Source organism: Somniosus microcephalus, chromosome 11, assembly GCF_052327205.1.
Source record: "Somniosus microcephalus isolate GS21.2 chromosome 11, FLI_Smic_1.0, whole genome shotgun sequence".
Classification (NCBI taxonomy): Eukaryota; Metazoa; Chordata; class Chondrichthyes; order Squaliformes; family Somniosidae; genus Somniosus; species Somniosus microcephalus.
Genome location: NC_140997.1, coordinates 237,033,301 through 237,105,389, shown reverse-complemented (window position 1 = coordinate 237,105,389; position 72,089 = coordinate 237,033,301).

Below are 72,089 nucleotides of genomic sequence, written 5' to 3'. Positions count from 1 at the left end.
CTCTCACTGGGGTACAGTTCCACAGACACTGACTCTCACTGGGGTACTCTTCCACAGACACTGACTCTCACTGGGGTACAGTTCCACAGACACTGACTCTCACTGGGGTACAGTTCCACAGACACTGACACTCAGTGTGAGACAGTTCCACAGACACTGACTCTCACTGTGGTACAGTTCCACAGACACTGACTGTCACTGGGGTACAGTTCTACAGACGCTGACTCTCACTGAGGTACAGTTCCACAGACACTGGCTCTCACTGGGGTGCAGTTCCACAGACACTGACTGTCACTGGGGTACAGTTCTACAGACACTGACTCTCACTGGGGTTCAGTTCCACAGACACTGGCTCTCACTGGGGTGCAGTTCCACAGACACTGACTTTCACTCTGGTACAGTTCCACAGACACTGACTCTCACTGGGGTACAGTTGCACAGGCACTGACTCTCACTGGGGTACAGTTCCACAGACACTGACTCTCACTGGGGTACAGTTCCAGAGACACTGACTTTCACTGTGGTACAGTTCCACAGACACTGACTCTCACTGGGGTACAGTTGCACAGGCACTGACTCTCACTGGGGTACAGTTCCACAGACACTGACTCTCACTGGGGTACAGTTTCACAGACACTGACTCTCACTGGGGTACCGTTCCACAGACACTGACTCTCACTGGCGTACAGTTCCACAGACACTGACTCTCACTGGGGTACAGTTCCACAGACACTGACTCTCACTGGGGTACAGTTCCACAGACACTGACTCTCACTGGGGTACTCTTCCACAGACACTGACTCTCACTGGGGTACAGTTCCACAGACACTGACTCTCACTGGGGTACAGTTCCACAGACACTGACACTCAGTGTGAGACAGTTCCACAGACACTGACTCTCACTGGGGTACAGTTCCACAGACACTGACTCTCACTGGGGTACTCTTCCACAGACACTGACTCTCACTGGGGTAGAGTTCCACAGGCACTGACACTCACTGGGGCACAGTTCCAGAGACACTGACTCTCAATGGGGTACAGTTCCACAGACACTGACTCTCACTGGGGTAGATTTCCACAGACACTGACTCTCACTGGGGTACAGTTCCACAGACACTGACTCTCACTGGGGCACAGTTCCACAGGCACCGTCTCTCACTGGGGTACAGTTCCAAAGAAACTCACTCTCACTGGGTTACAGTTCCAAAGACACTGACATTCACTAGGGTACAGTTCAACAGACACTGTCTCTCAGTGTGGTACAGCTCAACAGACACTGACACTCACTGGGATACAGTTCCACAGACACTGACTCTCACTGGGGTACAGTTTCACAGACACTGACTCTCACTGGGGTACCGTTCCACAGACACTGACTCTCACTGGCGTACAGTTCCACAGACACTGACTCTCACTGGGGTACAGTTCCATAGACACTGACTCTCACTGGGGTAGATTTCCACAGACACTGACTCTCACTGGGGTACTCTTCCACAGACACTGACTCTCACTGGGGTACAGTTCCATAGACACTGACTCTCACTGGGGTACAGTTCCACAGACACTGACTCTCACTGTGGTACAGTTCCACAGACACTGACTGTCACTGGGGTACAGTTCTACAGACACTGACTCTCACTGGGGTACAGTTCCACAGACACTGGCTCTCACTGGGGTGCAGTTCCACAGACACTGACTTTCACTGTGGTACATTTCCACAGACACTGACTCTCACTGGGGTACAGTTCCACAGACACTGACTCTCACTGGGGTACAGTTCCACAGACACTGACTCTCACTGCGGTACAGTTCCACAAACACTTACTCTCACTGGGGTACAATTCCACAGACACTGACTCTCACTGGGTTACAGTTCCACAGAAACCGACTCTCACTGGGGTACAGTTCCACAGACACTGACTCTCACTTAGGTACACTTCCACTGAAACCGACTCTCACTGGGGTACAGTTCCACAGAAACTGACTCTCACTTAGGTACACTTCCACAGACACTGGGTCTCACTGGGGTACGGTTCTACAGACACTGACTCTCACTGGGGTACAGTTCCACAGACACTGACTCTCACTGGGGTACAGTTGCACAGGCACTGACTCTCACTGGGGTACAGTTCCATAGACACTGACTCTCACTGGGGGACAGCTCCACAGACTCTGACTCTCACTGGGGTATAGTTCCACAGACACTGACTCTCAATGGGGTACTCTTCCACAGACACTGACTCTCACTGGGGTACAGTTCCACAGGCACTGACACTCACTGGGGCACAGTTCCAAAGACACTGACTCTCAATGGGGTACAGTTCCACAGACACTGACTCTCACTGGGGTACAGTTCCACAGACACTGACTCTCACTGGGGCACAGTTCCACAGGCACTGTCTCTCACTGGGGTACAGTTCCAAAGAAACTCACTCTCACTGGGTGACAGTTCCACAGACACTGACATTCACTAGGGTACAGTTCAACAGACACTGTCTCTCACTGTGGTACAGCTCAACAGACACTGACACTCACTGGGATACAGTTCCACAGACACTGACTCTCACTGGGGTACAGTTTCACAGACACTGACTCTCACTGGGGTACCGTTCCACAGACACTGACTCTCACTGGCGTACAGTTCCACAGACACTGACTCTCACTGGGGTACAGTTCCACAGACACTGACTCTCACTGGGGTACAGTTCCACAGACACTGACTCTCACTGGGGTACTCTTCCACAGACACTGACTCTCACTGGGGTACAGTTCCACAGACACTGACTCTCACTGGGGTACAGTTCCACAGACACTGACACTCAGTGTGAGACAGTTCCACAGAGACTGACTCTCACTGTGGTACAGTTCCACAGACACTGACTGTCACTGGGGTACAGTTCTACAGACGCTGACTCTCACTGACGTACAGTTCCACAGACGCTGACTCTCACTGGGGTACAGTTCCACAGACACTGACTTTCACTCTGGTACAGTTCCACAGACACTGACTGTCACTGGGGTACAGTTCTACAGACACTGACTCTCACTGGGGTTCAGTTCCACAGACACTGGCTCTCACTGGGGTGCCGTTCCACAGACACTGACTTTCACTCTGGTACAGTTCCACAGACACTGACTCTCACTGGGGTACAGTTGCACAGGCACTGACTCTCACTGGGGTACAGTTCCACAGACACTGACTCTCACTGGGGTACAGTTCCACAGACACTGACTTTCACTGTGGTACAGTTCCACAGACACTGACTCTCACTGGGGTACATTTGCACAGGCACTGACTCTCACTGGGGTACAGTTCCACAGACACTGACTCTCACTGGGGTACCGTTCCACAGACACTGACTCTCACTGGCGTACAGTTCCACAGACACTGACTCTCACTGGGGTACAGTTCCACAGACACTGACTCTCACTGGGGTACAGTTCCACAGACACTGACTCTCACTGGGGTACTCTTCCACAGACACTGACTCTCACTGCGGTAGAGTTCCACAGGCACTGACACTCACTGGGGCACAGTTCCAGAGACACTGACTCTCAATGGGGTACAGTTCCACAGACACTGACTCTCACTGGGGTAGATTTCCACAGACACTGACTCTCACTGGGGTACAGTTCCACAGACACTGACTCTCACTGGGGCACAGTTCCACAGGCACCGTCTCTCACTGGGGTACAGTTCCAAAGAAACTCACTCTCACTGGGTTACAGTTCCAAAGACACTGACATTCACTAGGGTACAGTTCAACAGACACTGTCTCTCAGTGTGGTACAGCTCAACAGACACTGACACTCACTGGGATACAGTTCCACAGACACTGACTCTCACTGGGGTACAGTTTCACAGACACTGACTCTCACTGGGGTACCGTTCCACAGACACTGACTCTCACTGGCGTACAGTTCCACAGACACTGACTCTCACTGGGGTACAGTTCCACAGACACTGACTCTAACTGGGGTACAGTTCCACAGATACTGACTCTCACTGGGGTACTCTTCCACAGACACTGACTCTCACTGGGGTACAGTTCCATAGACACTGACTCTCACTGGGGCACAGTTCCACAGACACTGACACTCAGTGTGAGACAGTTCCACAGACACTGACTCTCACTGTGGTACAGTTCCACAGACACTGACTGTCACTGGGGTACAGTTCTACAGACACTGACTCTCACTGGGGTACAGTTCCACAGACACTGGCTCTCACTGGGGTGCAGTTCCACAGACACTGACTTTCACTGTGGTACATTTCCACAGACACTGACTCTCACTGGGGTACAGTTCCACAGGCACTGACTCTCACTGGGGTACAGTTCCACAGACACTGGGTCTCACTGGGGTACAGTTCTACAGACACTGACTCTCACTGGGGTACAGTTCCACAGACACTGACTCTCATTGGGGTACAGTTCCACAGACACTGACTCTCACTGTGGTACAGTTGCACAGACACTGACTCTCACTGGGGTACAGTTCCACAGACACTGACTCTCACTGGGGTACAGTTCCACAGACACTGACTCTCACTGGGGTACAGTTCCACAGACACTGACTCTCACTGGGGGACAGCTCCACAGACTCTGACTCTCACTGGGGTACAGTTCCACAGACACTGACTCTCACTGGGGTACAGCTCCACAGACTCTGACTCTCACTGGGGTACAGTTCCACAGACACTGACACTCACCTTGGTACAGCTCCACAGACTCTGACTCTCACTGGGGCACAGTCCCAGAGACACTGACTCTCAATGGGGTACAGTTCCAAAGACACTGAATCTCACTGGGGTAGAATTCCACAGACACTGACTCTCACTAGGGTGCAGTTCCACAGACACTGACTCTCACTGGGGTACAGTCCCACAGACACTGACTCTCACTGGGGTACAGTTCCACAGGCACTGTCTCTCACTGGGGTACAGTTACACAGAAACTGACTCTCACAGGGGTAGAGTTCCACAGACACTGACTCTCACTGGGGTACAGTTCCACAGACACTGACTCTCACTGGGGTACAGTTCCACAGGCACTGACACTCACTGGGGCACAGTTCCAGAGACACTGACTCTCAATGGGGTACAGTTCCACAGACACTGACTCTCACTGGGGTACAGTTCCACAGACACTGACTCTCACTGGGGTACTCTTCCACAGACACTGACTCTCACTGGGGTACAGTTCCACAGACACTGAGTCTCACTGGGGTACAGTTCCACAGACACTGACTCTCACTGGGTACAGTTCCACAGATACTGACTCTCACTGGGGTACAGTTCCACAGACACTGACACTCAGTGTGACACAGTTCCACAGACATTGACTCTCACAGGGGTACATTTCCACAGACACTGACTGTCACTGGGGTACAGTTCTACAGACACTGACTCTCACTGGTGTACAGTTCCACAGACACTGGCTCTCACTGGGGTGCAGTTCCACAGACACTGACTTTCACTGTGGTACAGTTCCACAGACACTGACTCTCACTGGGGTACAGTTCCACAGACACTGACTCTCACTGGGGTACAGTTCCACAGACACTGACTCTCACTGCGGTACAGTTCCACAGACACTGACTCTCACTGGGGTACAATTCCACCGACACTGACTCTCACTGGGTTACAGTTCCACAGGCACTGTCTCTCACTGGTGTACAGTTCCACCGACACTGACTCTCACTGGGGTACAGTTCCACAGACACTGACTCTCACTGGGGTACAGTTCCACAGACACTGACTCTCACTGGGGTACACTTCCACAGACACTGGGTCTCACTGGGGTACAGTTCTACAGACACTGACTCTCACTGGGGTACAGTTCCACAGACACTGACTCTCACTGGGGTACAGTTGCACAGGCACTGACTCTCACTGGGGTACAGTTCCACAGACACTGACGCTCACTGGGGTACAGTTCCACAGGCACTGACACTCACTGGGGCACAGTTCCAGAGACACTGACTCTCAATGGGGTACAGTTCCACAGACACTGACTCTCACTGGGGTAGATTTCCACAGACACTGACTCTCACTGGGGTACAGTTCCACAGACACTGACTCTCACTGGGGCACAGTTCCACAGGCACTGTCTCTCACTGGGGTACAGTTCCAAAGAAACTCACTCTCACTGGGTTACAGTTCCACAGACACTGACATTCACTAGGGTACAGTTCAACAGACACTGTCTCTCACTGTGGTACAGCTCAACAGACACTGACTCTCACTGGGATACAGTTCCACAGAAACTGACTCTCACTGGGGTACAGTTTTACAGACACTGACTCTCACTGGGGTACCGTTCCACAGACAGTGACTCTCACTGGGGTACAATTCCACAGACACTGACTCTCACTGGGGTACAGTTCCACAGACACTGACTCTCACTGGGGTACAGTTCCACAGACACTGACTCTCACTGGGGTACTCTTCCACAGACACTGACTCTCACTGGGGTACAGTTCCACAGACACTGACTCTCACTGGGGTACAGTTCCACAGACGCTGACTGTCACTGGGGTACAGTTCTACAGACACTGACTCTCACTGGGGAACTGTTCCACAGACACTGACTCTCACTGGGGTACTCTTCCACAGACACTGACTCTCACTGGGGTACAGTTCCACAGGCACTGACACTCACTGGGGCACAGTTCCAAAGACACTGACTCTCAATGGGGTACAGTTCCACAGACACTGACTCTCACTGGGGTACAGTTCCACAGACACTGACTCTCACTGGGGCACAGTTCCACAGGCACTGTCTCTCACTGGGGTACAGTTCCAAAGAAACACACTCTCACTGGGTGACAGTTCCACAGACACTGACATTCACTAGGGTACAGTTCAACAGACACTGTCTCTCACTGTGGTACAGCTCAACAGACACTGACACTCACTGGGATACAGTTCCACAGACACTGACTCTCACTGGGGTACAGTTTCACAGACACTGACTCTCACTGGGGTACCGTTCCACAGACACTGACTCTCACTGGCGTACAGTTCCACAGACACTGACTCTCACTGGGGTACAGTTCCACAGACACTGACTCTCACTGGGGTACAGTTCCACAGACACTGACTCTCACTGGGGTACTCTTCCACAGACACTGACTCTCACTGGGGTACAGTTCCACAGACACTGACTCTCACTGGGGTACAGTTCCACAGACACTGACACTCAGTGTGAGACAGTTCCACAGACACTGACTCTCACTGTGGTACAGTTCCACAGACACTGACTGTCACTGGGGTACAGTTCTACAGACGCTGACTCTCACTGAGGTACAGTTCCACAGACACTGGCTCTCACTGGGGTGCAGTTCCACAGACACTGACTGTCACTGGGGTACAGTTCTACAGACACTGACTCTCACTGGGGTTCAGTTCCACAGACACTGGCTCTCACTGGGGTGCAGTTCCACAGACACTGACTTTCACTCTGGTACAGTTCCACAGACACTGACTCTCACTGGGGTACAGTTGCACAGGCACTGACTCTCACTGGGGTACAGTTCCACAGACACTGACTCTCACTGGGGTACAGTTCCACAGACACTGACTTTCACTGTGGTACAGTTCCACAGACACTGACTCTCACTGGGGTACAGTTGCACAGGCACTGACTCTCACTGGGGTACAGTTCCACAGACACTGACTCTCACTGGGGTACAGTTCCACAGACACTGACTCTCACTGGGGTACAGTTCCACAGGCACTGACTCTCACTGGGGTACTGTTCCACAGACACTGACTCTCACTGGGGTACAGTTCCACAGACACTGACTCTCACTGGGGTACTCTTCCACAGACACTGACTCTCACTGGGGTAGAGTTCCACAGGCACTGACACTCACTGGGGCACAGTTCCAGAGACACTGACTCTCAATGGGGTACAGTTCCAAAGACACTGACTCTCACTGGGGTAGATTTCCACAGACACTGACTCTCACTGGGGTACAGTTCCACAGACACTGACTCTCACTGGGGCACAGTTCCACAGGCACCGTCTCTCACTGGGGTACAGTTCCAAAGAAACTCACTCTCACTGGGTTACAGTTCCAAAGACACTGACATTCACTAGGGTACAGTTCAACAGACACTGTCTCTCAGTGTGGTACAGCTCAACAGACACTGACACTCACTGGGATACAGTTCCACAGACACTGACTCTCACTGGGGTACAGTTTCACAGACACTGACTCTCACTGGGGTACCGTTCCACAGACACTGACTCTCACTGGCGTACAGTTCCACAGACACTGACTCTCACTGGGGTACAGTTCCATAGACACTGACTCTAACTGGGGTACAGTTCCACAGATACTGACTCTCACTGGGGTACTCTTCCACAGACACTGACTCTCACTGGGGTACAGTTCCATAGACACTGACTCTCACTGGGGTACAGTTCCACAGACACTGACACTCAGTGTGAGACAGTTCCACAGACACTGACTCTCACTGTGGTACAGTTCCACAGACACTGACTGTCACTGGGGTACAGTTCTACAGACACTGACTCTCACTGGGGTACAGTTCCACAGACACTGGCTCTCACTGGGGTGCAGTTCCACAGACACTGACTTTCACTGTGGTACATTTCCACAGACACTGACTCTCACTGGGGTACAGTTCCACAGACACTGACTCTCACTGGGGTACAGTTCCACAGACACTGACTCTCACTGCGGTACAGTTCCACAAACACTGACTCTCACTGGGGTACAATTCCACAGACACTGACTCTCACTGGGTTACAGTTCCACAGGCACTGTCTCTCACTGGGGTACAGTTCCACTGAAACCGACTCTCACTGGGGTACAGTTCCACAGACACTGACTCTCACTTGGGTACACTTCCACAGACACTGGGTCTCACTGGGGTACAGTTCCACAGACACTGACTCTCACTGGGGTACAGTTCCATAGACACTGACTCTCACTGGGGGACAGTTCCACAGACACTGACTCTCACTGGGGTACAGTTGCACAGACACTGACTCTCACTGGGGTACAGTTGCACAGGCACTGACTCTCACTGGGGTACAGTTCCATAGACACTGACTCTCACTGGGGTACAGTTCCACAGACACTGACTCTCACTGGGGTACAGTTCCACAGACACTGACTCTCACTGGGGTACAGTTCCACAGACACTGACTCTCACTGGGGTACAGTTCCACAGACACCGACTCTCACTGGGGTACAGTTCCATAGACACTGACTCTCACTGGGGTACAGTTCCACAGACACTGACTCTCACTGGGGTACAGTTCCACAGACACTGACTCTCACTGGGGTACAGTTCCACAGACACTGACTCTCACTGGGGTACAGTTCCACAGACACCGACTCTCACTGGGGTACAGTTCCACAGACTCTGACTCTCACTGGGGTATAGTTCCACAGACACTGACTCTCACCTGGGTACAGTTCCACAGGCAATGACACTCACTGGGGCACAGTCCCAGAGACACTGACTCTCAATGGGGTACAGTTCCACAGACACTGAATCTCACTGGGGTAGAATTCCACAGACACTGACTCTCACTGGGGTGCAGTTCCACAGACACTGACTCTCACTGGGGTACAGTCCCACAGACACTGGCTCTCACTGGGGTGCAGTTCCACAGGCACTGACTCTCACTGGGGTACAGTTACACAGGAACTGACTCTCACAGGGGTAGAGTTCCACAGACACTGATTCTCACTGGGGTACAGTTCCACAGACACTGACTCTCACTGGGGTACAGTTCCACAGGCACTGACACTCACTGGGGCACAGTTCCAGAGACTCTGACTCTCACTGGGGTACAGTTCCACAGACACTGACTCTCACTGGGTACAGTTCCACAGATACTGACTCTCACTGGGGTACAGTTCCGCAGACACTGACACTCAGTGTGAGACAGTTCCACAGACACTGACTCTCACTGGGGTACAGTTCCACAGACACTGACTGTCACTGGGGTACAGTTCTACAGACACTGACTCTCACTGGGGTGCAGTTCCACAGACACTGACTTTCACTGTGGTACAGTTCCACAGACACTGACTCTCACTGGGGTACAGTTCCACAGACACTGACTCTCACTGGGGTACAGTTCCACAGACACTGACTCTCACTGGGGTACAGTTCCACAGACACTGACTCTCACATGGGAACAATTCCACCGACACTGACTCTCAGTGGGTTACAGTTCCACAGGCACTGTCTCTCACTGGGGTACAGTTCCACAGACACTGACTCTCACTGGGGTACAGTTCCACAGACACTGACTCTCACTGGGGTACACTTCCACAGACACTGGGTCTCACTGGGGTACAGTTCTACAGACACTGACTCTCACTGGCGTACAGTTCCACAGACACTGACTCTCACTGGGGGACAGTTCCACAGACACTGACTCTCACTGGGGGACAGCTCCACAGACACTGACTCTCACTGGGGTACAGTTCCACAGACACTGACTCTCACTGGGGTACAGTTCCACAGACACTGACTCTCACTGGGGTACACTTCCACAGACACTGGGTCTCACTGGGGTACAGTTCTACAGACACTGACTCTCACTGGCGTACAGTTCCACAGCCACTGACTCTCACTGGGGTACAGTTCCACAGACACTGACTCTCACTGGGGTACAGTCCCACAGACACTGACTCTCACTGGGGTACAGTTCCACAGGCACTGTCTCTCACTGGGGTACAGTTACACAGAAACTGACTCTCACAGGGGTAGAGTTCCACAGACACTGACTCTCACTGGGGTACAGTTCCACAGACACTGACTCTCACTGGGGTACAGTTCCACAGGCACTGACACTCACTGGGGCACAGTTCCAGAGACACTGACTCTCAATGGGTACAGTTCCACAGACACTGACTCTCACTGGGGTACAGTTCCACAGACACTGACTCTCACTGGGGTACTCTTCCACAGACACTGACTCTCACTGGGGTACAGTTCCACAGACACTGAGTCTCACTGGGGTACAGTTCCACAGACACTGACTCTCACTGGGTACAGTTCCACAGATACTGACTCTCACTGGGGTACAGTTCCACAGACACTGACACTCAGTGTGACACAGTTCCACAGACATTGACTCTCACAGGGGTACATTTCCACAGACACTGACTGTCACTGGGGTACAGTTCTACAGACACTGACTCTCACTGGTGTACAGTTCCACAGACACTGGCTCTCACTGGGGTGCAGTTCCACAGACACTGACTTTCACTGTGGTACAGTTCCACAGACACTGACTCTCACTGGGGTACAGTTCCACAGACACTGACTCTCACTGGGGTACAGTTCCACAGACACTGACTCTCACTGCGGTACAGTTCCACAGACACTGACTCTCACTGGGGTACAATTCCACCGACACTGACTCTCACTGGGTTACAGTTCCACAGGCACTGTCTCTCACTGGTGTACAGTTCCACAGACACTGACTCTCACTGGGGTACAGTTCCACAGACACTGACTCTCACTGGGGTACAGTTCCACAGACACTGACTCTCACTGGGGTACACTTCCACAGACACTGGGTCTCACTGGGGTACAGTTCTACAGACACTGACTCTCACTGGGGTACAGTTCCACAGACACTGACTCTCACTGGGGTACAGTTGCACAGGCACTGACTCTCACTGGGGTACAGTTCCACAGACACTGACGCTCACTGGGGTACAGTTCCACAGGCACTGACACTCACTGGGGCACAGTTCCAGAGACACTGACTCTCAATGGGGTACAGTTCCACAGACACTGACTCTCACTGGGGTAGATTTCCACAGACACTGACTCTCACTGGGGTACAGTTCCACAGACACTGACTCTCACTGGGGCACAGTTCCACAGGCACTGTCTCTCACTGGGGTACAGTTCCAAAGAAACTCACTCTCACTGGTTTACAGTTCCACAGACACTGACATTCACTAGGGTACAGTTCAACAGACACTGTCTCTCACTGTGGTACAGCTCAACAGACACTGACTCTCACTGGGATACAGTTCCACAGAAACTGACTCTCACTGGGGTACAGTTTTACAGACACTGACTCTCACTGGGGTACCGTTCCACAGACAGTGACTCCCACTGGGGTACAATTCCACAAACACTGACTCTCACTGGGGTACAGTTCCACAGACACTGACTCTCACTGGGGTACAGTTCCACAGACACTGACTCTCACTGGGGTACTCTTCCACAGACACTGACTCTCACTGGGGTACAGTTCCACAGACACTGACTCTCACTGGGGTACAGTTCCACAGACGCTGACTCTCACTGGGGTACAGTTCCGCAGACAGTGACACTCAGTGAGAGACAGTTCCACAGACACTGACTCTCTCTGGGGTACAGTTCCACAGACACTGACTGTCACTGGGGTACAATTCTACAGTCACTGACTCTCACTGGGGTATAGTTCCACAGACACTGGCTCTCACTGGGGTGCAGTTCCACAGACACTGACTTTCACTGTGGTACAGTTCCACAGGCACTGACTCTCACTGGGGTACAGTTGCACAGGCACTGACTCTCACTGGGGTACAGTTCCACAGACACTGACTCTCACTGGGGTACAGTTCCACAGACACTGACTTTCACTGTGGTACAGTTCCACAGACACTGACTCTCTCTGGGGTACAGTTGCACAGGCACTGACTCTCACTGGGGTACAGTTCCACAGACACTGACTCTCACTGGGGTACAGTTCCACAGACACTGACTCTCACTGGGGTACAGTTCCACAGGCACTGACTCTCACTGGGGTACTGTTCCACAGACACTGACTCTCACTGGGGTACTGTTCCACAGACACTGACTCTCACTGGGGTACTCTTCCACAGACACTGACTCTCACTGGGGTACAGTTCCACAGGCACTGACACTCACTGGGGCACAGTTCCAAAGACACTGACTCTCAATAGGGTACAGTTCCACAGACACTGACTCTCACTGGGGTACAGTTCCACAGACACTGACTCTCACTGGGGCACAGTTCCACAAGCACTGTCTCTCACTGGGGTACAGTTCCAAAGAAACACACTCTCACTGGGTGACAGTTCCACAGACACTGACATTCACTAGGGTACAGTTCAACAGACACTGTCTCTCACTGTGGTACAGCACAACAGACACTGACACTCACTGGGATACAGTTCCACAGACACTGACTCTCACTGGGGTACAGTTTCACAGACACTGACTCTCACTGGGGTACCGTTCCACAGACACTGACTCTCACTGGCGTACAGTTCCACAGACACTGACTCTCACTGGGGTACAGTTCCACAGACACTGACTCTCACTGGGGTACAGTTCCACAGACACTGACTCTCACTGGGGTACTCTTCCACAGACACTGACTCTCACTGGGGTACCGTTCCACAGACACTGACTCTCACTGGGGTACAGTTCCACAGACACTGACACTCAGTGTGAGACAGTTCCACAGACACTGACTCTCACTGTGGTACAGTTCCACAGACACTGACTGTCACTGGGGTACAGTTCTACAGACGCTGACTCTCACTGAGGTACAGTTCCACAGACACTGGCTCTCACTGGGGTGCAGTTCCACAGACACTGACTGTCACTGGGGTACAGTTCTACAGACACTGACTCTCACTGGGGTTCAGTTCCACAGACACTGGCTCTCACTGGGGTGCAGTTCCACAGACACTGACTTTCACTCTGGTACAGTTCCACAGACACTGACTCTCACTGGGGTACAGTTGCACAGGCACTGACTCTCACTGGGGTACAGTTCCACAGACACTGACTCTCACTGGGGTACAGTTCCACAGACACTGACTTTCACTGTGGTACAGTTCCACAGACACTGACTCTCACTGGGGTACAGTTGCACAGGCACTGACTCTCACTGGGGTACAGTTCCACAGACACTGACTCTCACTGGGGTACAGTTCCACAGACACTGACTCTCACTGGGGTACAGTTCCACAGGCACTGACTCTCACTGGGGTACTGTTCCACAGACACTGACTCTCACTGGGGTACAGTTCCACAGACACTGACTCTCACTGGGGTGCTCTTCCACAGACACTGACTCTCACTGGGGTAGAGTTCCACAGGCACTGACACTCACTGGGGCACAGTTCCAGAGACACTGACTCTCAATGGGGTACAGTTCCACAGACACTGACTCTCACTGGGGTAGATTTCCACAGACACTGACTCTCACTGGGGTACAGTTCCACAGACACTGACTCTCACTGGGGCACAGTTCCACAGGCACCGTCTCTCACTGGGGTACAGTTCCAAAGAAACTCACTCTCACTGGGTTACAGTTCCAAAGACACTGACATTCACTAGGGTACAGTTCAACAGACACTGTCTCTCAGTGTGGTACAGCTCGACAGAAACTGACACTCACTGGGATACAGTTCCACAGACACTGACTCTCACTGGGGTACAGTTTCACAGACACTGACTCTCACTGGGGTACCGTTCCACAGACACTGACTCTCACTGGCGTACAGTTCCACAGACACTGACTCTCACTGGGGTACAGTTCCATAGACACTGACTCTAACTGGGGTACAGTTCCACAGATACTGACTCTCACTGGGGTACTCTTCCACAGACACTGACTCTCACTGGGGTACAGTTCCATAGACACTGACTCTCACTGGGGTACAGTTCCACAGACACTGACACTCAGTGTGAGACAGTTCCACAGACACTGACTCTCACTGTGGTACAGTTCCACAGACACTGACTGTCACTGGGGTACAGTTCTACAGACACTGACTCTCACTGGGGTACAGTTCCACAGACACTGGCTCTCACTGGGGTGCAGTTCCACAGACACTGACTTTCACTGTGGTACATTTCCACAGACACTGACTCTCACTGGGGTACAGTTCCACAGACACTGACTCTCACTGGGGTACAGTTCCACAGACACTGACTCTCACTGCGGTACAGTTCCACAAACACTGACTCTCACTGGGGTAGAATTCCACAGACACTGACTCTCACTGGGTTACAGTTCCACAGGCACTGTCTCTCACTGGGGTACAGTTCCACTGAAACCGACTCTCACTGGGGTACAGTTCCACAGACACTGACTCTCACTTGGGTACACTTCCACAGACACTGGGTCTCACTGGGGTACGGTTCTACAGACACTGACTCTCACTGGGGTACAGTTCCACAGACACTGACTCTCACTGGGGTACAGTTGCACAGGCACTGACTCTCACTGGGGTACAGTTCCATAGACACTGACTCTCACTGGGGGACAGCTCCACAGACACTGACTCTCACCTGGGTACAGTTCCACAGGCAATGACACTCACTGGGGCACAGTCCCAGAGACACTGACTCTCAATGGGGTACAGTTCCACAGACACTGAATCTCACTGGGGTAGAATTCCACAGACACTGACTCTCACTGGGGTGCAGTTCCACAGACACTGACTCTCACTGGGGTACAGTCCCACAGACACTGGCTCTCACTGGGGTGCAGTTCCACAGGCACTGTCTCTCACTGGGGTACAGTTACACAGGAACTGACTCTCACAGGGGTACAGTTCCACAGACACTGATTCTCACTGGGGTACAGTTCCACAGACACTGACTCTCACTGGGGTACAGTTCCACAGGCACTGACACTCACTGGGGCACAGTTCCAGAGACTCTGACTCTCACTGGGGTACAGTTCCACAGACACTGACTCTCACTGGGTACTGTTCCACAGATACTGACTCTCACTGGGGTACAGTTCCGCAGACACTGACACTCAGTGTGAGACAGTTCCACAGACACTGACTCTCACTGGGGTACAGTTCCACAGACACTGACTGTCACTGGGGTACAGTTCTACAGACACTGACTCTCACTGGGGTACAGTTCCACAGACACTGGCTCTCACTGGGGTGCAGTTCCACAGACACTGACTTTCACTGTGGTACAGTTCCACAGACACTGACTCTCACTGGGGTACAGTTCCACAGACACTGACTCTCACTGGGGTACAGTTCCACAGACACTGACTCTCACTGCGGTACAGTTCCACAGACACTGACTCTCACATGGGAACAATTCCACCGACACTGACTCTCAGTGGGTTACAGTTCCACAGGCACTGTCTCTCACTGGGGTACAGTTCCACAGACACTGACTCTCACTGGGGTACAGTTCCACAGACACTGACTCTCACTGGGGTACACTTCCACAGACACTGGGTCTCACTGGGGTACAGTTCTACAGACACTGACTCTCACTGGCGTACAGTTCCACAGACACTGACTCTCACTGGGGTACAGTTCCACAGACACTGACTCTCACTGGGGTACAGTTCCGCAGACACTGACGCTCACTGGGATACAGTTCCACAGGCACTGACACTCACTGGGGCACAGTTCCAGAGACACTGACTCTCAATGGGGTACAGTTCCACAGACACTGACTCTCACTGGGGTAGATTTCCAGAGACACTGACTCTCACTGGGGTACAGTTCCACAGACACTGACTCTCACTGGGGCACAGTTCCACAGGCACTGTCTCTCACTGGGGTACAGTTCCAAAGAAACTCACTCTCACTGGGTTACAGTTCCACAGACACTGACATTCACTAGGGTACAGTTCAACAGACACTGAGTCTCACTGGGGTACAGTTCCACAGACACTGACTCTCACTGGGGTACAGTTCCACAGACACTGACTCTCACTGGGGTACTCTTCCACAGACACTGACTCTCACTGGGGTACAGTTCCACAGACACTGACTCTCACTGGGGTACAGTTCCACAGACACTGACTCTCACTGGGGTACAGTTCCACAGACACTGACTCTCACTGGGGTACAGTTCCACAGACACTGACTGTCACTGGGGTACAGTTCTACAGACACTGACTCTCACTGGGGTACAGTTCCACAGACACTGGCTCTCACTGGGGTGCAGTTCCACAGACACTGACTTTCACTGTGGTACAGTTCCACAGACACTGACTCTCACTGGGGTACAGTTGCACAGGCACTGACTCTCACTGGGGTACAGTTCCACAGACACTGACTCTCACTGGGGTACAGTTCCACAGACACTGACTTTCACTGTGGTACAGTTCCACAGGCACTGACTCTCACTGGGGTACAGTTCCACTGAAACTGACTCCCACTGGGGTACAGTTCCACAGACACTGACTTTCACTGGGGTACAGTTCCACAGACACTGACTCTCACTGGGGTACAGTTGCACAGGCGCTGACTCTCACTGGGGGACAGTTCCACAGACACTGACTCTCACTGGGGTACAGTTCCACAGACAGTGACTCTCACTGGGGTAGCATTCCACAGACACTGACGCTCACTGGGGTACAGTTCCACAGACACTGACTCTCACTGGGGTACAGTCCCACAGACACTGACTGTCACTGCGGTGCAGTTCCACAGACACTGACTCTCACTGGGGTACAGTTCCACAGACACTGACTCTCACTGGGGTACAGTTCCACAGACACTGACTCTCACTGGGGTACAGTTCCACAGGCACTGACTCTCACTGGGGTACAGTTCCCCAGACACTGACTCTCACTGGGGTACAGTTCCACACACACTGACTCTCACTGGGGTACAGTTCCACAGCCACTGACTCTCACTGGGGTACAGTTCCACAGACACTGACTCTCACTGGGGTACAGTTCCACAGACACGGACTCTCACTGGGGTACAATTCCACAGACACTGACTCTCACTGGGGTACAGTTCCACAGAGACTGACTCTCACTGGGGTACAGTCCCACAGACACTGACTCTCACTGGGGTACAGTTCCACAGACACTGACTCTCACTGGGGTACAGTTCCACAGACACTGACTCTCACTGGGGTACAATTCCACAGACACTGACTCTCACTGGGGTACAGTTCCACAGACACTGACTCTCACTGGGGTACAGTTTCACAGACACTGACTCTCACTGGGGTACAGTCCCACAGACACTGACTCTCACTGGGGTACAGTCCCACAGACACTGACTCTCACTGGGGTACAGTTCCACAGACACGGACTCTCACTGGGGTACAATTCCACAGACACGGACTCTCACTGGGGTACAATTCCACAGACACTGACTCTCACTGGGGTACAGTCCCACAGACACTGACTCTCACTGGGGTACATTTATGGCATGTGGGCGTCGCTGGCAAGGCCGGCATTTATTGCCCATCCGTAGTTGCCCTTGAGAAGGTGGTGGTGAGCTGCCTTCTTGAACAACTGCAGTCCGTGTGGTGAAGGTAGTCCCACAGTGATTTTGACCCAGCGACGATGAAGGGACGGCGATATATTTCCAAGTCAGGATGGTGTGTGACTTGGAGGTGGTGGTTTTTCCATGCACCTGCTGCCCTTGTCCTTCTAGGTCGCGGTTTTGGGAAGTGCTGCCGAAGAAATCTTGGCGAGTTGCTGCAGTGCATCTTGTAGATGGTACACACTGCAGCCACGGCGCGCTGGTGGTGGAGGGAGTGAATGTTTAAGGTGGTGCATGGGGTGCCAATCAAGCGGGCTGCTTTGTCCGATTAATATCCGATGCCGCCTCGCTGGTAGGGTATAAATTATTCATGATTTTAAATTATACAAATGGGGGAGTGCTCGAGACTTCCTTCCCTTTCAACTGGTGACTGAAATTAATATTCCACTCTCGAATGCTTCTTACACCACAGGCTGCATTGCTGAATAACTCCCACGCTACACCATTCTTGGTGAGCCAGTGTTTCAGAATACACACTCAGTAAAACACACTCATTGTTCAAACACAACTGTCATCACACTTGCACTCACTTGCTCAAGGAAACCATGGCAACAATGCTGCCAATCAGTGAACAATACACCCGTCTCCCCTGCAGTCACAACGGTGACAATAGTGGGAAAACCCACACTGTCGTTTCACTCCACTGCCCCACACACAGCACATGCACAAGGCCTCTGGTGTTAACCAACCTCCTCATCCTGAGTCGCACGTTCCTCACTGATAATCGCCAAGCCCGTTCCTGCCTCAGCTTCGTGGCTGCCCATTGTCTGGCCATTCCGGACTGAGATGAGGAGTGGAGGCTCAGTCATTGAGTATATTCAAGGCTGAGATCGATAGATTTTTGGACACTAGCGGTATCAAGGGATATGGAGATCAGGCGGGAAAGTGGAGTTGAGGTTGACTATCAGCCATGATCTTATTGAATGGCGGAACAGGCTCGAGGGGCTGAATGGCCTACTTCTATTCCTGTCTAACAGGCTCGAGGGGCCGTATGGCCTCCTCCTGTTCCTATGTAACAGGCTCGAGGGGCTGAATGGCCTCCTCTGTTCCTGTGTAACAGGCTCGAGGGGCTGAATGGCCTACTCCTATTCCTGTCTAACAGGCTCGAGGGGCCGTATGGCCTCCTCCTGTTCCTACATAACAGGTTCGAGGGGCTGAATGGCCTCCTCCTGTTCCTGTGTAACAGGCTTCAGGGGGCTGAATGGCCTCCGCCTGTTCCTGTGTAACAGGCTCGAGGGGCTGAATGGCCTCCTCCTGTTCCTGTGTAACAGGCTCGATGGGGCTGAATGGCCTCCTCCTGTTCCTGTGTAAAAGGCTCGAGGGGCTGAATGGCATCCTCTGTTCCTGTGTAACAGGCTCGAGGGGCTGTATGGCCTCCTCCTGATCCTATGTAACAGGCTCAAGGGGGCTGAATGGCTTCCTCTTGTTCCTGTGTAACAGGCTCGAGGGGCTGAATGGCCTCCTCCTATTCCTGTGTAACAGGCTCGAGGGGCTGAATGGCCTCCTCCTGTTCCTGTGTAACAGGCTCGATGGGGCTGAATGGCCTCCTCCTGTTCCTGTGTAACAAGCTCGAGGGGGCTGAATGGCCTCCTCCTGTTCCTGTGTAACAGGCTCGAGGGGCTGAATGGCCTCCTCCTGCTCCTGTGTAACAGACTCAAGGGGGCTGAATGGCCTCCTCCTGTTCCTATGTAACAGACTCAAGGGGGCTGAATGGCCTCCTCCTGCACCTGTGTAACAGGCTCGAGGGGGCTGAATGGCCTCCTCCTGTTCCTGTGTAACAGGCTCGAGGGGCTGAATGGCCTCCTCCTGCTCCTGTGTAACAGACTCAAGGGGGCTGAATGGCCTCCTCCTGTTCCTGTGCAACAGGCTTGAGGGGCTGAATGGCCTCCTCCTGTTCCTGTGTAACAGGCTCAAGGGGCTGAATGGCCTCCTACTGTTCCTGTGTAATGGGCTCAAGGGGCTGAATGGCCTCCTCATGTTCCTGTGTAACAGGCTCGAGGGGCTGAATGCCCTCCTCCTGCTCCTGTGTAACAGACTCAAGGGGGCTAAATGGCCTCCTCCTGTTCCTGTGTAACAGGCTTGAGGGGCTGAACGGCCTCTTCCTGTTCCTGTGTAACAGGCTCAAGGGGCTGAATGGCCTCCTACTGTTCCTGTGTAACAGGTTCGAAGGGCTGAATGGCCTCCTCCTGTTCCTGTGTAACAGGCTCAAGGGGCTGAATGGCCTCCTACTGTTCCTGTGTAACGGGCTCAAGGGGCTGAATGGCCTCCTACTGTTCCTGTGTAAGAGGCTCAAGGGGCTGAATGGCCTCCTACTATTCCTGTGTAACAGGTTCGAAGGGCTGAATGGCCTCCTTTGTTCCTGTGTAACAGGCTCGAGGGGCCGTATGGCCTCCTCCTGTTCCTATGTAACAGGCTCAAGGGGGCTGAATGGCTTCCTCCTGTTCCTGTGTAAATGGCTCGAGGGGCTGAATGGCCTCCTCCTGCACCTGTGTAACAGACTCAAGGGGGCTAAATGGCCTCCTCCTGTTCCTGTGTAACAGGCTTGAGGGGCTGAACGGCCTCTTCCTGTTCCTGTGTAACAGGCTCAAGGGGCTGAATGGCCTCCTACTGTTCCTGTGTAACAGGTTCGAAGGGCTGAATGGCCTCCTCCTGTTCCTGTGTAACAGGCTCAAGGGGCTGAATGGCCTCCTACTGTTCCTGTGTAACGGGCTCAAGGGGCTGAATGGCCTCCTACTGTTCCTGTGTAAGAAGCTCAAGGGGCTGAATGGCCTCCTACTATTCCTGTGTAACAGGTTCGAAGGGCTGAATGGCCTCCTTTGTTCCTGTGTAACAGGCTCGAGGGGCCGTATGGCCTCCTCCTGTTCCTATGTAACAGGCTCAAGGGGGCTGAATGGCTTCCTCCTGTTCCTGTGTAAATGGCTCGAGGGGCTGAATGGCCTCCTCCTGCACCTGTGTAACAGGCTCGAGGGGGCTGAATGGCCTCCTCCTGCTCCTGTGCAACAGGCTCAAGGGGGCTGAATGGCCTGCTCCTGTTCCTGTGTAACAGGCTTCAGGGGCTGAACGGCCTCCTCCTGTTCCTGTGTAACAGGCTCAAGGGACTGAATGGCCTCCTCCTGTTCCTGTGTAACAGGCTCAAGGGGCTGAATGGCCTCATACTGTTCCTGCGTAACAGGCTCGAGGGGCTGAATGGCCTCCTCCTGTTCCTGTGTAACAGGCTCGAGGGGGCTGAATGGCCTCCTCCTGTTCCTGTGTAACAGGCACGAGGGGCAGAATGGCCACCTACTGTTCCAGTGTAACACGCTCGAGGGGGCTGAATGGCCTCCTCCTGTTCCTGTGTAAAAGGCTCGAGGGGCTGAATGGCCACCTCCTGTTCCTGTGTAAAAGGCTCGAGGGGCTGAATGGCCTCCTCCTGTTCCTGTGTAACAGGCTTGAGGGGGCTGAATGGCCTCCTCCTGTTCCTGTTTTACAGGCTCGAGGGGCTGAATTGCCTCCTACTGTTCCTGTATAACAGGCTCGAGGGGCTGAATGGCCTCCTCTGTTCCTGTGTAACAGGCTCGAGGGGCCGTATGGCCTCCTCCTGCTCCTGTGTAACAGGCTCAAGGGGGCTGAATGGCCTCCTCCTGTTCCTGTGTAACAGGCTTGAGGGGCTGAATGGCCTCCTCCTGTTCCTGTGTAACAGGCTCAAGGGGGCTGAACGTCCTCCTCCTGTTCCTGTGTAACAGGCTCAAGGGGCTGAATGGCCTCCTCCTGTTCCTGTGTTACAGGCTCGAGGGGCTGAATGGCCTCCTCCTGTTCCTGTGTAAATGGCTCAACGGGCTGAATGGCCTCCTCATATTCCTATGTAACAGATTCGAAGGGCTGAATGGCCTCCTCCTGTTCCTGTGTAACAGGCTCGAGGGGCCGTATGGCCTCCTCCTGTTCCTATGTAACAGGCTCGAGGGGCTGAATGGCCTCCTCCTGTTCCTGTGTAAAGGGCTCGAGGGGCTGAATGGCCTCCTCTGTTCCTGTGTAACAGGATCGAGGGGCTGTATGGCCTCCTCCTGTTCCTATGTAACAGGCTCAAGGGGGCTGAATGGCTTCCTCTTGTTCCTGTGTAACAGGCTCGAGGGGCTGAATGGCCTCCTCCTTTTCCTGTGTAACAGGCTCGAGGGGCTGAATGGCCTTCTCCCGTTCCTGTGTAACAGGCTCGAGGGGCTGAATGGCCTCCTACTGTTCCTGTGTAAGAGGCTCGAGGGGCAGAATGGCCTCCTCTGTTCCTGTGTAACAGGCTCGCGGGGCTGAATGGCCTCCTCCTGCTCCTGTGTAACAGACTCAAGGGGGCTGAATGGCCTCCTCCTGTTCCTGCGTAACAGGCTCGAGGGGCTGAATGGCCTCCTCCTATTCCTGTGTAACAGGCTCGAGGGGCTGAATGGCCTCCTCCTGTTCCTGTGTAACAGGCTCGATGGGGCTGAATGGCCTCCTCCTGTTCCTGTGTAACAAGCTCGAGGGGGCTGAATGGCCTCCTCCTGTTCCTGTGTAACAGGCTCGAGGGGCTGAATGGCCTCCTCCTGCTCCTGTGTAACAGACTCAAGGGGGCTGAATGGCCTCCTCCTGTTCCTATGTAACAGACTCAAGGGGGCTGAATGGCTTCCTCCTGTTCCTGTGTAAATGGCTCGAGGGGCTGAATGGCCTCCTCCTGCACCTGTGTAACAGGCTCGAGGGGGCTGAATGGCCTCCTCCTGTTCCTGTGTAACAGACTCAAGGGGGCTGAATGGCCTCCTCCTGTTCCTGTGCAACAGGCTTGAGGGGCTGAATGGCCTCCTCCTGTTCCTGTGTAACAGGCTCAAGGGGCTGAATGGCCTCCTACTGTTCCTGTGTAACGGGCTCAAGGGGCTGAATGGCCTCCTCATGTTCCTGTGTAAAAGGCTCGACGGGCTGAATGGCCTCCTCTTGTTCCTGTGTAACAGGCTCGAGGGGCTGAATGCCCTCCTCCTGCTCCTGTGTAACAGACTCAAGGGGGCTAAATGGCCTCCTCCTGTTCCTGTGTAACAGGCTTGAGGGGCTGAACGGCCTCTTCCTGTTCCTGTGTAACAGGCTCAAGGGGCTGAATGGCCTCCTACTGTTCCTGTGTAACAGGTTCGAAGGGCTGAATGGCCTCCTCCTGTTCCTGTGTAACAGGCTCAAGGGGCTGAATGGCCTCCTACTGTTCCTGTGTAACGGGCTCAAGGGGCTGAATGGCCTCCTCCTGTTCCTGTGTAAAAGGCTCGACGGGCTGAATGGCCTCCTCTTGTTCCTGTGTAACAGGCTCGAGGGGCTGAATGCCCTCCTCCTGTTCCTGTGTAACAGGCTCGAGGGGGCTGAATGGCCTCCTCCTGTACTGTGTAACAGGCTCGAGGAGCTGAATGGCCTCCTCCTGTTCCTGTGTAACAGGCTCGAGGGGCTGAATGGCCTCCTCCTATTCCTGTGTAACAGGCTCGAGGGGCCGTATGGCCTCCTCCTGTTCCTATGTAACAGGATCGAGGGGCTGAATGGCCTCCTCCTGTTCCTGTGTAAAGGGCTCGAGGGGCTGAATGGCCTCCTCTGTTCCTGTGTAACAGGATCAAGGGGCTGTATGGCCTCCTCCTGTTCCTATGTAACAGGTTCAAGGGGGCTGAATGGCTTCCTCTTGATCCTGTGTAACAGGCTCGAGGGGCTGAATGGCCTCCTCCTTTTCCGGTGTAACAGGCTCGAGGGGCTGAATGGCCTTCTCCTGTTCCTGTGTAACAGGCTCGAGGGGCTGAATGGCCTCCTACTGTTCCTGTGTAAGAGGCTCAAGGGGCTGAATGGCCTCCTACTATTCCTGTGTAACAGGTTCGAAGGGCTGAATGGCCTCCTTTGTTCCTGTGTAACAGGCTCGAGGGGCCGTATGGCCTCCTCCTGTTCCTATGTAACAGGCTCAAGGGGGCTGAATGGCTTCCTCCTGTTCCTGTGTAAATGGCTCGAGGGGCTGAATGGCCTCCTCCTGCACCTGTGTAACAGGCTCGAGGGGGCTGAATGGCCTCCTCCTGCTCCTGTGTAACAGGCTCAAGGGGGCTGAATGGCCTCCTCCTGTTCCTGTGTAACAGGCTTCAGGGGCTGAACGGCCTCCTCCTGTTCCTGTGTAACAGGCTCAAGGGACTGAATGGCCTCCTCCTGTTCCTGTGTAACAGGCTCAAGGGGCTGAATGGCCTCATACTGTTCCTGCGTAACAGGCTCGAGGGGCTGAATGGCCTCCTCCTGTTCCTGTGTAACAGGCTCGAGGGGGCTGAATGGCCTCCTCCTGTTCCTGTGTAACAGGCACGAGGGGCAGAATGGCCACCTACTGTTCCAGTGTAACACGCTCGAGGGGGCTGAATGGCCTCCTCCTGTTCCTGTGTAAAAGGCTCGAGGGGCTGAATGGCCACCTCCTGTTCCTGTGTAAAAGGCTCGAGGGGCTGAATGGCCTCCTCCTGTTCCTGTGTAACAGGCTTGAGGGGGCTGAATGGCCTCCTCCTGTTCCTGTGTAACAGGCTCGAGGGGCTGAATTGCCTCCTACTGTTCCTGTATAACAGGCTCGAGGGGCCGTATGGCCTCCTCCTGCTCCTGTGTAACAGGCTCAAGGGGGCTGAATGGCCTCCTCCTGTTCCTGTGTAACAGGCTTGAGGGGCTGAATGGCCTCCTCCTGTTCCTGTGTAACAGGCTCAAGGGGGCTGAACGTCCTCCTCCTGTTCCTGTGTAACAGGCTCAAGGGGCTGAATGGCCTCCTCCTGTTCCTGTGTTACAGGCTCGAGGGGCTGAATGGCCTCCTCCTGTTCCTGTGTAAATGGCTCAACGGGCTGAATGGCCTCCTCATGTTCCTATGTAACAGATTCGAAGGGCTGAATGGCCTCCTCCTGTTCCTGTGTAACAGGCTCGAGGGGCCGTATGGCCTCCTCCTGTTCCTATGTAACAGGCTCGAGGGGCTGAATGGCCTCCTCCTGTTCCTGTGTAACAGGCTCGAGGGGGCTGAATGGCCTCCTCTGTTCCTGTGTAACAGGCTCGAGGGGCCGTATGGCCTCCTCCTGCTCCTGTGTAACAGGCTCAAGGGGGCTGAATGGCCTCCTCCTGTTCCTGTGTAACAGGTTCGAAGGGCTGAATGGCCTCCTCCTGTTCCTGTGTAACAGGCTCGAGGGGCTGAACGTCCTCCTCCTGTTCCTGTGTAAATGGCTCAACGGGCTTAATGGCCTCCTCATGTTCCTATGTAACAGATTCGAAGGGCTGAATGGCCTCCTCCTGTTCCTGTGTAACAGGCTCGAGGGGCTGAATCGCCTCCTCCTGTTCCTGTGTAAGAGGCATGAGGGCTGAATGACCAACTCCTGTTCCTGTGTAACACGCTCAAGGGGCCTGAATGGCCTCCTCCTGTTCCTGTGTAACAGGCTCGAGGGGCTGAATGGCCTCCTCCTGTTCCTGTGTAAATGGTTCGAGGTGCTGAATGGCCTCCTCCTGTTCCTGTGTAACAAGCTGGAGGGGCTGAATGGCCTCCTCCTGTTCCTGTGTAACAAGCTCGAGGGGGCTGAATGGCCTCCTCCTGTTCCTGTGTAACAGGCTCGAGGGGCTGAATGGCCTCCTCCTGCTCCTGTGTAACAGACTCAAGGGGGCTGAATGGCCTCCTCCTGTTCCTATGTAACAGACTCAAGGGGGCTGAATGGCTTCCTCCTGTTCCTGTGTAAATGGCTCGAGGGGCTGAATGGCCTCCTCCTGCACCTGTGTAACAGGCTCGAGGGGGCTGAATGGCCTCCTCCTGTTCCTGTGTAACAGACTCAAGGGGGCTGAATGGCCTCCTCCTGTTCCTGTGCAACAGGCTTGAGGGGCTGAATGGCCTCCTCCTGTTCCTGTGTAACAGGCTCAAGGGGCTGAATGGCCTCCTACTGTTCCTGTGTAACGGGCTCAAGGGGCTGAATGGCCTCCTCATGTTCCTGTGTAAAAGGCTCGACGGGCTGAATGGCCTCCTCTTGTTCCTGTGTAACAGGCTCGAGGGGCTGAATGCCCTCCTCCTGCTCCTGTGTAACAGACTCAAGGGGGCTAAATGGCCTCCTCCTGTTCCTGTGTAACAGGCTTGAGGGGCTGAACGGCCTCTTCCTGTTCCTGTGTAACAGGCTCAAGGGGCTGAATGGCCTCCTACTGTTCCTGTGTAACAGGTTCGAAGGGCTGAATGGCCTCCTCCTGTTCCTGTGTAACAGGCTCAAGGGGCTGAATGGCCTCCTACTGTTCCTGTGTAACGGGCTCAAGGGGCTGAATGGCCTCCTCCTGTTCCTGTGTAAAAGGCTCGACGGGCTGAATGGCCTCCTCTTGTTCCTGTGTAACAGGCTCGAGGGGCTGAATGCCCTCCTCCTGTTCCTGTGTAACAGGCTCGAGGGGGCTGAATGGCCTCCTCCTGTACTGTGTAACAGGCTCGAGGGGCTGAATGGCCTCCTCCTGTTCCTGTGTAACAGGCTCGAGGGGCTGAATGGCCTCCTCCTATTCCTGTGTAACAGGCTCGAGGGGCCGTATGGCCTCCTCCTGTTCCTATGTAACAGGATCGAGGGGCTGAATGGCCTCCTCCTGTTCCTGTGTAAAGGGCTCGAGGGGCTGAATGGCCTCCTCTGTTCCTGTGTAACAGGATCAAGGGGCTGTATGGCCTCCTCCTGTTCCTATGTAACAGGTTCAAGGGGGCTGAATGGCTTCCTCTTGATCCTGTGTAACAGGCTCGAGGGGCTGAATGGCCTCCTCCTTTTCCGGTGTAACAGGCTCGAGGGGCTGAATGGCCTTCTCCTGTTCCTGTGTAACAGGCTCGAGGGGCTGAATGGCCTCCTACTGTTCCTGTGTAAGAGGCTCAAGGGGCTGAATGGCCTCCTACTATTCCTGTGTAACAGGTTCGAAGGGCTGAATGGCCTCCTTTGTTCCTGTGTAACAGGCTCGAGGGGCCGTATGGCCTCCTCCTGTTCCTATGTAACAGGCTCAAGGGGGCTGAATGGCTTCCTCCTGTTCCTGTGTAAATGGCTCGAGGGGCTGAATGGCCTCCTCCTGCACCTGTGTAACAGGCTCGAGGGGGCTGAATGGCCTCCTCCTGCTCCTGTGTAACAGGCTCAAGGGGGCTGAATGGCCTCCTCCTGTTCCTGTGTAACAGGCTTCAGGGGCTGAACGGCCTCCTCCTGTTCCTGTGTAACAGGCTCAAGGGACTGAATGGCCTCCTCCTGTTCCTGTGTAACAGGCTCAAGGGGCTGAATGGCCTCATACTGTTCCTGCGTAACAGGCTCGAGGGGCTGAATGGCCTCCTCCTGTTCCTGTGTAACAGGCTCGAGGGGGCTGAATGGCCTCCTCCTGTTCCTGTGTAACAGGCACGAGGGGCAGAATGGCCACCTACTGTTCCAGTGTAACACGCTCGAGGGGGCTGAATGGCCTCCTCCTGTTCCTGTGTAAAAGGCTCGAGGGGCTGAATGGCCACCTCCTGTTCCTGTGTAAAAGGCTCGAGGGGCTGAATGGCCTCCTCCTGTTCCTGTGTAACAGGCTTGAGGGGGCTGAATGGCCTCCTCCTGTTCCTGTGTAACAGGCTCGAGGGGCTGAATTGCCTCCTACTGTTCCTGTATAACAGGCTCGAGGGGCCGTATGGCCTCCTCCTGCTCCTGTGTAACAGGCTCAAGGGGGCTGAATGGCCTCCTCCTGTTCCTGTGTAACAGGCTTGAGGGGCTGAATGGCCTCCTCCTGTTCCTGTGTAACAGGCTCAAGGGGGCTGAACGTCCTCCTCCTGTTCCTGTGTAACAGGCTCAAGGGGCTGAATGGCCTCCTCCTGTTCCTGTGTTACAGGCTCGAGGGGCTGAATGGCCTCCTCCTGTTCCTGTGTAAATGGCTCAACGGGCTGAATGGCCTCCTCATGTTCCTATGTAACAGATTCGAAGGGCTGAATGGCCTCCTCCTGTTCCTGTGTAACAGGCTCGAGGGGCCGTATGGCCTCCTCCTGTTCCTATGTAACAGGCTCGAGGGGCTGAATGGCCTCCTCCTGTTCCTGTGTAACAGGCTCGAGGGGGCTGAATGGCCTCCTCTGTTCCTGTGTAACAGGCTCGAGGGGCCGTATGGCCTCCTCCTGCTCCTGTGTAACAGGCTCAAGGGGGCTGAATGGCCTCCTCCTGTTCCTGTGTAACAGGTTCGAAGGGCTGAATGGCCTCCTCCTGTTCCTGTGTAACAGGCTCGAGGGGCTGAACGTCCTCCTCCTGTTCCTGTGTAAATGGCTCAACGGGCTTAATGGCCTCCTCATGTTCCTATGTAACAGATTCGAAGGGCTGAATGGCCTCCTCCTGTTCCTGTGTAACAGGCTCGAGGGGCTGAATCGCCTCCTCCTGTTCCTGTGTAAGAGGCATGAGGGCTGAATGACCAACTCCTGTTCCTGTGTAACACGCTCAAGGGGCCTGAATGGCCTCCTCCTGTTCCTGTGTAACAGGCTCGAGGGGCTGAATGGCCTCCTCCTGTTCCTGTGTAAATGGTTCGAGGTGCTGAATGGCCTCCTCCTGTTCCTGTGTAACAAGCTGGAGGGGCTGAATGGCCTCCTCCTGTTCCTGTGTAACAGGCTCGAGGGGCTGAATGGCCTCCTCCTGTTCCTGTGTAACAGGTTCGAGGGGCCGTAAGGCCTCCTCCTGTTCCTATGTAACAGGCTCGAGGGGCTGAATGCCATCCTCCTGTTCCTGTGTAACAGGTTCGAGGGGCCGTAAGGCCTCCTCCTGTTCCTATGTAACAGGCTCGAGGGGCTGAATGGCCTCCTCCTGCTCCTGTGTAACAGGCTCAAGGGGGCTGAATGGCCTCCTCCTGTTCCTGTGTAACAGGCTCAAGGGGCTGAACGGCCTCCTCCTGTTCCTGTGTAACAGGCTCAAGGGGCTGAATGGCCTCCTACTGTTCCTGTGTAACAGGTTCGAAGGGCTGAATGGCCTCCTCCTGTTCCTGTGTAACAGGCTCGAGGGACTGAATGGCCTCCTCCTGCTCCTATGTAACAGGCTCAAGGGGCTGATTCGCCGCCTCACCTTCCTGTGTACCAGGCCCGAGGGGCTGAATGGCCTCCTCCTGTTCCTGTGTAAATGGCTCGACTGGCTGAATGGCCTCCTCATGTTCCTATGCAAAAGGCTCGCGGGGCTGAATCGCCTCTTCATGTTCCTGTGTAACAGGCTCGAGGGGGCTGAATGGCCTCCTCCTGTTCCTGTGTAACAGGCTCGAGGGGGCTGAATGGCCTCCTCCTGTTCCTTTGTAACAGGCTCGAGGGGCTGAATGGCCTCCTCCTGTTCCTGTGTAAATGGCTCGAGGGGCTGAATAGCCTCCTCCTGTTCCTGTGTAACAGGCACGAGGGCTGAATGGCCTCCTCCTGTTCCTGTGTAACAAGCTTGAGGGGCTGAATGGCTTCCTCCTGTTCCTGTGTAACAGGCTCGAGGGGCTGAATGGCCTCCTCCTGTTCCTGTGTAACAGGCTCGAGGGGCTGAATGGCCTACTCCTGTTCCTGTGTAACAGGCACGAGGGCTGAATGGCCTCCCCCTGTTCCTGTGTAACGCGCTTGAGGGGGCTGAATGGCCTCCTCCTGTTCCTGTGTAACAGGCTCGAGGGGCTGAATGCCCTCCTCCTGTTCCTGTGTAAATGGCTCGAGGTGCTGAATGGCCTCCTCCTTTTCCTGTGTAACAAGCTTGAGGGGCTGATTGGCCTCCTCCTGTTCCTGTGTAAGAGGCTCGAGGGGCTGAATGGCCTCCTCCTGTTCCTGTGTAACAGGCTCGAGGGGCTGAATGGCCTCCTCCTGTTCCTGTGTAACAGGCTCGAGGGGCTGAATGGCCTCCTCCTGTTCCTGTGTAAATGGCTCGAGGTGCTGAATGGCCTACTCCTGTTCCTGTGTAACAGGCTCGAGGGGCTGAATGGCCTCCTCCTGTTCCTGTGTAAATGGCTCGAGGTGCTGAATGGGCCTCCTCCTGTTCCTGTGTAACAGGCTCGAGGGGCTGAATGGCCTCCTCTTGTTACTGTGTAACAGGCTCGAGAGGGTGAATGGCCTCCTCCTGTTCCTAATTCCTGTGTTCTTGTTCTTGTTGAATCGCGAGCCAAGATACAACTCTTTGTACAACCAGAACAACACGAATGAATGGAAATCCCAAAGTGAGGGTCCATCCCCCCTTCTCCTCTTCATAACATCTGGAATCGGAGCATTGCTCCGGTGCCGCGGAATGGAACCCCTGGGTTGCAGTGTGAATACCATCTTAGATTCCTCCTTTTCAGCTTCTGTGTGCTGAGATTTGCACCCGTCACCTCGGTGATCAGTTTTGTCAAATCCTTCATCATCCTGAGGAACTCCCAGCCTCCTCTTTTCAAAGTGTGAGGCGGTTTATATTGGTCGGAGGAAGAAGGAGACCACATTCCTTGCAAAGTTAGAAATCCAATGGGATAGAGGAGCAAAGAGCTCCAGGAATACGGAGGCATAAATCACTAAAAGTAACAACACGATGTGCCAAGGCCATGAATGCTGCAAAGAATGTGCTGAGGGTCATTCCGAGAAGAGCAGGACATAAAACTAGGGAGCTAATGTTCAAGTTCTCTAGTGGAGACACGGTTTCCAATCTGGTGAATCTAGAATAAGCGGGCATAAATTTAAGGTGCCTCATCAAATAGAGGATTTAGGAGGACTTTCTTCACCCAGAGAGTGGTGAGAATGTGGAACTCGCTGTGTTGGAGCGCAGGCTTGAAGCACACATGACGGGGAAAGGAATAGAGGAGTGGGGCGGGAGGTAATTAGAGTGGGGGGAGGCTCGTGTGGAGAATAATCGCTGCGTCGAATGGCCTGTTTCTGTAAAACCGATGTTGTTCTATGTACAAGAAAGTCTAACTTCGTTAACATTTCCTCATAAATTAGGAACCTGGGGAAAAATTGGGTCGCGCCCCCTTTGGGGCGCTAACTTCGCCGCGGCGCTTCTTTTAGCGCCCCCAAAAAATTAGCGCCCCCGCGGCCGAAATTCACCGGTAGCGCCCCAAGATGGAGGCGGGGTGCTGCTGGTAGGGTCCCACCTCCCTCTGGGGGCGCTGCGAGTGAATATCACGGCGCTCCGTGCCGTGGTGCCACGCTCTGTGGCATGTCGCGCCGCGGTACTGCAGGCCTTCCTCCCTTTATTAAAGGGGAGGGGCCTGGTGCAGCGCGACCCGGGGCCCAGCTGGGCCACCAGGGATCGGGAGTGCCAGCAAAAGAGCCCGGCACTCAAGTGAAGTGCCGGGCTCACGGAGCGCAGTCGGCACTCCGCGGGGGGGCTTCACAGGAGCCAGGGACAGCAACGGGGGCAGGTGCTAGCAGGCAGCCAGCAACAAAAATGGCCGCCCGGCACCTCACCTTTAATTCGCGCCGCCCCGGCCACAGGTAGGCCCCCCTGACCCCGGCGGACATAGCGCCCGGCGGTAAGTCAGGGGGAGCTACCGAAGATCGCGGCTGGGGCGCGAGCAGGACGCTGTGCATGGTGATGACATCATCGCCGGCGGTGCAGCGCCGCAGGTGCTGACAGTTATTGAATTTCGCGGGAGGCGTTGGCAGCACTGCGCCCAGGGCACTAACGAGGCGCAAATCAACCGAATCTTTCATGGTATTGGGAGTGAAGTATTGGGGTCGGGGGGCCTGGTGTCAGGAGGTCGGGGGGGTGGGGATGGCGTGTGAGGTTGCGTTGGGACGGGTCAGGGGTCAGAGGGGTTGGGGGTGTGGGGGTTAGGGTTGTGGGGGTGTCAGGTGGTTGGAAGGATCATAAGAACCTAAGAAATGGGAGCAGGAGTCGGCCATTCGGCCCTTTGAGCCTGCTCCGCCATTCAATGAGATCATGGCTGATCTTCTGCCTCGACTCCATTCACCGGCCTTATCGCCATATCCCTTGATGCCCTCACTGGTCAGAAATCTACCGACTTCTGTTTTGAATATACCCAATGACTGAGCCTCCACAGGCCTCTGTGGTAGAGAATTCCAAAGATTCACCACCCTCTGTGTGAAGAAATTTCTGCTCATCTCAGTCCTGAATGGCCTACCCTTTATCCTGAGGCTGCGGCCCCTGGTTCTAGACTCCCCAGCCAAGGGAAACATTCTCCCAGCATCCCCCCTATCAAGCCCTGTAATAATTTTGTATGCTTCAATGAGATCCCCTCTCATTCTTCTGAATTCAAGAGAATACAGGCCTAGTTTACTCGATCTCTTCTCATACGACAGTCCCGCCATCCCAGGAATCAATCTCGTGAACCTTCGTTGCACTCCCTCTATGGCAAGTATATCCTTCCTTAGGTAAGGAGACCAAAATTGTACACAATACTCCAGGTGTGGTCTCACCAAGGCCCTATATAATTGGAGTAAGACTTCTTTACTCCTGTACTCAAATCCTCTTGTAATGAAGGCCAGCATACCATTTGCCTTCCTAATGACTTGCTGCACCTGCACATTTACTTTCAGTGACTCATGTACAAGGACACCCAGGCCCCTTTGAGCATCTGCATTCCCCAATCTTTCACCATTTAGGAAATACTCTGCCTTTCTGTTTTTTCTACCAAAGTGAATAACTTCACATTTATCCACATTATATTCCATTTGCCATGTTCTCGCCCACTCACTGAGCCTGTCGAGATCCCCTTGAAGCCTCTTCACATCCTCTTCACAACTGACACTGCCACCTAGCTTTGTGTCATCAGCAAATTTGGAAATGTTACATTTAGTCCCCTCATCCAAATCATTGATATAGATTGTGAATAGCTGGGGCCCAAGCACCAATCCTTACGGCACCCCACTAGTCACAGCCTGCCATCCTGAAAAAGACCCGTTTATCCCTACTCTTTGTTTTCTGTCTGTTAGCCAATTCTCAATCCATGCTAGTATATTACCCCCAATTCCATGTGCCCTAATTTTGTTCACCAACCTCTTGTGTGGGACCTTATCGAAGGCCTTCTGAAAATCCAAATACACCACATCTACTGGTTCCCCTTTGTCTACTGCACTAGTTACATCCTCAAAGAACTCCAATAGGTTTGTCAAACAGGATTTCCCTTTCATAAATCCATGTAGACTCTCCCCAATCTTACTATTAGTTTCTAAGTGCCCAGTTATTGCATCCTTTATAATAGATTCCAGCATTTTCCCAACTACTGATGTAAGGCTAACAGGTCTGTAGTTCCCCGGTTTCTCTCTCCCTCCTTTCTTAAATAGCGGGGTTACATTTGCTATCCTCCAATCTGCAGGAACCGTTCCAGAATCTATAGAATTTTGGAAGATGACAACCAATGCGCCCACTATTCCAATGGCCACTGCTTTCAAAACCCTAGGATGTAGGTCATCCGGTCCTTGGGATTTATCGACTTTTAGTCCCATTAATTTTGCTAGTACTGTTTTTTTACTAATAATAATTTCTTTAAGTTCCTCATTCTCGCCACACCCTTGGTTTTCTCGTATTTCTGGGAGGTTTTTTGTGTCTTCCTCCGTGAAGACAGAAACAAAGTATTTATTTAATTTCTCAGCCATTTCCTCATTCCCCATTATAAATTCTTCCGTCTCTGACTATAAAGGACCTACATTTACCTTCGCCAGTCTTTTCCTTTTCACATACCTATAGAAGCTTTTACAATCCATTTTTATACTTTTTGCTAGTTTGTGCTCATATTCCATTTTCCCTTTCTTTATCAATTTCTTGGTTCCCCTTTGCTGATTTCTAAAAAGATCCCAATCCTCAGGCTGACCGCTTTTTCTGGCAACTTTATAAGCTTCCTCCTTTGACTTAATACTAGCTTTAATTTCTTTTGTTAGCCATGGTTGGATCACTTTTCCTTTTGGGTTTTTATGCCCTAGAGGAATATACGTTTGTTGCAAATTATGCATTATTTCCTTGAATGTTAGCCATTGTATGTCCACCTTCATACCTTTTAGTGTAGTCTCCCAATCTACCATGGTCAGAGGGGTCAGGGTGTGGGGGGTCAGGGGGTTGGAGGGGTCAGGGGGGTCGGGGTGTGGGGGATCAAGGGGTCGGGGGGATGTGAGGGGGGCCAGGGGGTCGGAGGGGTCGAGGTGTGGAGGGGTCGGGAGGTTGGAGGAGTCAGAGAGGTCGGGGTGTGGGGGGGCCAGGGGGTCGGAGGGGTCAGGGGGGTCGGGGGTGGGGGAGGTCAGGGGGTCTGAGGGTCAGAGGAGTCGGGGGGTCGGGGGCGTCGTGGGGTTGGAGGAGTCAGAGGGGTCGGGGTGTGGGAGGGTCAGAGGGTCGGGGGGTGGGGGGTCAGAGGGTTAGAGGGGTCGGGGTCAGGGAGGTCAGGGGGTCAGAGGGTCGGAGGGGTCGGGGGGTCGGGGGTGGGGGGACGTGGGGGGACGGGGGTTCAGGGGGTCAGAGGGGGATGTTCTTCCCCCCACGAATTCCGATCCGTGCGCCGTTCCAAGCTGCAGCACGCTCCTAGTCATTGCTTATTTTGGGTGCCTTTGGTTTCTGTGCGTTGCACTGTTGCTTGGGGGGGAATCGCATCAATTTGTTCCTGTTTCTTTGGTTTAAGCTTTCACGATACTCTACAAGGTGCTTCACGTGACAGAGGCAGCTTCTCCTTGGTAGGAGGGACCCAGGACAGAGCAAACTGCGGTGGAACAAGGGCCTCAGCTCGGCAGAAAATGGCCAAGTTTGAACTCTGCTGGCTAGAGGAGCTAACTGCTCCAACTCGGTGCTGCTCCCCCCAGAACCCGGCCTCCACCCGCCCCCCCGCCCACCCAGCACAGGCAGCAAATCCCACTGGGAGCACAGCGTGAAAATGAGGGGACAGTGGAGAATCCGACAAGTCCCTCAGCGCTCCAGCACTGCACCGGCACCAGCCCGCTGGCGCCCTTGATTCGCCTGGAGCGGAGTTTCAGCTGCACTGTTCCAAGCTATGACGATCGACCCTTGCTGAGCTGACCAGCCACCTCGGCCAGTGGACCAGTGAGAGAGACTGTGTGAAGTCAGTGGAATACCCTCCAGGGTATCTGCTATCTCGTGCCCTCAGTCCTGAATCCAAGATCCTTTAAGGATCCCGCAGGTTACAACTCAATCTTTGCAATCGGACTTCTTCAGCTTTTCCAATAAAGGAGGGGAGGGTAAACTAAATAGCTGCGGTTTATAACATTGTCTCAATCCCTTTGGTTTGTTCAGCATTGACTGTGGGAAACAGATGAGACCAGACAAGAGTGAAAATCAAATCTCATTCCTTGGAGAGTAACACTTAGTGCTGGAGAAATCAGAATGAATAAGCAAGGCTGATGCCGCTGGCTCCTTCATATATAATGTTATCAGCAACTGTCAGGTCTGTGGGAGGCAATCAAGAGGCAGCAGTTGTGATAGAAAGAGAGGAATCGCATTTCTCCAGCGCCTTTCACCACTTCAGGACGTCCCAAAGAGCATTACAGCCAATGATGTACTTCTGAAATGTAGTCACTGTTGTAAACAAAGAATCACAGAATTATGCAGCACAGAGAGAGGCCATTCGGCCCAGCGTGCCTGTGCCGGCTCTTTGAACAAGCTCTCCAATTAGTCCCACTCCCCCCCCGCTCTTTAAATTTCTCCTTTTCAAGTATTTATCCAATTCCCTTTTGAAAGTTTCTATTGAATCTGCTTCCACCGCCCTTTCAGGCAGCGCGTTCCAGATTATCATAACTCACTGTAAAAACATTCTCCTCATCTCCCCTCTGGTTCTTTTGCCAATTACCTTCAATCTGTGTCCTCTGGTTACCGACCCTCCTGCCACTGGAAACAGTTTCTCCCGATCTACTCGATCAAAACCCTTCATGATGTTGAACACCTCTATTAAATCTCCCCTTAACCTTCTCCGCTCCAAGGAGAACAATCCCAGCTTCTCCAGTCTCTCCACATCACTCATCCCTGGCACCATTCCAGTAAATCTCCTCCGCGCCCTCTCCAAAGCCTTGACATCCTTCCTAAAGTGTGGTGCCCAGAATTGGACACAGCTGATGTAATACAGGAAACGCAGCAGCCAACCTGTATAAGCAAGCTCTGATAAAGAGCAGTGAGGTAGACAATGTTTGTTGATGCATAAATATTGGCCAGGACACCGGGTAGAACTCCCCTACCCTTCTTTGAAATAAGTGCTATGGGATTTATTACATCCAACTGCGAGGGTAGATGAGGCCTCAGTTTAATATCTCATCTGAAAGATGGTACCATCTGACAGAGCAGCACTCCCTCAGTACTGCCCCCCCGACAATGCGGCGCACCCTCAGCACTGCCCCTCTGACAGTGCAGCGCTCCCTCAGTACTGCCCTTCCGACAGTGCAGCGCTCCCTCAGTACTGCCCCTCTGACAGTGCAGCACTCCCTCAGTACTGCCCCTCCGACAGTGCAGCGCTCCCTCAGTACTGCCCCTCCGACAGTGCAGCACTCCCTCAGTACTGCCCGTCCGACAGTGCAGCACTCCCTCAGTACTGCCCGTCCAACAGTGCAGCGCTCCCTCAGTACTGCCCCTTCGACAGTGCAGAGCTACCTCAGTAATGCCCCTCCGACAGTGCAGAGCTCCCTCAGTAATGCCCCTCCGACAATGCGGCGCACCCTCAGCACTGCCCCTCTGACAGTGCAGCGCTCCCTCAGTACTGCCCCTCCGACAGTGCAGAGCTCCCTCAGTAATGCCCCTCCGACAATGCGGCGCACCCTCAGCACTGCCCCTCTGACAGTGCAGCGCTCCCTCAGTACTGCCCCTCCGACAGTGCAGCGCTACCTCAGTACTGCCCCTCCGACAGTGCAGCGCTCCCTCAGTACTGCCCCTCTGACAGTGCAGTGCTACCTCAGTACTGCCCCTCCGACAGTGCAGCGCTCCCTCAGTACTGCCCCTCCGACAATGCAGAGCTCCTTCAGCACTGCCCCTCCGACAGTGCAGCACTCCCTCAGTACTGCCCCTCCAACAGTGCGGCGCTCCCTCAGTACTGCCCCTCCGACAGTGCAGCACTTCCTCAGTACTGCCCCTCCGACAGTGCGGCGCTCCCTCAGTACTGCCCCTCCGACAGTGCGGCGCTCCCTCAGTACTGCCCCTCCGTCAGTGCAGCACTCTCTCAGTACTGCTCCTCCGACAGTGCGGCGCTCCCTCAGTACTGCCCCTCCGTCAGTGCAGCACTCTCTCAGTACTGCTCCTCCGTCAGTGCAGCACTCTCTCAGTACTGCCCCTCCGACAGTGCAGCACTCCCTCAGTACTGCCCCTCCAACAGTGCGGCGCTCCCTCAGTACTGCCCCTCCGACAGTGCGGCGCTCCCTCTGCACTGCCCCTCCGACAGCGCGGCGCTCCCTCAGTACTGCCCCTCCGACAGTGCAGCGCTCCCTCAGTACTGACCCTCCGACAGTGCAGCGCTCCCTCAGTACTGACCCTCCGACAGTGCGGCGCTCCCTCAGTACTGCATTGGGAGTGTCTGCCTGGATTATGGGCTCAAGTCTCTGGAGTAGGACTAGAACCTACAACCTTCTGACTCAGAGGCGAGAGTGCTGCCCACTGAGGCATGGCTGATACCTTACTGTGCACCTGGTTTTCTGTGGAATACAATAACATTCTTTCTAATGGACAGCAAGGAGCCATCTCAGCACCACAACACAAGAGCCTCAGCTCATCCAAAACTCTGCTGCCCCGTATCCTAACTCACACTCAGTCCCGTTCACCCATCACCCCCTGTGCTCACTGCCCCGTGTCCTAACTCACACCCAGTCCCGTTCACCCATCACCCGCTGTGCTCACTGCCCCGTGTCCTAACTCACACCCAGTCCCGTTCACCCATCACCCCCTGTGCTCACTGCCTCGTGTCCTAACTCACACCCAGTCCCGTTCACCCATTACCCACTGTGCTCACTGCCCCGTGTCCTAACTCACACCCAGTCCCGTTCACCCATCACCCCCTGTGCTCACTGCCCCGTGTCCTAACTCACACCCAGTCCCGTTCACCCATCACCCCCTGTGCTCACTGCCCCATGTCCTAACTCACACCCAGTCCCGTTCACCCATCACCCCCTGTGCTCACTGCCCCGTGTCCTAACTCACACCCAGTCCCGTTCACCCATCACTCCCTGTGCTCACTGCCCGTGTCCTAACTCACACCCAGTCCCGTTCACCCATCACCCCCTGTGCTCACTGCCCCGTGTCCTAACTCACACCCAGTCCCGTTCACCCATCACCCCGTGCTCACTGCCCCGTGTCCTAACTCGCACCCAGTCCCGTTCACCCATCACCCCCTGTGCTCACTGCCCCGTGTCCTAACTCACACCCAGTCCCGTTCACCCATCACCCCCTGTGCTCACTGCCCCGTGTCCTAACTCACACCCAGTCCCGTTCACCCATCACCCCCTGTGCTCACTGCCCCGTGTCCTAACTCACACCCAGTCCCGTTCACCCATCGCCCCCTCTGCTCACTGCCCCGTGTCCTAACTCACACCCAGTCCCGCTCACCCATCACCCCCTGTGCTCACTGCCCCGTGTCCTAACTCACACCCAGTCCCGTTCACCCATCACCCCCTGTGCTCACTGCCCCGTGTCCTAACTCACACCCAGTCCCGTTCACCCATCACCCCCTGTGCTCACTGCCCCGTGTCCTAACTCACACCCAGTCCCGTTCACCCATCACCCCGTGCTCACTGCCCCGTGTCCTAACTCACAACCAGTCCCGTTCACCCATCACCCACTGTGCTCACTGCCCCGTGTCCTAACTCACACCCAGTCCCGTTCACCCATCACCCCCTGTGCTCACTGCCCCGTGTCCTAACTCACACCCAGTCCCGTTCACCCATCACCCCCTGTGCTCACTGCCCCGTGTCCTAACTCACACCCAGTCCCGTTCACCCATCACCCCCTGTGCTCACTGCCCCGTGTCCTAACTCACACCCAGTCCCGTTCACCCATCACCCCCTGTGCTCACTGCCCCGTGTCCTAACTCACACCTGTAATGTATATACCTTTAAGGGGGGAACTACTTTTTACAGCTCATGTATACTTTAGTACCGGCAGTGACCACACCTGTATATAGCACTGAGCAGTAATCTGTACAGTCAGTTCCAGAGTGAGCCACGTTGAGTAAACACCTGTTGTACCATTCCCCCTGCAGTCTTGTGTCTTATTACTCTCGGACACAACATTGGCGACGAGACAAATTCGATCCTACCTGCAACTCTGCATCACCTCCCAGGGATTCGTTCCTGGAGACCAGTAGATTGGAGGTCAAGGCCAGAGACACGGGCGTTGACCACGGGCAACTGCCCAGTCATCCAGCAGAGACTCGAGAATTGCGGGGGAGGCTGTTGAGAGCCAGGCTTGGCTTTCCAGTCGCGGTGGTCCAGCGAAACGGGCTGGCAACAGGTAGTGCGCAGACCCTTCCCGGACAGCGGCGGGCTGGAGCCCGACCGAGCGGCATAGCAAGGGGCCGAGCAGCGTCGACGGGGGAGAGAGAGAGAGGGCAGAGCGCACAGGGCGCAGCCGGTGTTCAGGGGCCGAGCAGCGTCGAGGAGAGGGAGAGAGACGCGCAGAAACCCGCGAGGCGCCGCCATTGCCACGAGGACCGCCGAGAGCGGCGTTGGCAGCAGCGCAGGAGAAGCGCGCGAAACCTACAGGGCACCGCCATTGCCACGAGAACCGCCAAGAGCGGCGTTGGCAGCAGCGGGGGAGGAAGGAAAGCGTGGGAGCCGCCATTTTAAACCACACTCAAAAATGCCGAAGAGTGGCAGTATCACCGCATTTGACAATGAAGTCGAAGATTGGACTACATATGTCGAACGAATAGAGGTGTACTGCAAGGCAAATGAGGTGTCAGATGACAAGAAAGCGCCGGTATTGTTAAATTTAATGGGTGCAAAGACGGATGGCTTATTACAAAATCTAGTAACACCAGCGAAGCCAGTGGAAAAGAGTTTTGGAGACATCGGCCCCGATTTTCGGCTTGTGTGGGAAATGGTCGGATTTCCCCGAATGTGGGGTTTCTGACACACATAAAAAAGTGTCAGCCAGCTCCACGCAATTTTCCCTCAATTGGCCAATTAATTCCCAGCATGTGGGAAGCCTTGCTAATTGTCTAAATCAAGTCAGAAATCCCCACAGTATGATGTCATCATTCGTGGTGCTTTCAAGGTCCACAGCAAGCACTGCATCCTCTGAAGGCTTCCAAATGAACCATACAGGATGGCAGAGGAGCCTGCACCAGCTGTGGCCAGTGCGAGACCCCGAGCTGCCTTCAAATTCGACGAGGCTTCACTGCAGGCATTATTGGATGGGGTTAGGGCCCACAGGGAGGTCCTCTTCCCTAGGTCAGGGAGGAAGAGGCCTCCCACTGAGACCAATGCTGCATGGATGCAGGTGTCAGCAGATGCCAACTCCCTGGGAGTCACCAGAGGAACCTTGGCATTACATCTCTAACTCCTTCCTTTACTCCCCCACAGTACCATCCAGAGCCCCCGTCCTCACTGTGGAGGAGGAAGAGGCTGTGCAGCCAGACTCCTCAGAGGAAGCTCCAACCTCTGAGGGTGCAGCGTCAGCAGAAGTAAGCGCACCCAGCACCAGCGCAGACACTCACACCTCGGGGGGACCTTCGGGACATAGAGTAGTGTTGTCACCTGGTGTTTCACAGCTGACAAGTGAGCCTCAGCAGATTCTGGAGACAGGGACAGCAGTGGAGAGTCCTCGTCGGAGGGCGCAGGGCTCTGCCAGCTCAGCTCAGCTGCGCTGCATCTCGACCCTCTGCTTCTGGGTCCATCCGCAAGAGAAGAGGTGATGGATCTCCATGCACAGATGCAGGAGTCTCTGGCAGGTTTTGTCTCCAGGGTCGCTGCGAGTGTGGAGCGAATGGAGGAGTCCATAGCGACCATGAGCACAGCCTTTGTGGAGTCATTGGTGCATGAACGCAGCACCATGGAAAGGTTGGCAACCTCCATGGAGGAGATAACTCGCCAGCATACGGAAAACATGGTGAGTGCTCATAAGAGAATGACATCTCTTGAGGAGCGTTGGCCATCTTCATGGAAGTCCTTCTGAGTAGGACTGCCAGTGCAGAAACGGGTCCCCATGGCCCCCTAAAGCGCAGCAAGGTGCTCTCAAGCCACTTCCAAGCGCTGGCCCCTTCTGGCTTGTGCAGCTTCAGGTGAGTGAGCAGCAGCCTGGTGCTCCTGGTGTTCATCCTGCTGTTCCTGGTTCTGCTGCTGCCGCCTCTGCTGCTGGAGATCCTCTAATGCCAGGAAGGGAAGGTGCCAAAGGCCTCCCATGCTTCTAGCAGATGCCTCGGTTGAGGAGGTCCTGAGTTAGGGTGGTGAGAGGGGCTTCCCAGGAGCTCACACTGAAGAAGTGTGTGAGGCGCCAACTTTCTGCAGCTGCTCCTAAGGCTTCAAATAGTTCCCCCAAGCCTTGATCAACAAGGTCCTGCAGCCTGCAAATGCTGCCTCTTTAAATCTCTTCAGCCCTCAGCGACCTGCTGCTGCAGGCAAGCAAGCCAGCTGTTTTCAAGCCAGCTCTCATCGGCGGGGTTCCCCGCAGGCGGGTTTCAGGTGGGGAAAGACCCAAAGTCGCAACGGCACGGGAAAATCGTCCTTAACAAGGTGCTCATTGGTGATTAGTGCTGCGACGAGCAGTCCCGCCAGCGGCGGGCGGGACTGAAGCGGGTCGCGTGGAAACGGCGGTCCGAAAGTCGGACGGGGCGGGGAATCAGGCGGGGGGGCCCCGACCCGCTTTTTCCACGATTTTCGGACCACGGCCGCATGAAAAGCCGCCCGACAGCTGCCCGAAAATCGGGGCCATAGTGACGATACTACAGGAACATTTAAACCCCACACCGCTGCTGATAGCAGAAAGATTCAAGTTTCACAAATGGAACCAGCATAAGGATGAAAGCAATGCTGAATATTTAACAGAACTGCGCAAACTATCGAAACGCTGCCAGTTTGGAACGGGACTGGCAGATACCTTAAGGGGCAAGTTTGTGTGTGGGCTTCAAAGTGAAGGAACCCAGAAATGGCTTTTATCTGAAAAGGACCTTACGCTGGACAAGGCTTTCAGCATTGCGGTATCATATGAAGCAGCAGCACGGGGCGCTGCAGAGATACAACAGAGACCGCAAGAATATGGCACAAACGAAATGTCATACAGAACAGAGAAGTGCTATTGCTGCGGCAGAACAACACACGACCACAATGACTGCTGGTTCAAAGACAAAGTGTGCAGACAGTGTGGAAAAGTAGGACACATAGCACGAGTCTGCAGGTCGGGAAAGAAAACCAGCAATAAGAAATCTCCAAAAGAAAAGTACAAGAAGGTACATAAGGTGACGGACAATAGTTCAGACGAACAAAAGAGTGATACCGACTCCGAAAACAGGGAACTGAGTTGTCTGAAACTACATAATGTGATCAAAATGGAGGATCACCGAACCATTTGGGTCACTCTCAAGATAGCAGGAGTCCAGGTAAAAATGGACTTGGACACAGGATCAGTCCTAACAGTCATAAACCGACAGGACTACGAGCGGCAATTCTCACACATACCCTTGAGAGACACAAAAATTATTTTGAAGACGTACACGGGGCAAAAAGTCTACCCCAAAGGAAAAATAAGGGTGACCGTTATATATAACGGTAAGGAAACACCAAAACTAGACCTGTATGTATTGCAAGATGGAGGACCACCATTACTGGAACGTGAATGGATCCGGAAAATACAGCTGGATTGGCATTCCATACAGGCACTGACTGTGTCTGACAAAAAGGATGATGACGTCACACCTGGACGACTGTCAAAGATCCTAACCGACGCGCAAGAAGTGTTCCAGCAAGGACTCGGAACACTAAAAGGCATGATAGCAACAATTAAAATCGAAGAAAACGCAAGCCCAAAATTTTTTAAGGCCAGACCGGTACCTTATGCGATCCGCCCAGCCGTCGAAGCAGAGCTGGAGAGTTTGGAACATTCAGGAGTACTGTCCAAGGTAGACTGGAGCGAGTGGGCTACACCCATCGTCCCTGTGATGAAAAAGTCGTTGAGCAGCACGCCTGGGGAACCAAGGAAGGCTCGCATCTGTGGGGACTTTAAGGTAACCGTGAACCCGGTCCTTCACACTGTACAATATCCACTTCCGCGGATTGAAGATATTTTCGCCTCGCTATCTGGAGGGAAACGCTTCACTAAGATTGATCTGGCCCAGGCGTATCTGCAAATGGAGGTAGAAGAAGCATCAAAAAAAATACCTCACAATCAACACCCATAAAGGTCTCTACCAATACAATCGGCTGGTATTCGGGGTAGCATCAGCTCCGGCTATTTGGCAAAGGGCAATGGAACAAGTCCTGCAAGGGATCCCAGGGACCCAGTGTTATTTGGACGACATCCTGGTCACGGGCGAAAATGACAGTGATCACCTCGCCAACCTGGAGCAGGTGCTCACTTGATTGAAGGAATATGGGCTCCGAGCTAACCGCCCCAAATGCGAGTTTTTTAAAAAACAGATCTCGTATTGTGGCCACGTTATCGATAAAGAGGGGTTACATAAGTCCCCAGAAAAGATTGAGGCAGTAGTCAAGGCTCCAGCACCGGAAAACGTGTCACAACTGAGGTCATTCCTCGGACTGGTAAACTACTACCATAAGTTCTTGCCAAATTTGTCTACAATACTACACCCACTGAACACTCTACTGCAAACTGGGGTGCCATGGAAGTGGAGTGACGAATGTAAACGAGCTTTCCAGAAGAGCAAAACACTAATCACATTGAAAGAGGTGTTCGCTCATTACAACCCAGCACTACCAATTCAGTTGGCGTGTGATGCGTCACCCTACGGCATTGGAGCGGTGCGGTCGCACAAATTCTCGGACAGCTCAGAGAGGCCAATAGCCTTTGCGTCACGATCACTAACCTCAGCCGAGCGTAACTACGCCCAGATTGACAGGGAGGCCCTCAGCCTAGTGTGGGGAGTGAAAAAGTTCAATCACTATCTGCACGGGCAGAAATTCACCTTGCTGACTGATCACCAGCCTCTTGTCTCCATTTGTAATCTGAAGAAGGGCGTTCCGGTGATGATTGCGCAACGACTACAAAGATGGTCACTCTTTCTAGGGGCGCACCACTATGAGATTGAATATAAAGCCACGAAACAGCATGGAAATGCTGATGGGCTATCACGCCTGCCACTGCCTACTGCGGAGGAAGCACCAGCAGTGGATCCTGTCGAAATATTTCATTCGACTATAGTTGAATACCTCCCGGTAACTAACGCTCGTATAGAACAGGAGACCCAAAATGACCCGACACTGTCTCGGGTATATGATTTGACGGTGAAGGGATGGCCAGCACATGGCGACTCACTGTTGCCAGCATTCTCGACAAGAAGAGAACAGCTGTCAGTGTGCTGGGGGACCTTGATGTGTGGATCCCGAGTGGTAATTCCACCCAAGTTAAGGGATAGAGTGCTCAATGAGCTTCATGAGGGTCATCTGGGAGGGGTAAAAATGAAAAGCCTTGCCAGGGCTTATGTGTGGTGGCCGGGAATCGATAAACAAATCGAGGACCTGACCAAGAGCTGCTCAGGATGCCAGAAAGTCCAAAATGCACCACCACATGCCCCTCTGCACCCATGGTAGTGGCCTTCATCTCCATGGCAACGGGTGCATATTGATTTTGCTGGTCCATTCATGGACTCAATGTTTTTAATAGCCGTGGATGCGCACTCGAAATGGCCTGAGGTCATCAAAATGTCCTCCACCACCACGGAGAAAACTATTGCAGTCCTATGGACCATTTTTGCCAGGAATGGCTTGCCAGAACAGATTTGCTCCGATAACGGACCACAGTTTGTGTCCGAAGAATTCCGGAGGTTTATGAAGAAGCATTACACATCCGCCCCGTATCATCCAGCCACAAATGGATTGGCTGAGTGGTTCGTACAAACCTTTAAGAAGGCAATAAAGGCTATGTACAATGACAACATTCCGCTGCAGCACAAGGTGGACAATTTCCTGTTCGCCTACCGGAATGCGACACATGCAGTCACCAACCAGGCCCCGGCCATGATGTTCTTTAACCGAAGGTTAAGATCTCGCCTGGATTTGCTCAGACCAAACGTACGAAGAGATGTTGAGAGTAAGCAATTCCAGCACATCCATGAGAAGCCAACAAGGAACTTCAATGTAGGGCGACCAGTCTTGGCCCGCGACTACCGAACAGAAAAATGGCAGCCAGGAACGATATGCACACGGCAGGGCCCACTAATATACACAGTGGACGTTGGGGAGAACATCATGAGACGCCATGCTGACCAGATCCTAGAGTCACAGGAACAAGTCAACCCCATGCCTCGCCCATACGTACCTGGTGAGGAACCCGACGTACAAGTCGCATCTACCCCAGAAACAGTAGCATCGGAAGCTGATGACCCAACCGACGACAGGGTGCCAGAATCGCCTCCGCACCAAGAGCAAGACACTCGGGAAAGGCGCTATCCAGAAAGGATCAGGAAGCCTCCCCAAAGACTGAATATATAAATAGACTATTTTCAGCTAACGTTGTATGTTAAAAGTGTTAATTGTAATTAGTTTGATATTTAATTGTAAAATGAGTGTTATGGTACTGTTAATCTAAAAGGGGAGGAATTGTAATGTATATACCTTTAAGGGGGGAACTATCTTTTACAGCTCATGTATACTGTAGTACCGGCAGTGACTACACCTGTATATAGCACTGAGTAGTAATCTGTACAGTCAGTTCCAGAGTGAGCCACGTTGAGTAAACACCTGTTGTACCGTTCCCCCTGCAGTCTTGTGTCTTATTACTCTCGGACACAACAACACCCAGTCCCATTCACCCATCACCCCCTGTGCTCACTGCCCCGTGTCCTAACTCACACCCAGTCCCCTTCACCCATCACCCCCTGTGCTCACTGCCCCATGTCCTAACTCACACCCAGTCCCCTTCACCCATCACCCCCTGTGCTCACTGCCCCGTGTCCTAACTCACACCCAGTCCCGTTCACCCATCACCCCCTGTGCTCACTGCCCCGTGTCCTAACTCGCACCCAGTCCCGTTCACCCATCACTCCCTGTGCTCACTGCCCCGTGTCCTAACTCACACCCAGTCCCGTTCACCCATCACCCCCTGTGCTCACTGCCCCGTGTCCTAACTCACACCCAGTCCCGTTCACCCATCACCCCCTGTGCTCACTGCCCCGTGTCCTAACTCACACCCAGTCCCGTTCACCCATCACCCCGTGCTCACTGCCCCGTGTCCTAACTCACACCCAGTCCCGTTCACCCATCACCCCCTGTGCTCACTGCCCCGTGTCCTAACTCACACCCAGTCCCGTTCACCTATCACCCCCTGTGCTCACTGCCCCGTGTCCTAACTCACACCCAGTCCCGTTCACCCATCACCCCCTGTGCTCACTGCCCCGTGTCCTAACTCACACCCAGTCCCGTTCACCCATCACCCCCTGTGCTCACTGCCCCGTGTCCTAACTCACACCCAGTCCCGTTCACCTATCGCCCCCTGTGCTCACTGCCCCGTGTCCTAACTCGCACCCAGTCCCGTTCACCCATCACCCCCTGTGCTCACTGCCCCGTGTCCTAACTCGCACCCAGTCCCGTTCACCCATCACCCCCTGTGCTCACTGCCCCGTGTCCTAACTCGCACCCAGTCCCGTTCACCCATCACCCCCTGTGCTCACTGCCCCGTGTCCTAACTCTCACCCAGTCCCGTTCACCCATCACCCCCTGTGCTCGCTGACCTACACTGGCTCCCAGACCGGCAACGCCTCAATTTAAAAATTCTCATCCTTGTTTTGAAATCCCTCCATGGCCTCGCCCCCTCCCTCTCTCTGGAACCCCCTCGGGCCCCACAACCAATGTTCCCGTGAAGTTGCGCAGCCGCACTGCGGTCTGGATATCCCGCACAGGCCGCTTGCCGGCTTTATAATGGAAAAACCGCATATGCGCAGAAACGTGAATGGGCCGCACAGCCCGTTAAAGGGGCTACACCCCCCAAAAAATTAGAGGGAACATTGCCCACAACCTCCGGAGAGGTTGGCGCTCCTCCAGTTTTGGCCTCTTACGCCTTCCTGATTTTAATCGCTCCACCATTGGCGGCTGTGCCTTCAGCTCCATTTCGCTCACACATTAAATGTGTGTATGATGTTGCCTGTGGGTCAGGCAGACGCACGGGGTCTATAGCCAGGTGCTTGCGCACATCTGCTGACTGATCTGCAGCCGCTGGTTGGAAGGTGCCGGGTTCCTGCTGTCGGGGGTTTGACAAATCGCAGGTCAGGGTGGGGGCTGTAAAGGGCCTCCTTCACCTTCTACACCTCGGACTGATTCCAGGGCTGACTGAGAATCAATCTCTGATAATATCTCTGGCAAATGCCTTTCATTTATGACCTTGAACATTCATCATGACCTTTAACCTCTTTCACGGGGCAGACAAAGAGGTGAAACTACCTCATGCTGACACCCGTTCCTGTAAGTACAAGATTTGCAAATCACACTAAGACCATAAAAGCTGCTAACAAGAGAGACAAAAAAAATCAGTCAATATGAACATTAAAACTCGATGGTTCAATAAATATCCCACATTGAACCTGATGTACAATTACTTCAAAACACAATGCAAATTCACAGAAACATCCCACAAGCAGAATCGATAACGAGCAAAAATTAAACTCCTTTCCTCCATTCAAGCCTAAAACCAATTTGAATTAATGTCAAGAGAGAAATAACCATCAGTCTGGAGTTACAGAACCCACTGCCTCCACGGGACCATCGTAAACCTGGAGCCTACAAAGCTGGCCTGAGGCCGCGGTTTCACGTGAGCTATAGAGGGAATGAACCCTACTCCTCGATATTGTCCACCCTTTCCACTGAGACCAGGCAGAGCAGACCCGGAAACGCTGAGCTCTGGTAGGGAGAGCTCAGATACACCAATGACAGGAATGGGGGGCTCAGATAAGTTCGATGAGGAAGGAGGCAAATTCACTCAACTGTAAGAGAGAGGACCCAGAAACACTGACCTGTAGTAAGAAGGCGGTGTGTGCTCTAACTGAAGCAGGAAGGAGGCAGAAACACCGAGCTCTGGCCAAGAGGACACTGACCACCAGGTCCTAGTAGGAAAGAAACAGTACATCATGAAAAAAGAAAACTCCAATTTCGCCAGCATCTTTCATGTCTCACAGCTAGTGGATTATTGTTGACGTGAAGTCATTGTTGTTACACAGCTGCAGGGTGCCCACAAACAGAGACAAACTATCAGTTAATCCGCTTTTGATGGTGTTGGTGGAGGGATAAATATTGGGCAGGGCAGTAACAGAGGTCCCTGCTGTTCTTCAACGAGTGCCGTGGGGTTTTTCACGTCCCCCTGAACACGCAGTTGAAGCCTCGCTTTAGCATCGCGCATAACAGACGGCGGGGCAGAAATTCACCATCGGACGCGGAGAAAGAGATGAGGTCGCGACACGAGCTTGAACCAGGAGCCTTGAGGCCGGCCCAGAATTGGTCCTCGGGCCTCATTAATATTAATCAGGGATCAGCTGTCAGTCTCTGACGCTCCTCCATAGGCAGCTCGCCCGCTCGAACAGAATGACTAGCGGACCGCCTGCCTCACCAGCTGAGACCCCGAGGTACATCCCTGGAGGAGGGGGCGTGGAACAGCAATGAGGGAGCGGGGGTGGGCGACTGGGATACTGAGGGGGTGCGGGGGTGATTAGGAATCTTGGGGTCCCTCCTGCCCCTCCTGGCTCCACAGTAACAATTTTTCAAATGTAATATTTATCCGGTAGATTGCAGTAACATGTCGAGTCCGGAATATCTTGTGTGTCAGCCGTGGCTCCGTGGGTCACACTCTCTCTCACCACTGAGTCAGAAGGTTGTGGATTCAAGCAACACCCCAGAGCCTGGAGTCCAGAATCTAAGCAGACACTCCCAGCCCAGTACTGAGGGAGCGCCGCACTGTCGGAGGGGCAGTACTGAGGGAGCGCCGCACTGTCAGAGGGACAGTACTGAGGGAGCGCCGCACTGTCAGAGGAGCAGTACTGAGGGAGCGCCGCACTGTCGGAGGGACAGTACTGAGGGAGCGCCGCACTGTCGGAGGGACAGTACTGAGGGAGCGCCGCACTGTCAGAGGGGCAGTACTGAGGGAGCGCCGCACTGTCAGAGGGGCAGTACTGAGGGAGTGCTGCACTGTTGAAGGGGCAGTACTGAGGGAGCGCCGCACTGTCGGAGGGGCAGTACTGAGGGAGCGCCGCACTGTCGGAGGGGCAGTACTGAGGGAGCGCCGCACTGTCGGAGGGGCAGTACTGAGGGAGCGCCGCACTGTCGGAGGGGCAGTACTGAGGGAGCGCCGCACTGTCAGAGGGGCAGTACTGAGGGAGCGCCGCACTGTCGGAGGGGCAGTACTGAGGGAGCGCCGCACTGTGGGAGGGGCAGTACTGAGGGAGCTCTGCACTGTCGGAGGGGCAGTACTGAGGGAGCTCTGCACTGTCAGAGGGGCAGTACTGAGGGAGCGCCGCACTGTCGGAGGGGCAGTACTGAGGGAGCGCCGCACTGTCGGAGGGGCAGTACTGAGGGAGCGCTGCACTGTCGAAGGGGCAGTACTGAGGGAGTGCTGCACTGTTGGAGATGCCGTCTTTCAGTGTGAATGGATTGTCGGGTTTATGGACTTTTAGGAGCTTCTGAGAACTGAGCTTCACTCAATGTTCACGAGGAACAGCACAGTCGCCCTGGGTACTCACTGTTGTCGGGTCATGAGCCTGCTCCTGCCCACTGATTTCCCTGACCTCCTTACTGCTGCTTCGTAATACAGAGTCTGTCAGCTGTGCCACCCTCAAATGCGTTGATGACACTGAGCTGTGTGGCCAGCTGTCTACTTGTAGACCAGATTGGGAACATTTAAAGTGACATCGGCCAATTAATGGACAGGCTAAGAAATCACAGATGGATTTTAATGCAGATAAATGTGGGGTGGTGCATTTTGGAACAGGGAACAGGAAACGCTTAACTCCATGAAAGGATGGAGAAGCAATTGTGTTGCTCGGTGGAACTGACCGGTTGCCTGACTCTGTCCATCCATGTCAAGCTGCTGTTAATAAAACTAATTCAATATTGGGATATGTCCCAACAAGGACATCTGCTGACACGTCATAAGGTGTTTATTTTTAGACTGTGCAGCTTCATTACTTCGGCTACATTCAGAATATTGTGAGCAATTCTGGGAACTCATGAGATAGAACTAGGCAGATACCCACTGATAATAAACATCCAAAAACGAGCACTAAACTTCCTAAATCACCTCAAATCTAGCTCCCCAGACACCCTTCATTTCAAAGCATTTCAGACCCAAGAGCTAAACCCAGAAAAGAGTCCCCTGAGTCAGCTGCTACTGAAACTAAGTACTCAGCCGGACCCTGACCAGCCCCAGACCAACACAGCCGTCCAAACACCAATCCGAGTGAACCAAATCATTAAACAATGCAAAGAAACCTACCTGGAACATTGGAACAAAATAACCGAAAGCCAAAGCAGATTAGAATGTTACCGGGCCCTAAAAAGAGAATATAAACTGGCAGACTACCTCACGACCATCAGGGACACAAAACAGAGACAGACCCTCACCAGGTACAGACTAAGCGACCACCAACTGGAAATTGAAAAAGGCAGATACAAGAAATCCTGGCAGCCTAGAGAGAATAGAATATGCGATCAATGTCTGGCCGGCGAGGTTGAAACAGAAATGCATTTCCTCCTAAAATGCGAAAAATTCAACACAACAAGAAACATATTATTCAACAAGCTAAGCCAAACAACCCCAGATTTCAAGGAATTGGATGACCTGTCAAAATTGAGATTAGTCCTAGGAGAAGGAGACAGACCATACCTTGGGGCCAAATATGTAACAACATGTCACAACCTGAGGACTGTTTAAAATTAAGACTGTTTAAAATTAATATTGAACGTACCAAATGAAGTACAAAGACTGTTTAAAATTAATATTGTTTAAAAGTAATATTGTATGTACCCAACAAATGTCAAATCGATTGACACCTACAAAATGTTTGAAAAAGTACCTTTTTGCTATGTAAGCTTTGGCAATATGGTTCTCTGTAAACTTTCATGCCAATAAAGCATTTGAATTTGAATTTGAATTTGAATTTGAATAAAGGCAAATAGTTGGATGTGTGAAAGGGAATTGGTTTGATGGTGTGATTGAGGGCTTTGTCATTCTGGACTGCTCCACGTAATCCCAGGGGCCTGGGAATCTCGTTCTCACTCTCATTCTTTCCCAAACAAAAGCATTCCCGAATGGTGATAGCCCATTTCAAGGATGGAGTGATAGACATCCCTGGATATCCCAGGGAATTGCTCAACTCACCTTCATCCTTGCAGCTTAGGGTTTCACACTACAATCTTCTAGTATAGGAACAAAAGTCAGGGTAAGAAAAACCATTCAGTTAATCGAAGCCCATCCCTCTAGTCCCCTAACTCTCCCATCGAAGCCCATCGCTCCAGTCCCCTAACTCTCCCATCGAAGCCCATCCCTCTAGTCCCCTAACTCTCCCATCGAAGCCCATCCCTCTACTCCCCTAACTCTCCCATCGAAGCCAATCCCTCGAGTCCCCTAACTCTCCCATCGAAGCCCATCCCTCTAGTCCCCTAACTCTCCCATCGAAGCCCATCCCCCTAGTCCCCTAATTCTCCCATCGAAGCCCATCCCTCTAGTCCCCTAACTCTCCCATCAAAGCCCATCCGCTAGTCCCCTAACACTCCCATTGAAGCCCATCCCTCTAGTCCCCTAACTCTCCCATCGAAGCCCATCCCTCTAGTCCCCTAACTCTCCCATCGAAGCCCATCCCTCTAGTCCCCTAACTCTCCCATCGAAGCACATCCCTCTAGTCCCCTAACTCTCCCATCGAAGCCCATCCCGCTAGTCCAACACTCCCATCGAAGCCCAACCCTCTAGTCCCCTAACTCTCCCATCGAAGCCCATCCCTCCAGTCCCCTAACTCTCCCATCGAAGCCCATCCCTCTAGTCCCCTAACTCTCCCATCGAAGCCCATCCCTCCAGTCCCCTAACTCTCCCATCGAAGCCCATCCCTCTAGTCCCCTAACTCTCCCATCGAAGCCCATCCCTCTAGTCCCCTAACACCCCCATCGAAGCCCAACCCTCTAGTCCCCTAACTCTCCCATCGAAGCCCATCCCTCCAGTCCCCTAACTCTCCCATCGAAGCCCATCACTCTAGTCCACTAACTCTCCCATCGAAGCCCATCTCTCTAGTCCCCTAACTCTCCCATCGAAGCCCATCCCTCTAGTCCACTAACTCTCCCATCGAAGCCCATCTCTCTAGTCCCCTAACTCTCCCATCGAAGCCCATCCCTCTAGTCCACTAACTCTCCCATCGAAGCCCATCCCTCTAGTCCCCTAACTCTCCCATCGAAGCCCATCCCTCTAGTCCCCTAACACCCCCATCGAAGCCCAACCCTCTAGTCCCCTAACTCTCCCATCGAAGCCCATCCCTCCAGTCCCCTAACTCTCCCATCGAAGCCCATCCCTCTAGTCCACTAACTCTCCCATCGAAGCCCATCTCTCTAGTCCCCTAACACTCCCATCGAAGCCCATCCCTCCAGTCCACTAACTCTCCCATCGAAGCCCATCTCTCTAGTCCCCTAACTCTCCCATCGAAGCCCACCCCCCAGTCCCCTAACTCTCCCATCGAAGCCCATCCCTCTAGTCCCCTAACTCTCCCATCGAAGCCCATCCCTCCAGTCCCCTAACTCTCCCATCGAAGCCCATCCGTCTAGTCCCCTAACTCTCCCATCGAAGCCCATCCCTATGGTCCCCCAACTCTCCCATCGAAACTCATCCCTCCAGTCCCCTAACTCTCCCATCGAAGCCCATCCCTCTAGTCCCCTAACACTCCCATCGAAGCCCATCCCTCTAGTCCCCTAACTCTCCCATCGAAGCCCATCCCTCTAGTCCCCTAAATCTCCCATCGAAACTCATCCCTCCAGTCCCCTAACTCTCCCATCGAAGCCCATCCCTCCAGTCCACCAACTCTCCCATCGAAGCCCATCCCTCTAGTCCCCTAAATCGCCCATCGAAGCCCATCCCTCGAGTCCCCAAACTCTCCCATCGAAGCCCATCCCTCTAGTCCCCTAACTCTCCCATCGAAGCCCATCCCTCTAGTCCCCTAACTCTCCCATCGAAGCCCATCCCTCTAGTCCCCTAACTCGCTCATCAAAGCCCATCCCTCTAGTCCCCTAACTCTCCCATCGAGGCCCATCCTTCCAGTACCCTAACTCTCCCATCGAAGCCAATCCCTCTAGTCCCCTAACTCTCCCATCGAAGCCCATCTCTCTAGTCCCCTAATTCTCCCATCGAAGCCCATCCCTCTAGTCCCCTAACTCTCCCATCGAAGCCCATCCCTCCAGTCCCCTAACTCTCCCATCGAAGCCCATCCCTCCAGTCCCCTAACTCTCCCATCGAAGCCCATCCCTCTAGTCCCCTAACTCTCCCATCGAAGCCCATCCCTCTAGTCCCCTAACTCTCCCATCGAAGCCCACCCCCCAGTCCCCTAACTCTCCCATCGAAGCCCATCCCGCGAGTCCCCTAACTCTCCCATCGAAGCCCATCCCGCGAGTCCCCTAACTCTCCCATCGAAGCCCATCCCTCCAGTCCCCTAACTCTCCCATCGAAGCCCATCCCTCCAGTACCCTAACTCTCCCATCGAAGCCCATCCCTCTAGCCCCTAACTCTCCCATCGAAGCCCATCCCTCCAGTCCCCTAACTCTCCCATCGAAGCTCATCCCTCTAGTCCCCTAACTCTCCCATCGAAGCCCATCCCTCCAGTCCCCGAACTCTCCCATCGAAGCCCATCACTCCAGTCCCCTAACTCTCCCATCGAAGCTCATTTCTCTGGTCCCCTAACTCTCCCATCGAAGCCCATCCCTCCAGTCCCCTAACTCTCCCATCGAAGCTCATCCCTCCAGTCGCCTAACTCTCCCATCGAAGCCCATCCCTCCAGTCCCCGAACTCTCCCATCGAAGCCCATCACTCCAGTCCCCTAACTCTCCCATCGAAGCTCATTTCTCTGGTCCCCTAACTCTCCCATCGAAGCCCATCCCTCCAGTCCGCTAACACTCCCATCGAAGCCCATCCCTCCACTCCCCTGACTCTCCCATCGAAGCCCATCCCTCCAGTCCCCTAACCCTCCCATCGAAGCCCATCCCTCCAGTACCCTAACTCTCCCATCGAGGCCCTCCCTCTAGTCCCCTAGCTCTCCCATCGAAGCCCATCCCTCTAGTCCCCTAACTCTCCCATCGAAACCCATCCCTCTAGTCCCCTAACTCTCCCATCGAAGCCCATCCCTCCAGTACCCTAACTCTCCCATCGAAGCCCATCCCTCCAGTACCCTAACTCTCCCATCGAAGCCCATCCCTCTAGTCCCCTAACACTCCCATCGAAGCCCATCCCTCTAGTCCCCTAACTCTCCATCGAAGCCCATCCCTCTAGTCCCCTAACACTCCCATCGAAGCCCATCCCTCTAGTCCCCTAACTCTCCCATCGAAGCCCATCCCTCTAGTCCCCTAAATCTCCCATCGAAACTCATCCCTCCAGTCCCCTAACACTCCCATCGAAGCCCATCCCTCCAGTCCACCAACTCTCCCATCGAAGCCCATCCCTCCAGTCCCCTAACTCTCCCATCGAAGCCCATCCCTCTAGTCCCCTAACTCTCCCATCGAAGCCCATCCCTCTAGTCCCCTAAATCTCCCATCGAAGCCCATCCCTCGAGTCCCCAAACTCTCCCATCGAAGCCCATCCCTCTAGTCCCCTAACTCTCCCATCGAAGCTCTTCCCTCTAGTCCCCTAACTCGCTCATCAAAGCCCATCCCTCTAGTCCCCTAACTCTCCCATCGAGGCCCATCCTTCCAGTACCCTAACTCTCCATCGAAGCCCATCTCTCTAGTCCCCTAATTCTCCCATCGAAGCCCATCCCTCTAGTCCCCTAACTCTCCCATCGAAGCCCATCCCTCCAGTCCCCTAACTCTCCCATCGAAGCCCATCCCTCTAGTCCCCTAACTCTCCCATCGAAGCCCATCCCGCGAGTCCCCTAACTCTCCCATCGAAGCCCATCCCTCCAGTCCCCTAACTCTCCCATCGAAGCCCATCCCTCTAGTCCCCTAACTCTCCCATCGAAGCCCATCCCTCTAGTCCCCTAACTCTCCCATCGAAGCCCATCCCGCGAGTCCCCTAACTCTCCCATCGAAGCCCATCCCTCCAGTCCCCTAACTCTCCCATCGAAGCCCATCCCTCTAGTCCCCTAACTCTCCCATCGAAGCCCATCCCTCCAGTCCCCTAACTCTCCCATCGAAGCCCATCCCTCTAGCCCCTAACTCTCCCATCGAAGCCCATCCCTCCAGTCCCCTAACTCTCCCATCGAAGCTCATCCCTCCAGTCGCCTAACTCTCCCATCGAAGCCCATCCCTCCAGTCCCCGAACTCTCCCATCGAAGCCCATCACTCCAGTCCCCTAACTCTCCCATCGAAGCTCATCTCTCTGGTCCCCTAACTCTCCCATCGAAGCCCATCCCTCCAGTCCGCTAACACTCCCATCGAAGCCCATCCCTCCACTCCCCTGACTCTCCCATCGAAGCCCATCCCTCCAGTCCCCTAACCCTCCCATCGAAGCCCATCCCTCCAGTACCCTAACTCTCCCATCGAGGCCCTCCCTCTAGTCCCCTAGCTCTCCCATCGAAGCCCATCCCTCTAGTCCCCTAACTCTCCCATCGAAACCCATCCCTCTAGTCCCCTAACTCTCCCATCGAAGCCCATCCCTCCAGTCCCCTAACTCTCCCATCGAAGCCCATCCCTCTAGTCCCCTAACTCTCCCATCGAAACCCATCCCTCTAGTCCCCTAACTCTCCCATCGAAGCCCATCCCTCCAGTACCCTAACTCTCCCATCGAAGCCCATCCCTCCAGTACCCTAACTCTCCCATCGAAGCCCATCCCTCCAGTCCCCTAACACTCCCATCGAAGCCCATCCCTCCAGTCCCCTAACTCTCCCATCGAAGCCCATCCCTCCACAGTCCCCTAACTCTCCCATCGAAGCCCATCCCTCTAGGCCCCTAACTCTCCCATCGAAGCCCATCCCTCCACAGTCCCCTAACTCTCCCATCGAAGCCCATCCCTCTAGTCCCCTAACTCTCCCATCGAAGCCCATCCCTCTAGGCCCCTAACTCTCCCATCGAAGCCCATCCCTCCACAGTCCCCTAACTCTCCCATCGAAGCCCATCCCTCTAGTCCCCTAACTCTCCCATCGAAGCCCATCCCTCTAGTCCCCTAACACTCCCATCGAAGCCCATCCCTCTAGTCCCCTAACTCTCCCATCGAAGCTCATCCTTCTAGTCCCCTAACTCTCCCATCGAAGCCCATCCCTCCAGTCCCCTAACTCTCCCATCGAAGCCCATCCCTCCAGTCCCCTAACTCTCCCATCGAAGCCCAGCCCTCCAGTACCCTAACTCTCCCATTGAAGCCCATCCCTCCAGTCCCCTAACTCTCCCATTGAAGCCCATCCCTCTAGTCCCCAAACTCGCCCATCGAAGCCCATCCCTCTAGTCCCCTAACTCTCCCATTGAAGCCCATGCCTCTAGTCCCCTAACTCTCCCATCGAAGCCCATCCCTCTAGTCCCCTAACTCTCCCATCGAAGCCCATCCCTCTAGTCCCCTAACTCTCCCATCGAAGCCCATGCCTCTCGTCCCCTAACCCTCCCACCGAAGCCTATCCCTCTAGTCCCCTAACTCTCCCATCGAAGCCCATCCCTCTAGTCCCCTAACTCTCCCATCGAAGCCCATCCCTCTAGTCCCCTAACTCTCCCATCGAAGCCCATCCCTCTAGTCCCCTAACTCTCCCATCGAAGCCCATCCCTCCAGTCCCCTAACTCTCCCATCGAAGCTCATCTCTCTAGTCCCCTAACTCTCCCATCGAAGTCCATCCCTCCAGTCCCCTAACTCTCCCATCGAAGCCCATCCCTCTAGTCCCCTAACTCTCCCATCGAAGCCCATCCCTCTATGCCCCTAACTCTCCCATCGAAGCCCATCCCTCCAGTCCCCTAACTCTCCCATCGAAGCCCATCCCTCTAGTCCCCTAACTCTCCCATCGAAGCCCATCTCTCTAGTCCCCTAACTCTCCCATCGAAGCCCATCCCTCTCGTCCCCTAACTCTCCCATCGAAGCCCAGCCCTCCAGTCCCCTAACTCTCCCATCGAAGCCCATCCCTCTAGTCCCCTAACTCTCCCATCGAAGCCCATTCCTCTAGTCCCCTAACTCTCCCATCGAAGCCCATCCCTCTAGTCCCCTAACTCTCCTATCGAAGCCCATCCCTCTAGTCCCCTAACTCTCCCATCGAAGCCCATTCCTCTAGTCCCCTAACTCTCCCATCGAAGCCCATTCCTCTAGTCCCCTAACTCTCCCATCGAAGCCCATCCCTCCAGTCCCCTAACTCTCCCATCGAAGCCCATCTCTCCAGTCCCCTAACTCTCCCATCGAAGCCCATCCCTCCAGTACCCTAACTCTCCCATCGAAGCCCATCTCTCTAGTCCCCTAACTCTCCCATTGAAGCCCATCCCTCCAGTCCCCTAACTCTCCCATCGAAGCCCATCCCCCTCATTTTCATTGAAGCCCATTCCAACATTGGCCAGGCTCTATCTACTGAATTAATGGAGGCATAAAGTAAATCCCCTGTTGCTCATTACACTCCCATCGCACTGCAGCACTTGAATACCACGATCCCAATCTTGGCCCTAATTGGTTCACTCCTGATTTCTGGGAGTTCAGTAACACTTCGGGATCAGGTAGTTTCCCCAGATTTTCTGTGGATCCTCCATCAGAGGCACAGTGGAAAATGGGTAAAACCCCGTCATTTTCAACCGCGTCATCTTCAGCCCCGACATCTTTAACCCCGACATCTTCAGCCCCGACATCTTCAGCCCCGACATCTTTAACCCCGTCATCTTTAACCCCGTCATCTTTAACCCCGACATCTTCAGCCCCGACATCTTCAGCCCCGACATCTTCAACCCCGTCATCTTTAACCCCGTCATCTTTAACCCCGTCATCTTTAACCCCGACATCTTCAGCCCCGACATCTTCAGCCCCGACATCTTCAGCCCCGACATCTTTAACCCCGTCATCTTCAGCCCCGTCATCTTTAACCCCGTCACCTTCAGCCCCGTCATCTTTAACCCCGTCATCTTTAACCCCGTCACCTTTAACCCCGTCACCTTTAACCCCGTCATCTTTAACCCCGTCATCTTTAATGACACTAAGCTGGGTGCACGACACAAAGCTGGGTGGGCATGTGTGCTGTGAGGAGGATGCCGAGAAACCCCAGTATGATTTGGACAGGTTGGGTGATTGGGCAGATGCAGTATAACATGGATAAATGTGAGGTTATCCACTTTGGTGTCAAAAGCAGGAAGGCAGATTATTATCTGAACGGCAATAGATTGGGAGAAGGGGAAGTGCAACGAGACCTGGGTGTCCTTGTGCACCAGTCGCTGAAGGTAAGCATGCAGGTGCAGCAGGCGGTTAAGAAGACAAATGGTATGTTGGCCTTCGTAGCGAGAGGATTCGAGTACATGAACAAGGATGTCTTGCTGCAGTTGTACAGGGCCTTGGTGAGACCACATCTTGAGTATTGTGTGCAGTTTTGGTCGCCTTACCTGAGGAAGGATGTTCTTGCCATGGAGGGAGTGCAGCGAAGATTCACCAGACTGATACCTGGGATGGCAGGAATGACATATGAGGAGAGATTGGGTCGATTGGGCTTATACTCGCTGGAGTTTAGAAGAATGAGAGGAGATCTCATTGAAACTTATAAAATTCTAACAGGACTAGACAGACTAGATGCAGGAAGGATGTTCCCGATGGCCGGGGAGTCCAGAACCAGGGGTCACAGTCTAAGGATAAGGGGTAAGCCATTTAGGACTGAGATAAGGAGGAATTTCTTCGCCCAGAGAGTGGTGAACCTGTGGACTTCTCTACCACAGAAGGCAGTTGAGGCCTATTCATTAAATGTAATCAAGAAGGAGTTAGATATATTTCTTAAAGCTAAAAGGATCAAGAGATATGGGGAGAAGGCAGGGACAGGGTACTGAGTTTGGATGATCAGCCATGATCTCATTGAATGGCGGAGCAGGCTCAAGGGGCCGAATGTCCTACTCCTGCTCCTATCTTCTTTGTTTCTATATGTTTCTATATTCTAACCTGTCGTCTTAAACCCCATCATCTTCTACGCCATTACCTCCAACAGTGCAGCGCTCCCTCATTACTGTCCCTCCAATAGTGCAGCACTCCCTTAGTACCGACCCTCCGACAGTGCAGCACTCCCTTAGTACCGACCCTCCGACCATGCGGCGCTCCGTCAGTACTGCCCCTCCGACAGTGCAGTGCTCCCTCAGTACTGCCCCTCCGACAGTGCAGCACTCCCTCAGTACTGCCCCTCCGACAGTGCAGCATTCCCTCAGTACTGCCCCTCCCACAGTGCAGCACTCCCTCAGTACCGCTCCTCCGACAGTGTGGCGCTCCCTCAGTACTGCCCCCCTGACAGTGCAGGGCTCCTTCGGGACTGCCCCCCTCCGACAGTGCGGCGCTCCCTCAGTCCTGCCCCTCCGACAGTGCGGCATTCCTTCAGTACTGCCCCTCTGACAGTGCAGCGCTCTCTCAGTACTGCCCCTCTGACAGTGCAGCACTCCTAGTGCCGAAACTCCGACAGTGCGGCGCTCCCTCAGTACTGCTCATCCGACAGTGCAGCGCTACCTCAGTACTGCCCCTCCGACAGTGCAGCGCTCCCTCAGTACTGCTCCTCCGGCAGTGCAGCGCTCCCTCAGTGCTGCCCCTCCGACAGTGCCGCACTCCCTCAGTACTGCCCCTCCAACAGTGCAGCGCTCCCTCAGTACTGCCCCTCCGACAGTGCAGCACTCCCTCTGTACTGACCCTCCGAAAGGGCGGCGCTCCCTCAGTACAGCCCCTCCGACAGTGCGGCGCTCCCTCAGTACTGTCCCACCGACAGTGCGGCGCTCCCTCAGTACTGCCCCTCCAACAGTGCAGCACACCCTCAGTACTGCCCCTCTGACAGCGCGGCGCTCCCTCAGTACTGCCCCTCCGACAGTGCAGCACTCCCTCAGTACTGCCCCTCCAACAGTGCAGCGCTCCCTCAGTACTGCCCCTCCGACAGTGCAGCGCTCCCTCAGTACTGCCCCTCCGACAGTGCCGCGCTCCCTCAGTACTCCCCCTCAGACAGTGCAGCACTCCCTCAGTACTGCCCCTCTGAAAGTGCAGCGCTCCCTCAGTACTGCCTCTCCTGCAGTGCGGCGCTCCCTCAGTACTGCCCCTCCAACAGTGCAGCACACCCTCAGTACTGCCCCTCTGACAGCGCGGCGCTCCCTCAGTACTGCCCCTCCGACAGTGCAGCACTCCCTCAGTACTGCCCCTCCGATAGTGCAGCGCTCCCTCAGTACTGCCCCTCCGACAGTGCAGCGCTCCCTCAGTACTGCCCCTCCGACAGTGCCGCACTCCCTCAGTGCTGCCCCTCCGACAGTGCAGCACTCCCTCAGTACTGCCCCTCCGACAGTGCAGTGCTCCCTCTGTACTGACCCTCCGAAAGTGCGGCGCTCCCTCAGTACTACCCCTCCGACGTTGTGGCGCTCCCTCAGTACTGCCGCTCCGACAGTGCAGCGCTCCCTCAGTACTGCCTCTCCTGCAGTGCGGCGCTCCCTCAGCACTGCCTCTCCTGCAGTGCGGCGCTCCCTCAGTACTGTCCCTCCGACAGTGCGGCGCTCCCTCAGTACTGCCCCCCTGACAGAGCCGCGCTCCCTCAGTACTGTCCCACCAACAGTGCGGCGCTCCCTCAGTACTGCCTCTCCTGCACTGCGGGGCTCCCTCAGCACTGCCTCTCCTGCAGTGCGGCGCTCCCTCAGTACTGTCCCTCCGACAGTGCGGCGCTCCCTCAGTACTGCCCCCCTGACAGAGCCATGCTGCCTCAGTACTGCCCCTCCGACAGTGCGGCATTCCTTCAGTACTACCCCTCCGACAGTGCAGCGCTCCCTCAGTACTGCCCCTCCGACAGTGCAGCACTCCCTCAGTACTGCCCCTCCGACAGTGCAGCGCTCCCTCAGTACTGCCCCTCCGACAGTGCAGCACTCCCTCAGAACTGCCCCTCCGACAGTGCAGCACTCCCTCAGTACTGCCCCTCCGACAGTGCGGCACTCCCTTAGTACCGACCCTCCGACAGTGCGGCGCTCCCTCAGTACTGCCCCCCGACAATGCAGCGCTCCCTCAGTACTGCCGCTTCGACAGTGCAGCACGCCTTCAGTACTGCCCCTCCGACAGTGCAGCACATCCTCAGTACTGCCCCTCCGACAGTGCAGCGCTCCCTCAGTACTGCCCCTCCGACAGTGGGGCGTTCCCTCAGTACTGCCCCTCCGACAGTGCAGCGCTCCCTCAGTCCTGCCCCTCCGACAGTGCAGCACTCCCTCAGTACTGCCCCTCCAACAGTTCAGCGTTCCCTCAGTACTGCCCCTCCGACAGTGCAGCACTCCCTCAGTACTGCCCCTCCGACAGTGCAGTGCTCCCTCAGTACTGCTCCTCTGACAGTGCGGTGCTTCCTCAGTACTGCCCCTCCGACAGTGCAGTGCTCCTTCAGTACTGCCCCTCCGACAGTGCAGCGCTCCCTCAGTACTGCCCCTCCGACAGTGCAGCACTCACTCAGAACTGCCCCTCCGACAGTGCAGCACTCCCTCAGTACTGCCCCTCCGACAGTGCAGCACTCCCTTAGTACCGGCCCTCCGACAGTGCGGCGCTCCCTCAGTACTCCCCCCCGACAATGCAGCGCTCCCTCAGTACTGCCGCTTCGACAGTGCAGCACGCCTTCAGTACTGCCCCTCCGACAGTGCAGCACATCCTCAGTACTGCCCCTCCGACAGTGCAGCGCTCCCTCAGTACTGCCCCTCTGACAGTGGGGCGTTCCCTCAGTACTGCCCCTCCGACAGTGCAGCGCTCCCTCAGTCCTGCCCCTCCGACAGTGCAGCACTCCCTCAGTACTGCCCCTCCAACAGTTCAGCGTTCCCTCAGTACTGCCCCTCCGACAGTGCAGCACTCCCTCAGTACTGCCCCTCCGACAGTGCAGCGCTCCCTCAGTACTGCCCCTCTGACAGTGCGGCGCTTCCTCAGTACTGCCCCTCCGACAGTGCAGTGCTCCTTCAGTACTGCCCCACTGACAGTGCAGCGCTCCCTCAGTACTGCCCCTCCGACAGTGCAGCACTCCCTCAGTACTGCCCCTCCGACAGTGCAGCGCTCCCTCAGTACTGCCCCCCTGACAGAGCGGCGCTCCCTCAGTACTGCCCCTCCGACAGTGCAGCGCTCCCTCAGTCCTGCCCCTCCGACAGTGCAGCACTCCCTCAGTACTGCCCCTCCAACAGTTCAGCGTTCCCTCAGTACTGCCCCTCCGACAGTGCAGCACTCCCTCAGTACTGCCCCTCCGACAGTGCAGCGCTCCCTCAGTACTGCCCCTCTGACAGTGCGGCGCTTCCTCAGTACTGCCCCTCCGACAGTGCAGTGCTCCTTCAGTACTGCCCCACTGACAGTGCAGCGCTCCCTCAGTACTGCCCCTCCGACAGTGCAGCACTCCCTCAGTACTGCCCCTCCGACAGTGCAGCGCTCCCTCAGTACTGCCCCCCTGACAGAGCGGCGCTCCCTCAGTACTGCCCCTCCGACAGTGCAGCGCTCCCTCAGTCCTGCCGCTCCGACAGTGCAGCACTCCCTCAGTACTGCCCCTCCAACAGTTCAGCGCTCCCTCAGTACTGCCCCTCTGACAGTGCAGCACTCCCTCAGTACTGCCCCTCCGACAGTGCAGCGCTCCCTCAGTACTGCCCCTCTGACAGTGCGGCGCTCACTCAGTACTGCCCCTCCGACAATGCGGCGCTCCCTCAGTACTACCCCTCCGACGTTGTGGCGCTCCCTCAGTACTGCCGCTCCGACAGTGCGGCGCTCCCTCAGTACTGCCTCTCCTGCAGTGCGGCGCTCCCTCAGCACTGCCTCTCCTGCAGTGCGGCGCTCCCTCAGTACTGTCCCTCCGACAGTGCGGCGCTCCCTCAGTACTGCCCCCCTGACAGAGCCGCGCTCCCTCAGTACTGTCCCACCAACAGTGCGGCGCTCCCTCAGTACTGCCTCTCCTGCACTGCGGGGCTCCCTCAGCACTGCCTCTCCTGCAGTGCGGCGCTCCCTCAGTACTGTCCCTCCGACAGTGCGGCGCTCCCTCAGTACTGCCCCCCTGACAGAGCCATGCTGCCTCAGTACTGCCCCTCCGACAGTGCGGCATTCCTTCAGTAGTACCCCTCCGACAGTGCAGCGCTCCCTCAGTACTGCCCCTCCGACAGTGCAGCACTCCCTCAGTACTGCCCCTCTGACAGTGCGGCGCTCCCTCAGTACTGCCCCTCCGACAGTGCGGCGCTCCCTCAGTACTGCCCCTCCGACAGTGCAGCGCTCCCTTAGTACTGCCCCTCTGACAGTGCGGCGCTCACTCAGTACTGCCCCTCCGACAATGCGGCGCTCCCTCAGTACTGCCCCTCCGACAATGCGGCGCTCCCTCAGTACTGCCCCTCCGACAATGCGGCGCTCCCTCAGTACTGTCCCTCCGACAGTGCAGCGCTCCCTCAGTACTGACCCTCCGACAGTGCGGCGCTCCCTCACTACTACCCCTCCGACAATGCGGCGCTCCCTCAGTACTGCCCCTCCGACAATGCGGCGCTCCCTCAGTACTGCCCCTCCGACGGTGCGGGGATCCCTCAGTACTGCCCCTCCGACAATGCGGCGCTCCCTCAGTACTGCCCCTCCGACAATGCGGCGCTCCCTCAGTACTGCCCCTCTGACAATGCGGCTCTCCCTCAGTACTGCCCCTCCGACGGTGCGGGGATCCCTCAGTACTGCCCCTCCGACAATGCGGCGCTCCCTCAGTACTGCCCCTCCGACAATGCGGCGCTCCCTCAGTACTGCCCCTCTGACAGTGCAGCGCTCCCTCAGTACTGCCCCTCCGACGGTGCGGCGCTCCCTCAGTACTGCCCCTCCGACAGTGCGGGGATCCCTCGGCACCGCATTGGCTGACTCGGCCCGGGTTTTCGACTCCGTTTGTCGTGGCCTGGTTTCATTCTGCGTTCGGAATACTTGGCGGAACTCTACGCCCAGTTGAAACACGGAATTGCATCGGGATCCTGAACAGGTTCCAGGAGTACAGCTCCTCCCGCCTGCCCCCAGCTTGTTATCATCGTCCGTTCCCCAATCTCAACGGGACGGAAACTCAGCGCTGAGTTTTTTTCCAGTATTCATCTGGCTCTCCCCCACTCCCTTCAGGCTGAAGAACAGGGCGGCAGAGAGACGATAAATTGTAAAGTGCGATTAAAATGGCGATAGAAAGGAATCGTAGAGTTTGCATTAGAGTGGAATAGGCTGGTGACAGAGAGGAATTGAAGAATCATAATGTAATCCAAGTGGAGTTTATTATCGGATGTTGGGACTAATATATATACAACTGCAGCAGTGCCGATAAGATACATGATTACATCGCGACTGAATGGATGCAGATTACAATCAGATCCCGAGTCCCAAACCATTCTTCCATCTCTGCTATTATCTGTTAACACAATAGCACAGCCTCTCAACAATGCCCCCACGGAGCAACAGATGGTTTGCTGCACAATTTCATCTTGTTCGAATTAAAGTCTAGATCCTCTAATCCTGCTCCAAAATAACAGAGATACATAAAAAATTAATATCAGAAAGTGATAAATGACCGACCCCAAAACATTCCTCTTCTCATTCCAGTTGATCGTGGAAAGCTCCTGAATTTGTGCAATTACTTTTACCTTGATTTTCTGTGATATGTAATTATGTTGTGTAATAGGAAGGCAATTTTACACAATTATATTGAGAAACCAAGGCAACGGCTGAGTTCCGTGGTGCAGGACGCCACCAACCTGAGGGGTCGGACTGGGGTCTGTCGGGCCAGGCATCACCAAACTTCAAACCAAAGAGCAGAGAATTGGAAGCAAGTGTAGAAGAGATTGGTGTCAAGAACCTGCAGATTGTCGATGGCAGGGAAGCTTCTCCAGAAGGTTGTCATCATTTAGAAAGACACTGATTAGTCCGCGACAGTCAGCATGGATTTGTTAAGGGAAGGTCGTGTCTCACTAATGTGATTGAATTTTTTGAGGAGGTAACAAGGAGGGTCGATGAGGGCAGTGCCTTTGATGTAGTCTATATGGATGTTAGCAAGGGTTTTGATAAGGTCCCACATGACAGACTGGTCAGAAAAGTCAAAGCCCATGGGATCCAAGGGAAAGAGGCAAGTTGGATCCGAAATTGGCTCAGTGGCAGGAAGCAAAGAGTAATGGTCGACGGCTGTTTGTGTGACCGGAAAGCTGTTTCCAGTGGGGCCCGCAGGGCTCAGTACTGGGTCCCTTGCTTTTTGTGGTATATATCAATGCCTCCTTGAAAAAGTGTAACATCCCCACCGACACCTGGGAATCCCTGGCCCAAGACCGCACAAAGTGGAGGAGAAGCATCCGGGAAGGCGCCGAACACCTCGAGTCTCTTCGCCTGGAGCAAGCGGAAGCCAAGCGCAGGCAGCGCAAGGAGCGCACATCAACCCAAGCACCCCACCCACCCGCCCCTTCAACCACCGTCTGCCCCACCTGTGACAGAGACTGTAGGTCCCGCATTGGACTAATCAGTCACCTGCGAGCTCATTTTTAATGTGGAAGCAAGTCATCCTGAGGAAGGACGTTCTTGCCATGGAAGGAGTGCAGCGAAGATTCACCAGGCTGATACCTGGGATGGCAGGAATGACGTATGAGGAGAGATTGTGTCGATTGGGCTTATACTCACTGGAGTTTAGAAGATTGAGAGGGGATCTCATCGAAACCTATAAAATTCTGTCAGGCCTGGACAGACTAGATGCAGGAAGGATGTTTCTGATGGCGGGGGAGTCCAGAACCAGGGGTCATAGTCTAAGGATAAGGGGTAAGCCATTTAGGACTGAAATGAGGAGGAATTTCTTCACCCAGAGAGTGGTAAACCTGTGGAATTCTCTGCCACAGAGGGCGGTGGAGGCCAATACATTAAATATATTCAAGAAAGAGTTGGATATATTTCTTAAGGCTAAAGGGATCAAGGGATATGGGGAGAAGGCAGGGACAGGGTACTGAATTTGGATGATCAGCCATGATCTCATTGAATAGCAGAGCAGGCTCGAAGGGCCGAATGGCCGACTCCTGCTCCTATCTTCTATGTTTCCATGTTTCTATCCTCGGTTCTGAGGGACTGCCTAAGAAGAAGTTTATCAATGATTTAGACTTCAATGTAGGGGGCATGATTAAGAAGTTTGCAGATGGTACAGAAATTGGCCGTGTGGTTGATAGTGAGGAAGAAAACTACAGACTGCAGGAAGATATCAATGGACTGGTCAGGTGGACAGAAAAGTGGCAAATGCAATTCAATCTGGAGAAGTGTGAGATAATGTATTTGGGGAGGGCTAACAGGGCAAGGGAATACACAATAAATGGTAGGACACTGAGAAATGTAGAGGAACAGAGGGACCTTGGAGTACATGACCACAGATCCCTGAAGGTAGCAGGACAGGTAGATAAGGTGGTTAAGAAGGCATACGGGACACTTGCCTTTATTCGTCGAGGCATAGAATACAAGAGCGGGAGGGTCATGCTCGAACTGTATAAAACACTAGTTAAGCCGCAGCTAGAATACTGGGTGCAGTTCTGGTCACCGCATTACAGGAAAGATGTGATTGCACGAGAGAGGGTACAGAGGAGATTTACAAGGATGTTGCTGGGAGTAGTGAACCTTAGCTATGAGGAAAGATTGGAGAGACTGGGGTTGTTTTCTTTGGAACAGAAGAGGCCGAGCGGAGACCTAATTGAGGTGTATAAAATTATGAGGGGCATAGATAAAGTGGATAGGAAGGATCCCAGTACTGCCCCTCCGACAGTGCAGCGCTCCCTCAGTACTGTCCCTCCGACAGTGCAGTGCTCCCTCAGTACTGCCCCTCCGACAGTGCGGCGCTCCCTCAGTACTGCTCCTCCGACAGTGCGGCGCTCCCTCAGTACTGCCCCTCCGACAGTGCGGCGCTCCCTCAGTACTGCCCCTCCGACAGTGCAGCGCTCCCTCAGTACTGCCCCTCCAACAGTGCAGCACTCCTTCAGTACTGCCCCTCCGACAGTGCGGCGCTCCCTCAGTACTGCCCCTCCGACAGTGCGGCGCTCCCTCAGTACTGCCCCTCCGACAGTGCGGCGCTCCCTCAGTACTGTCCCTCCGACAGTGCAGTGCTCCCTCAGTACTGCCCCTCCGACAGTGCAGTGCTCCCTCAGTACTGCCCCTCCGACAGTGCAGCGCTCCCTCAGTACTGCCCCTCCAACAGTGCAGCACTCCTTCAGTACTGCCCCTCCGACAGTGCGGCGCTCCCTCAGTACTGCCCCTCCGACAGTGCAGTGCTCCCTCAGTACTGCCCCTCCGACAGTGCAGCACTGGGAGTGTCAGCCTGGATTTTGTGCTCGAGTCTCTGGAGTAGGATGCAAATCCATGACCTTATGACTCAGATGCGAGAGAGTGCTGCCCACTAAGCCACGGCTGAGTGTGGGGCTGCCCACTCCACACCCACACCCCAAACGGAAAGTTCATAAAATGCGTCCAGTGGCCCCCACTGTAAGAGGCTGCTTCAAATTTATTTTCAAATTATTAAAATTTTTCCTTCACCATCTCGGCCTCGATCGCACTGAACGCCGACCATTTGGCAGCTTGTCGCGCTCGGGGTTGCTCAGAGAGCTGGGGATGTGGGAACTCCGGGATCGGGAGTGTTTGTCCCCCAGCTGCCCTCCCCCTCCCCCCTCTCCCACCCCAGGAAACTCCAGCGTACGGCTGGCATGAATCAATACCAAGTCTGGGCCAAATTTACAGCCCCTCAGGAACCCCAGCCAGTGAGTTATTGCTGGGGTTTGAACACAGGAACATAAGAAATAGGAGCACGAGTCCGCCATTCGGCCCCTCGAGCCTGCCCCGCCATTCGGCCCCTCGCGCCTGCTCCGCCATTCGGCCCCTCGAGCCTGCTCCGCCATTCGGCCCCTCGAGCCTGCCCCGCCATTCGGCCCCTCGAGCCTGCCCCGCCATTCGGCCCCTCGAGCCTGCCCCGCCATTCGGCCCCTCGCGCCTGCTCCGCCATTCGGCCCCTCGAGCCTGCCCCGCCATTCGGCCCCTCGCGCCTGCTCCGCCATTCGGCCCCTCGAGCCTGCCCCGCCATTCGGCCCCTCGAGCCTGCTCTGCCATTCGGCCCCTCGCGCCTGCTCTGCCATTCGGCCCCTCGCGCCTGCTCTGCCATTCGGCCCCTCGCGCCTGCCCTGCCTTTCGGCCCCTCGAGCCTAGTCCGCCAGTCGGCCCCTCGAGCCTGCCCCGCCATTCGGCCCCTCGAGCCTGCCCCGCCATTCGGCCCCTCGAGCCTGCTCTGCCATTCGGCCCCTCGAGCCTGCTCTGCCATTCGGCCCCTCGCGCCTGCTCTGCCATTCGGCCCCTCGCGCCTGCTCTGCCATTCGGCCCCTCGCGCCTGCCCTGCCTTTCGGCCCCTCGAGCCTAGTCCGCCAGTCGGCCCCTCGAGCCTGCCCCGCCATTCGGCCCCTCGCGCCTGCCCTGCCTTTCGTCCCCTCGAGCCTGCTCCGCCATTCGGCCCCTCGCGCCTGCTCTGCCATTCGGCCCCTCGCGCCTGCCCTGCCTTTCGTCCCCTCGAGCCTGCTCCGCCAGTCGGCCCCTCGAGCCTGCCCCGCCATTCGGCCCCTCGCGCCTGCCCTGCCTTTCGTCCCCTCGAGCCTGCTCCGCCATTCGGCCCCTCGCGCCTGCCCCGCCATTCGGCCCCTCGCGCCTGCTCTGCCATTCGGCCCCTCGCGCCTGTTCTGCCATTCGGCCCCTCGAGCCTGCTCCGCCATTCAATGAGATCATGGCTGATCATCGACCTCAACTCCACTTTCCTGCCTGATCCCCATATCCCTCGATTCCCCGAGAGTCCAAAAATCTAGCAGTTCCATCAATAATTTTAAAGGGACTTGGACGGTCCGTGGGGTGAGGAGCTCACAGGGTCACGGACAAACAGCAGGGGAGGTGGGACTGAGCACGACGGCTCTTACAATGAGCCAGCACAGGCACGACGGGCCGAATGGCCTCCTTCTGTGCTGTAGTTTCTCTGATTCTAAGTAATTTGCTGGGTGAGTGGCAGATTCACAATCGGGTGAGGCATTGGACTGGCTGAGCTGAAAGATGAGTCATGACACCGATCGAAGGTTAGTTGACAGAATGCGATCAAATGTCCTCTAGGGGCTGTAGTCGTGTAACAGTCCTGTTACCGGGCTAATAATCCCGAGAACGGGAGGTCACATCTCATCACCAGCTGTTTGAGAATTTGAATCCAATTTTTTTTTAAATCTGGGAATAAAATGCTGGTGTCAGTAAAAGTGACCCTGAGGTTGTCGGATTGTCGTAAAAACCCAACTGGGTCACTGACATCCCTCAGGGAAGGAAACCTGCCGTCCTCACCCGGTCTGGGCCTATAGGTGACTCCAGTCCCACACCAGCGTGGTTGAATCTTAACTGCCCTCTGAAGTGGCCGAGCGAGACCCTCAGTTTATATCAAACCCGCTCCCAGCGGTTCAAGGCGGCGACCCACCCCCACCTTCTCAGGGCAACTGGGGATGGGCAATAAACGCCGGCCGTGTCAGCGAATCCCACATCCCGAGAATGAACAAGAAAAAAACTGGGAAAGTTAGCCCAAAGGTCTTTGGGATGGGACATTAAACCGAGGCCCTGTCTGCCTCTCTGGTGGACGTAAAAGATCCCACGGCCACTATTCCTAAAAACAGGTCTCACCAGTGTCTTGGACAATGTTTATCCCACAATTAACAGCACTAAAAACAAACATTGCAGTTTGTGGGATCTTGCTTTGCCCAAATTGGCTGCCGCATTTCCTACATTATAACAGTGACTACACTTCAAAAGTACTTCATTGGCTGTAAAGCGCTTTGGGATGTGCTGAGGTGGTGAAAGGTGCTGGAGAAATGGAAATTCTTTCCGATATGCTGGTCTGGATTGTGTTTCCACATGTGCGCATGGACCGGATTCATGTTCTTTGTGTGCTGGGGTGGAATTGTTTTCCATTTGCGCGTGTACAAGTGTCCCAGTTTACGCTGGTTCAGGTACAAGTAGATCCATCCTGAGCACGAGCACAATGAGTCTCCCCTTAAACCACTCCTTCATGTTGGGCTGAGCAGGAGGCTGGGTCTGGCGCCAAGCACGGCAACAACAACAACAACCTACAGTAACAACAACTTACCACAACAACAACAACTTACTCAACTTACTACAGCAACTTACCACAACAACAACGTAGCACAACAACTAACAGCAACAACAACAACTTACTCAACTTACTACAACAACTTACCACAACAACAACAACGTACTCAACTTACTACAACAACAACTTACCACAACAACAACAACTTACTCAACTTAGCCCTGTTCCTGGGACTAGGGACAGGGTCACTGGCAAGGCTTGGAAGCTAAGCAGAGCCAGGCCTGGTTGGTACCTGGAGGGGTGACCATCAGGGAAGACCAGGTGCAGAAGGTCACGGAAGGAGCCCCGAGGAGGGGCGGTTGGTGAGAAGGTCATGGAAGGAGCCCCGGGAGGGGCGGCTGGTGAGCAGGCCCGGGCGTTGGGCTGAAGATTGTCGGACAGGAGGAATGGTGGAAATGGAATGGCGGCGCGCACAGACGCAGCGGCTTTGCTTCTCCCAGGATGGTGCTATTTACGTTTAATGTTAATGTTATTTGTACTGGACTCATGGGAGCTTGCAAGATCACATTTCGTTGTTCATGTACTTGTGCATTGTACAATGACAATAAAGTTGAATTATTATTATTATTATTACTAAAACCACTTACCACACCAACAACAACAAACCACAACAACGTACAGCAACAACAACTTAGCACAACAACAACTTACTCAACTTACTACAACAACTTACCACAACAACTTACCACAACTTACAGCAACAACATATTACCACAACAACAACTTACTCAACTTACTATAACAACTTACGACAACAACTTACCACAACAACTTACAGCAACAACAACTTATCACAACAACAACTTACTCAACTTACTATAACAACTTACCACAACAACAACTTACCACAACAACAACTTACCACAACTTACAGTAACAGCACCAACATCTTACCACAACAACAACTTACCACAGCAACAACTTACCACAACAACAACTTACCACAACAACTTACCACAACAACAACAACTTACCACAACTTACAGTAACAGCAACAACATCTTATCACAACAACAACTTACAGCAACAACATATTGCCACAACAACAACTTACTCAACTTACTACAACAACTTACGACAACAACAACTGCGTACTACAACAACAACTACCACAACAACTTACAACAACAACAATAACAGGTGCTTCACAGGAGCATTATCAAACAAAATTTGACACTGAGCCACATAAAGAGAGATTAGGACAGGTGACCAAAAGCTTGGTGAAAGGTCAGTTTTAAGAAGCATCTTCAAGGAGGAGCGAGAGGCAGAGAGGTTTAGGGAGAGAATTCCAGAGCTTAGGGCCCAGGCAGCTGAAGGCACGGCCGCCAATTGTGGAGCGATTAAAATCGGGGATATGCAAGAGGCCAGAATTGGAGAAG